This window comes from Bufo bufo, chromosome 5, assembly GCF_905171765.1.
Source record: "Bufo bufo chromosome 5, aBufBuf1.1, whole genome shotgun sequence".
Taxonomy (NCBI): domain Eukaryota; kingdom Metazoa; phylum Chordata; class Amphibia; order Anura; family Bufonidae; genus Bufo; species Bufo bufo.
This window is the reverse complement of record NC_053393.1, coordinates 381,951,063-382,023,151: the sequence shown is the minus strand read 5'-3', so window position 1 is coordinate 382,023,151 and position 72,089 is coordinate 381,951,063. Positions and strand designations below refer to the sequence as shown.

The following is a 72,089-nucleotide window of genomic DNA, read 5'->3' as shown; positions in this document are numbered from 1 at the left end:
GTGGGTTGCTACTGTTGGACACTTTCCCTTTAATGTTGTGTTTTCCCTTCCCGGGTGTTGGAAGGGTTAACTTCCTTCCCAGTGTGTGTGTGTGTGTGTCACTGGGTGTGTCCGACTGTGGGGTGTGGCTTCCTGGCCTATATAGCCTTACTGTTAGCATGGCTCTGGGGGTTGTTTCAGCCATGCTTGCTGGAGCAGCCTCCTGTGTTACTATCTGCCAGTGAGAGCCACCCCTGTGGTCATAAAGATATTGTCCTTATGTTTATGTCTGCTGTGTGTTGATGTTGTACGTTATGTTCTGTTGGGACCTTTCTATGTGTTTGGTGCAGCTTACGGTTCTGGATTCCTGTTTGCGCAGGGATCCAGTCAGCAAGGCTGTGACAGGTTGGTGGAACTAATAGTTCGCCTGTCATTCCCGTAAGGCTGTATGAGTTCCCCTTTTCCCAACAGCTTGGCCATTGAGACTCCTGCTCCTCCGTGCCTAGGAGGAGTAGGTCGTCTTACCCTGACTCCTAGCGCAGGGACCGGTCGGAGGGTGAGTTAGGGATCCGAGGTTCCTGCGCATAGGTCCTCCTATCTTTAGGGTCGGCCCATGCAGCTAGGAGTTAGGGTCAGGGTAGGGACGCTGTAGGAGGTGACCTGCTCCCTATCCTGTTCTCCTGGCCGAGTAGGCCTACAGCACATGCCAGCGCACGGCTGAGGATTTTCCCCATCCTCAGCCGTGACAGTGGGCACAGAGTTTGTTACAAGATGGCAACAGTAGAGGTCTATCTATATTTTATACTTGCAAAAGTGTTGCAACCTATTGAATGCTCCTTTCAATCTACATTCAAAGTCTCTGTCTAAAAGCCAAGTAATCTCCCTGCCGAGGATGGCCAGGCTATAGATTCTGTCCCAACTTTTTCTAACAACACATTTTTACAAGTGGATTAGCCATTTTAGAAGGGGTTTCTGCTACACAGGCAGGTGTATGGCAAACATATTGTGGGTCTGTTTCTATCCATCCAGAAGCAGCTTTTCTGTGACACATTTCTTGCATCTTTCTGCTATTGGATGCAGAATACTACATCCACAAAGTGCTAGAGCTGTGTATAGTCTTGTACACAGGTACGCACCTTAAGGGCTCATGCACACGGCTGTTGCCCGGCCGTGTCCGTATTGCGGCCCACACTTGAACGGGTCCTCTATACGGGAGATAAGAAAGGATAAACTGCAGTGTTGGGTCCCGGTTGTTAAAATGGAGGCTCACTCTATATTACCAAGCAGGACCCCTGGAATACGCCTTGTAACCATGCTCCCATAAGGTAACTAACTCCCATTAGATAACAAAAGCAATTACCTAAATATCCACAGAACAAGGGTGCTGGAAAAGGTCCTGAGAGTCCTAAGATTCTAGACCTTAGGGAAGGGTATGCTTATGAAATACTATACATGTAAGTGTTCTTAAGGCCTCATGCACACGTCCGTTTTATTCCGTGTCCGTTGTTCCGTTTTTCGTGATTTTCTGCGGACCCATTGACTTTCAATGGGTCCGTTGAAAACTCGGCTAATGCACTGTTTGTCATCCGCGTCCGTGATCCGTGGTTCCAGTCTGTCAAAAAAATATAACCTGTCCTATTTTTTTCACGGAAAACGGTTCGCGGACCCATTCAAAACACGGAGGCATACAAGATTGTCATCCGCGTCTGTTTTTTTTCCTATCATTTGCATGGCAAACTTGACTTAGACTTTTTTTTACTTTCCTTCATGTCTGGTGAACCTCCAAAAATAAAGAGAGACACACGGAAACAAAAACGGAAACATCACGGAACAACGGAACCCCATTTTGCGGAATAGAACACAAAAACGGTCGTCTGCATGAGGACTAATATGGACAAAAAAAAAAAGTCAGCATATTACAACCATGTACAAGACTGCTGAAAGATTGTAGGGGAATTGGTGAATATGGTTGGTTTTATTACCCCAATTCCTGCACCAGACAAGAGAATGCTGTATTACCACATTTACTATAAGTAAAAATCATGTGTACAATTAACAAACTATTACGGTACTTGAAACAAAACATTTTATTTTTGTATTTCCATTTCCATCATGAATTTTTGTACACTAATGTGAAAAATAAAAAATCTTATAAAATTAAAAATTGACTGGTGACGGGTGGGATTGACTAACTGATCAGGTGTGCATGACTGCATGGAGATCGCCATGCCTCCAATATATACTACAAAGAAAAAATGTGGGGGGTTCAGTCAGTACAACCCTGTATGCAGGTGCACATCGCTATGGCGAAATACACATACAAACGCAAAAACAAATGCAATAGCACTCTGCAACCAGCACTCTGCCCTGCCTCTATGCTGGATGTTGAATGAGGCATTGGTGTACATTTTGGCCAAAGCGTAATAAGCCACTCACCACGTCAAGGTCGCCTCTTCCGGATCCGGAAAAAAAAGATATCTGTTTGCATAGTTTGCCGGATCTGCCTGCTGGATTCTAACAACGCTAGTGTGAAAGTAGCCTTAAATAAGTGTTTATGACTTCTTAGTAATTTAGAGATAAGGGTATTAGATGACTGGCAAAAAATGAAAGTAGGATGCACACAGCTAAAAATACTGTTAACCCTTTGCGACAGAATGACTCAATATTTTTAAGAAAGACCAATTGAAAAAACATTATTTTTAGCCCAAAATGAGTAAAATGAAATCATAAAAACTTTGCCCCCGAAGGTGTACATAGCTTTTAAGTTACACATAATGTGGCAATATAGTTCACAATGTGGGTGTCACGGCCATGGCTATGACCGTGACTCTTCAACCGCATGCGATTGTCAGCGGTTTGGTTTTGTTGTCAATCACAGGTAAGGGCAGTGGTATTTGCCTCACCTGTGGTTGCCGCTGACAACGCTTGCTTGTGGCAGCTTTTCTGCTGTGCATGCGGTTGCACCTAGCAACCCCTATGTTAGGTGTGTGTGTATTGTGTTCACTGTGTTGTTTGTCTGTGTGCACTCTGTGTAGTGTGTTGTGTGCACTGACACTTTTCCTGCACTGTGGTTGCCCGTGGCAACGTTTGGCTGTCTGTACATGTGGTGGCAGTGTCCCAGCCTCTGGGCTATTCCCCAGGACACGGTTGCCACCCATGTCGTGGCCAGCGGCAACAACCACAGTGGGTTGCTACTGTTGGACACTTTCCCTTTAATGTTGTGTTTTCCCTTCCCGGGTGTTGGAAGGGTTAACTTCCTTCCCAGTGTGTGTGTGTGTGTGTGTCACTGGGTGTGTCCGACTGTGGGGTGTGGCTTCCTGGCCTATATAGCCTTACTGTTAGCATGGCTCTGGGGGTTGTTTCAGCCATGCTTGCTGGAGCAGCCTCCTGTGTTACTATCTGCCAGTGAGAGCCACCCCTGTGGTCATAAAGATATTGTCCTTATGTTTATGTCTGCTGTGTGTTGATGTTGTACGTTATGTTCTGTTGGGACCTTTCTATGTGTTTGGTGCAGCTTACGGTTCTGGATTCCTGTTTGCGCAGGGATCCAGTCAGCAAGGCTGTGACAGGTTGGTGGAACTAATAGTTCGCCTGTCATTCCCGTAAGGCTGTATGAGTTCCCCTTTTCCCAACAGCTTGGCCATTGAGACTCCTGCTCCTCCGTGCCTAGGAGGAGTAGGTCGTCTTACCCTGACTCCTAGCGCAGGGACCGGTCGGAGGGTGAGTTAGGGATCCGAGGTTCCTGCGCATAGGTCCTCCTATCTTTAGGGTCGGCCCATGCAGCTAGGAGTTAGGGTCAGGGTAGGGACGCTGTAGGAGGTGACCTGCTCCCTATCCTGTTCTCCTGGCCGAGTAGGCCTACAGCACATGCCAGCGCACGGCTGAGGATTTTCCCCATCCTCAGCCGTGACAGTGGGCACAGAGTTTGTTACAAGATGGCAACAGTAGAGGTCTATCTATATTTTATACTTGCAAAAGTGTTGCAACCTATTGAATGCTCCTTTCAATCTACATTCAAAGTCTCTGTCTAAAAGCCAAGTAATCTCCCTGCCGAGGATGGCCAGGCTATAGATTCTGTCCCAACTTTTTCTAACAACACATTTTTACAAGTGGATTAGCCATTTTAGAAGGGGTTTCTGCTACACAGGCAGGTGTATGGCAAACATATTGTGGGTCTGTTTCTATCCATCCAGAAGCAGCTTTTCTGTGACACATTTCTTGCATCTTTCTGCTATTGGATGCAGAATACTACATCCACAAAGTGCTAGAGCTGTGTATAGTCTTGTACACAGGTACGCACCTTAAGGGCTCATGCACACGGCTGTTGCCCGGCCGTGTCCGTATTGCGGCCCACACTTGAACGGGTCCTCTATACGGGAGATAAGAAAGGATAAACTGCAGTGTTGGGTCCCGGTTGTTAAAATGGAGGCTCACTCTATATTACCAAGCAGGACCCCTGGAATACGCCTTGTAACCATGCTCCCATAAGGTAACTAACTCCCATTAGATAACAAAAGCAATTACCTAAATATCCACAGAACAAGGGTGCTGGAAAAGGTCCTGAGAGTCCTAAGATTCTAGACCTTAGGGAAGGGTATGCTTATGAAATACTATACATGTAAGTGTTCTTAAGGCCTCATGCACACGTCCGTTTTATTCCGTGTCCGTTGTTCCGTTTTTCGTGATTTTCTGCGGACCCATTGACTTTCAATGGGTCCGTTGAAAACTCGGCTAATGCACTGTTTGTCATCCGCGTCCGTGATCCGTGGTTCCAGTCTGTCAAAAAAATATAACCTGTCCTATTTTTTTCACGGAAAACGGTTCGCGGACCCATTCAAAACACGGAGGCATACAAGATTGTCATCCGCGTCTGTTTTTTTTCCTATCATTTGCATGGCAAACTTGACTTAGACTTTTTTTTACTTTCCTTCATGTCTGGTGAACCTCCAAAAATAAAGAGAGACACACGGAAACAAAAACGGAAACATCACGGAACAACGGAACCCCATTTTGCGGAATAGAACACAAAAACGGTCGTCTGCATGAGGACTAATATGGACAAAAAAAAAAAGTCAGCATATTACAACCATGTACAAGACTGCTGAAAGATTGTAGGGGAATTGGTGAATATGGTTGGTTTTATTACCCCAATTCCTGCACCAGACAAGAGAATGCTGTATTACCACATTTACTATAAGTAAAAATCATGTGTACAATTAACAAACTATTACGGTACTTGAAACAAAACATTTTATTTTTGTATTTCCATTTCCATCATGAATTTTTGTACACTAATGTGAAAAATAAAAAATCTTATAAAATTAAAAATTAATATTGTACAATATTTACAACTTTATAATTATATTTTTTTAATATTTCAGATCATGTACAATGTTTAGTGATCAGCTTCTGTAAGTTGCATGCAATATTAGTCAGAGTGAACATACTTAGGAAAAAAGTAATCAGTAATAAAACTTATGTAGCAGTGACATTGTCATCATCTGGAAAAGGCAACTTATAGCAACAATCAGATATGAATGGCTTAATAGTTTCTTTGAAGGCTAATGGCCACCTTCGCAACCAAGGTTTTTCCTGTTGTTTCAATGCATCTAAAAATGAAAAATAACATAAATATTCTTCATTAAACATTTCCTAACATTTTTTGTGTCTACAACTCCAATGCAGACCCATGTGTCTCCATGGTAACAAACTACAAACAAACATGAAATTGTCTGTTTCTGCAGTTATATTCTTTTCTATCTTTCTTCTACAACTTGTTAACCTACTAAGCAAACAATATCAAGAAGTAGGGGAAAGATGGAAGGAATTCAGAATCAGACTACACAGGGTTAATTTATAGTCTGTTAGAGTGGACACACAGATCAACATAGGAGCTGTAAACATATAATGTAAGGAACTTTTATTGATGCTATTCATTTCGGATACATTGTGACGATAAAACAAATTGGTTCCTAAGGTGGACATGGTCTTTAAAGGGGTTGTGTAACCTCAGACATTGATGGCATATTGCTAAGGTCCTCTGGAACCAAAAACTGTCTACAGAATGGGCCCCCTGAAGTGAAGGAGAGCACACAGCGCATACGTGCTTTTTATTCATTTCTATGGGAGTTTTTAAAAAAAAATAGCTAAACGAGTGCGCTCAGCTATTTTCTGAAGCCCATCGAAATGAATGGAGATCACACAGCGAAAAAACGTCCATGCTCCATTCACCGAGCCAGCGCTTGGCTATTTTCAGAACTACCATAGAAGTGAATAGCGGGTGGCCATGCATGCCTGGTTGTTCTCTGTTCACTTCGGGGGTCCCGCTCTGGAGACAGGAGTTGGTCCCAGAGGTGGGACCTGCACCTATCTAACATTGCTGCCATATCCCAGCAATATTCCAATAATGTCTGAGGTGAGACAACCCCTTTAAGTAAATAATAAAATCTGGAATTAAGAGAAATATAGCAGATATGAATTTATCACATACCTTGTTTTTCAAAGTAATATGGATTCAGTAACTCACTAAATCTACTTGTAGTCCTGTGGAACTATACAGATATTACCATGAATGGTGCTAAATGACAAATGCAGCTTTGCTATATTGTTAAACTCAATGTACAAAGGTTTTCTAGTTAAAGCTCCCAGGAGTATGTACATTTCCATTGAGCCTTTCATTCCCACAAAAAGAAAAAAAAACATAATTGGTATCACTTGTACTAAAGAGGTTGTCCAGGTTCAGAGCTGAACCCGGACATATCCCGATCTTCACCCCTCCAGCCCCCCTGACATGAGCATCGGAGAATTTTTATGCTCTAATGCTCTCATTTGCCCTGCGATAAATTCAATTTTTGAAGATCCGGTGACGTACAGGGCTCTCCATGGAGAAAGCTAGGCGGAGGCTTCAGCCTAGCAGTGAGCCCGGTGACGTCACCGGCACTAATAGGAGGGCTTTAGCGCTGCTCTAGCCTGTAAAGCAGATAGGGCAGCGCTAAAGCCCGTCCATGAGAGCCGGACATCACCGGGAACACTGCTAGGCGGAAGCATCCACCTAGCAGTGTAATATAAACAAAAAAGCCCTTGCATGAAAAGCCCATAAAATGCTTCGATGCTCATGTCGGAGGGGCTGGAGGGGTGAAAATGAGGATATGCCCGGGTCAGCTCTGAACCCGGACAACTCCTTTAATCTTTTTTTCCTGCTATTGAAAAAGAACAATTGTGGAGAACGACACACATATTTCAGCATATAGACTCCATCACTACATTGGTTGTAGCACTGGAGGTTTGACACCTGCATATTTTCATTCCCCTACTTTTAATCATGTTCCCTTATAACAAAACTAAGGCCAGTTTTACACACTCTCGCTGCTGCATGGAGCCAAAATCTAGCCACTCGTGGTGGCAAATGGCTGCATGATATTGTGGGTAAAACCAAGGTATTCACAAAATAATGCACCCTTTAGTCACCACGGGTGGGTGGCTTTTTGTCATAATTGGCAGCTGAAGCATGTACACCCAGTATTAACATGTACAGATAATTCACTGAAAATGGTTGTTTAATTAAATAAAAAGGCCAAACTTGAAGCTTCTAGTTACAAAAGAGTAGATGAGGGTATAAAAACCCTAGAAATTCATGCCTATTGAAAAGTAGTACTGCAAGGTAAAAATGTAAATGTAAGTTGCAATAGAATTAGAAGCAACAATCACTAATAACTAGCAAACCCCTTGAAATAATCAGATGAGAGCAATTTTCACAAGAGGAGGTATACCCCCTTAAAGTGCTTCTTCTTAATTTAGTCCATGCAATAGCTTGTTGATTAACTCTAAGGGGGTCATTTACTAACAGAAATACGTCTATATTAGGCATATTTCTGGCGTAGATTGCGGCACAAAGGTTCTTTGCACCGCGATCTGCAACTTTTCCCCGCTCAAGCCAGGGCTAAAAAAGTGAATGTGGTGTGGGTGGGGAAAGGGGATGGCCCAGTCTAGAAAATGGTCTAAATCTATGCCACAAGGGAACTGGCATAGATTTCGAAGCAGTGGTGGCTCCACTGAAGTTAAGTAAAGGCCGGCGCATCTACATAAACTTTGGCGGATCCAATGCCAACGCAGGGGCTCATTAAGACTGGCTTTTTATAATAACCCCTTAAGTCCATAATGTCCTCTAGTATTACATGGCAGCCATTCAAATGTATGGTTGTCTAATACATGAGTGGCCTCAGTATGCCAGGTTGTTGGCTTATAGAGGCCAAGAGTTGACTTCTCTTCTGTGATGTCCATTGCCCCCAAAGAGCATACAGACAGGGGACAATACCTTTTAAAGGGCATCTTTCAGCAGATTTGTACCTATGACACTGGCAGCTGAAAGTATCTGAGTTGATCCCATGTTCTTATGTTGCCCACATTTCTGAGAAAAATTGTTTTAATATATGCAAAAAAGCCTATAGGAGCAACAGGGAAGTTGCCCTTACATGTAGAGGCTCTGCTCTCTCTGCAACTGCCACGCCCTCTCCACTTTGATTGACAGGACCAGGCAGTGAAAACATCATCACGCCTGGTCCTGTCATTTGAAGTGCAGAGGGCGTAGCAGGGTCAGAGAAAGCAGAGCCTGTAAATGTAACGGCAACACCCCCGTTGCACCTAGAGGCTAATTTGCATATATTAAAACATCATTTTTCTCAGCATTGTGGGCAACATAAGAACATGGGATCAACACAGATGCCTTCAACTGCCAAGCACACACGTAACAGGTCAGCCAGTCTCATGGGTACAAATCTGCTGACAGATGCCCTTTAAGCTTTAAATGGCACAAAACATAGGAAAAGAGTAGAAAGTGAGTGCAAAATTGCAAATGATTCCCAAATAGAAAGACAAAAGCCATCAACTGAACATTCATTATTACTAAGATAAAGGAAAAGGTGACAGTATTACTCCATTATTGTTCATATGACAATTACTACACCAAGTAACCAACACAAAGAAGCCACAGTCATCACTTATACAGTAATAACACTATACAGTAGCCAGCGCCACTGGTAATATTCTCATTTACTCCTAATATTTCACAGTTCTTCACACCACACCAATACGGTTTTGTACAATACTGGAACTTCTACATTCTCATTCACACAAACACATGGTTCAGTCAAGAAATGTGCAGAAAATATTTTTCCAAATTTTTCTCTATGGCCAACACCACGCTTATGAGAGGTATAACTAGATACACGCAGACAAAAAAAACACACCTTTGACTATACTGTTTTTGGCTGTTTTAATATAGCTCTTGATAACAGTATTCAGGCATGCCATGTGGATAGGCAAAAGAAGTATGCCAATGTCTGCTATCTCCAGTATACCTTATCAGTAAACTCAATTTTAGTACCACTCCCTATCATATCCTATCACTATAAACTGGTCATTCTGTATTATGAAAAATCCTAAGAGAACAGTTACAGTCGTAGCACAATCTTCTACAAATTTCAATATTAACAATCATGTTGATATAAAACCATAATTAAAATACTTAATAGGGTCAAGTGTGTCTTAGAAATTTTGTGCACTTTCCAGCTCTACAGCTTATTTCTGACTTATTGGTTCATTGTGGACAACAGATACAACATGGAGCTAATAATAATAACAAAAATTAAAAGCAACGAGTCGTCAGAAAATGAACTATTTTTTTACATCAGGTTTTTATGTTAAACATATATTTTTTTATTTATTTATGGTAAGTTTATTTTTTTTAATTTTCCATGTCACTAGCTATAAAAAAAATGGTATATAGTCCTGCAATTTTCACGCTAGCCACTAGGCCTAAAATGTGTTAAGGCTTCCTGTCCTATCAGAGCAGCTAGAAGGGCCATAGAAACAATGGACAGGAGCAGACCCCATTGACTTCTATGGAACAGTTTTCTTGGCATGCTCTGTGACCAGTGCAGAGGTAAGGAGGGAGTAGATAAGCTGTGATATCACCTATTGTGAATGGTGGATCCGGTGTTATCTATATAGAGGTGTTACTTGTCATTGTAATTCTGCCTGTGGTGATAATGATAATGGCTACTGATAAGTTACCTGTACACAACAGGAAATTGTGACCTATTATTAGGTCTATGGCCAGTCGAAAAACTGCAGGATTATATCATTTTAATATCGTGACATGAAAAAAATAAAATAAAAATGCTAAACATAAAAATGTGATTTAAACAATAGGTCATTTTCTGATGACACATTCACTTGAATGGAGCTGTGCTACAAATCCCTGCAGAGTGGATGGCCAAGAGTGGCACTGTACAAGGAAAGACAGTAAGAGTCCATTCACATGTCTGTGATGTATTGCGGATCCGCAATACACCGGGCCGCACATGGCCAGCACTAAATAGAGAAGTCTGCGGACCGGAAGTTTGGGGCCGCGCTGTGGAAATGCGGATGCGGAGAGCACATAGTGTGCTCTCCGCATCCAGAATGGGTCTGCACTCGTTCCACACAATTGCGGAACGGATGCGGACCACACTTGCGGAAGTGTGAATGGAGCCTTAGGGTCTTCAGTGCAAAACCAGATATTGGATGCCCACTGATCACAAACTGATGGCATATCCGAGCAATGAAGCATTACTTTATGAGATGGAACTAACTCTTTAAAGAGCATAAATATATATTTTCGATTCATGCGAACATATTATTTTGTATTCAGAGCTTTCAGGCTGTTGTATTATGCCAACTTCCCCTTAAAACCTATTTTACTAAAGGGGTTGTTCAAAAGTGGAAATAATTTCCATTGGGCTGGCCACAGTGTAGAATAAAAAATAAAATTAAGAAAAACGATTCATAATAAAAAATAAAATTAAGAAAAACGAAGTCTTCCAGGTCCAGTGTCGAGCTCCTGTCTCTGCCGCTACTGTTCCCCGGAGGACAGCACGTTACCGGTGAGCCTCAGAGGTCACATGCCATTCCTGATTTCCCTGCATCAGTAATGTGTATGTTAATGAGATCTCCCACTTCTGGTCCAATGGGGATAGGCAACCAGCAGAGGCGGAAGTCTCACACTGGACCTAAAATACTTTGAACTTTTGAACAACCCCTTGGTTACCCATGTCTACTGCAGAAATATATAAATGTAGTTCTTTTAAGTACACTTGGTAAAACCCATGAGGCAATGTCACTATAGGTTGGCATTTTTGACCACTGCTATAAAGATTTTCAGTGTTCTTAAATAGTTGAACTATAAGGCCCCTTTCACACGAGCGAGTTTTCCGCGCGGGTGCAATGCGTGACGTGAACGCATTGCACCCGCACTGAATCCGGACCCATTCATTTCTATGGGGCTGTGCACATGAGCGGTGATTTTCATGCATCACTTGTGCGTTGCGTGAAAATCGCAGCATGTTCTATATTCTGCGTTTTTCACGCAACGCAGGCCCACTAGAAGTGAATAGGGGCTGGGTGAAAATCGCAAGTATCCGCAAGCAAGTGCGGATGAGGTGCAAATTTCACGCACGGTTGCTATGAGACCATCAGAATGGGGACCCGATCATTATTATTTTCCCTTATAACATGGTTATAAGGGAAAATAATAGCATTCTTAATACAGAATGCATAGTACAATAGGGCTGGAGGGGTTAAAAAATAATATAACTCACCTTAATCCACTTGATCGCGCAGCCCGGCTTCTCTTCTGTCTTCATCTTTGCTGTGCACAGGAAAAGGACCTTTGATGACGTCACTGCGCTCATCACATGGTCTGTCACATGATCCATCATCATGGTAAAAGATCATGTGATGGACCATGTGATGAGCGCAGTGACATCATCAAAAGTCCTATTCCTCAAAGAAGAAGACAGAAGAGAAGCCGGGCTGTGCTATCAAGTGGATTAAGGTGAGTTATATTATTTTTTATTTATTTTTTAACCCCTCCAGCCCTATTGTATTATGCATTCTGTATTAAGAATGCTATTATTTTCCCTTGTAACCATGTTATAAGGGAAAATAATACAATCTACACAACACCTAACCCAATCCCGAACTTCTGTAAAGAAGTCCGGGTTCGGGTCTGGGTACCAAACATGCAGATTTTTCTCACGTGCGTGCAAAACGCATTACAATGTTTTGCACCCGCGCGGAAAAAACGCAAACATGGAACGCAATCGCAGTGAAAACTGACTTGTTTTAGTGTCAAAATCACACCATTTTTCCTGAACGCACCCTGAACGCATCCGGCCCCAATCCGCAACGCCCGTGTGAAAGGGGCCTAAATGGTTCTTTGGGGTTGGAATGTCTTCCAAGGTGCTCCTGATTTGGTAGTTTTAGTTAAGCACGTTCTATTTTTTTGAATTTTTTTGCATAGCTAGCACCAACATGTTGTATTGATCACTGACTCCATATACTTATGGTATGTCTAATCAATACAACTTCCTATATTAAGCCTTTAGGACCAAGTCATTTTAGCTTTAAAGGGGTTCTCTGGGAATGATTTAAAATGTCCACCAGCAACCTGTCCTAGAATGTGAGCAGGACTGGTTGCCTCCACTTGCAGAGCTGCCTATGGGATTGAGGGGGTGGGACCTCTTTACAGTGCTATATAATAGACAGTAATGATGTGATCTTGCCTATAATATGCCATCATGGCTGAGCAGCCTGACAGGAACACTAACCAATATGTAGTATATGCAAGTGCCAGAGTGTAGTCTAATGTTAGACCCCGCTCCTCATCCCCCTAGGAAGCACTGCAAATTGTGGCAACTATTCCTGCTCAGATTCTAGGACAGGTTGCTGGCGGCCACACAAATAGTTTTTTTTCATCATCTCAGGTTTTCTGGATTAATACCTTTTTGTATTTTTGTTGTACTTTTTATATGTATACTTATGGGGCACATGCAGAGCAACCTTTAATCTTTATTAATTTACTTTGGAAGTAGGGGGTGGGAATTATTAGATCATGGGGGAATTTATCATAGACCAGTGTTTTAGGCCAGTTATTGATATCCCCTGCTCTGTCGGACGATGTGCCTAAGTAATGACAAGTCGCATGCCTCACCATAAATTTGCCACATCCTCCAGTAGTCTGTGTGCCTAAAGTGAAATCTAAGCAAGCGTAGATTTCAGTCTACTTTTGTGGCTGAAAACTGTCATGAAAGAAGATAAACATGCTGCACCCACTGGCCCTGCCCTAATCACTACCCCTTCTTTTGGAATGTGGCGAGGGCAGTGTAGAAAACACCACTTGCATCTTACTTTAGGAGCATTTGCATTTAAAAAGTCGATTTGCGACTTTTTTATGCAAGAAAACTGGCATGGGGGAATGATAAATTCCTCCCTATCTTTTTTAACAATTTTTGTTGTTGGGCAAAGATGTAAAGTATATAATATACAAAAATACAAACAGGAGCGCGGGGCCCGAATGAGCACTCTGATTAATGGTACATCAAGATAACATCTTTGTGAAGTGAATGGCTGGTTGATAACACTCTGACAGAAAGAATACAGTGTAAGAGCCCTATTACTCCGTGGCTTGATTATACTGTAAGGGTCAATTATTGGAAACAAGAGTATATATGAATACTTGCTCCCAATATTTGTCCCTAAAATCATGTGGTCTAATAGAGCCTTAAGAATGAACAAATTAAAAAAGGTAATCCTTCAATTTTAACAATTTTCTAACATGTCTCAGAAGGTTGTCTGAAGCTATTGGGCAGACTAGATGGGCCAAATGGTTCTTATCTGCCGACACATTCTATGTTTCTAACAACAAGAAGGGTCTGTGAGCTGGAACATTCGCCTACCACCAGAATGTAGTCGATCCTTATGCTGTTCAAAGTGTCATTCCCTTAAGGCTGGGAGATCAATTCATTTTTGTACTCTTTATGGGACTCAGTTACTTTGTTTGGGTAGCAAATGACACACTTAACAATGGCCTTAAACATAACATAGGCACCCGCTAACATCCATCTCTCCTGACTCCCATAAACATACACACACGCTACATAAAATGGAGAGGGTCATTTATTATTCTGAAATATGCCTTAATTAGGCGTATTTCAGACGCAGATGACCATTGCGCCGCTATCTGCTACTTCGCCTCGCTCACGCCAGGTCTAAAATTGTGGGCGTGACGTGAAACTCTAGCACAGGGCCTTATTAGGACCGCCGGTCTTAATAAATGTGCCCCAAAATGTTTTTACTAGTTTATTCTTGTATTATAGCCCTGAACTACATTTAAAATTCTACTGAATGTTATTGGAAACTATCAGCAATGCGGTGGGAAATTTCATTCCTACTTTACATTACTATACAGAGCAAGTAAGAAATACGCCAGAATGCAAACCAACTTAAAGCAAGCAAAGAATGCTGGGAGATTTCTTCTCTAAAGCCTGCAGAATTGCTCTGAACTATAATTTACGGAATAAGTCAGGATAGGTACAAGATGTATAAAACATTTTATGTTATGCAGTGTACGCTATGTAAACCTTATAGTCATGTTCATGGGTGAACATCAACTTTACATCATTTAGATTTAGGTAATCTTATGTTGGATTAAATACTGAGAGTTATAGCATATAAAACAGGCATTGTTAAACATGCACTTCGAGAACCTCAGAGAGGATATATAGTAAGACTGGCAAATATCATTGTGATATATTAATAGTGCAGAATGCTCATCAGCAAATGTTCCTTACGTTCCAGTATTTAATTTGCTGGATCTATATTATTGCTCCTGCAGAGTCATAGCTGGAGATACCATCTCAGTAAGAGGAAAAAAAATAATGTCAAACCAATCTTTGTTGTTCTCAACCATTTATACCAATTAAAGCTGAAAACAAAAGACATACGGTACTTTTATGAATCAAACCCTTGAGGATAATACTCATATTTCTAATTATCACATCATGTTCTTTACTATGAAAGAAGAAAACTGAAAGTTGTATGTCAACTTATACAGATCTAGAAGAATCATATTTAGTCAATGTATCAGTGATGAGCCACACAGACGATGCATAATATAAATTGTGCTAGATGTAAACTCAGCTCTGCCATATCAGTATTACATATCATTTAACAAGTCAGATGATGCAGATTAAGAGTCCCAGCCCTTTATGGTTTTGTACAACTTACGGCACACACAGAAGTACATGGGCTCATACTGTGCCACCATACGACTCCAGTTTCATACAGAAGTCTATGGACTCTCTCAAGTCCATACAGAATCTCAAAGAAAGATTATTCTACCAAATTCCACAGAATACTGTATTATGGAGACATTCCTTATGATACAGAATACTTCCATAATACGGTGTTGTACTGAAATACCTAACAGGCCACACAGTTTACCTGTGTCTCCGTAGGGGGGAAACACAGGGACTCCGTGTGCCTGTAACCATGTGTTGGATTAGCCCCAGTGTGGATCCGTGGTATAGCAAACTGCAAATATGACCGAAAGATACACTGCGACAGATTTACTAAGCCTTTCTAACATTTTGACAATGTAAAGATGCACTAGATTTATCACAGTGGCTGATGCTGGATGATAAACGTGGAACACCTTAGGTTGTCCAGTCTAAAATTATATCACCTATACCAGTGTTTCCCAACCAGCGTGCCTCCAGCTGTTGCAAAACTACAACTCCCAGCATGCCCGGACTGCATTTGGCTGTGTGGGCATGCTGGGAGGTGTAGTTTTGCAACAGCTGGAGGCACACTGGTTGGGAAACACTGACCTATACCACCTACTAATTCTGGCGCCAGAATTTTGGCACAATTGTCACACCATAAAAGCGTCTAAGACAATAAATGTGTTGCAAGGCATGCGCTCCTAACACATCTTGATTAGTAACTGTGCCCTACTGTATGCAAGTAAGAATGCACCAGAATCCTTAAAGAGGTTGTACACTGTAATGGTGTTCAGGATAGGTCATCAGTATCAGATCAGCCAGGGTCTGACTCCTAGAGGTCTAGATTATAGCGGCTATTGCAGTTTAATTATAACTGCTCATCCCATTCAAGTGAATGGACAAGAAGTTGTAATAACACTGCATTGCTTCTACAAGCTAGACAGTGTCCAGTTAAAGCGTGCCTAATCTTTCAACAAACTTTGCATTAATCAATAGTACAGTTTGTGTACATGAGGAATAACACTATTTCTGACACTATTTTCTGTATCATTTGTATTTGCCATTTTTTTAGCAGTTTTCCCCAATATTTCTAGTTGGCAGTTCTCCTAGAGCTGGTTGGGCACACAGAAAGTAGAGGAGAATCTGCTTCTTAACTTTCTCATACTCATAAAGCACATTAGAAAGAAGAACTAACCTGTATATGTGTGTGAATAAAACACTAGGGCTGAGCTACTTAGCTGCAGCAGTCTTCTTGTCTGTGTGTGTCTCTCTCAGCTCAAGTTCATTCCTCCCCCTCTCCTCTCCATAGACTTGTATTTACATGTGTAAATTGATCATTCAATGAGCTGCTCTGTCCTGGAAACATTTAGCAAGCCAAAGGACAGAGGGTAAACAACTGATAACTGGAGAAGTAGACATTTCTGTCTGATAAGATACATTTCAAAGTTTCTTATGGTTGCTTGTACTATTGATTTATCCACAGCTGTGTGAAAAGTTAGTGACCATTTAAACACTGAGGAGGACACAGCAGTCACACCTTGAAACAGCTGATCGGTGGGGCTGTCAAGAGTCAGACCCCGCCAATCTGATATTAATGAACTATGCTGAGGATAGTCCATCCATATCATTACAGCGCACAATCCCTTTAAGTACCTTCCCATGAGATGGGTTGCTGACAGCTTCCTTTCTGGATTGCTCAGAATATATTGGCTAAGGTTCTGTTATTATACCATTTGTTAACTGTGTCTGACGAATGCATTGGGACAATTAAAATCCATAGGGCCCCATTAACCAGGCGTATGCCATAAAGGTGTCCTTTTGAAATACACCAGGCTAGTATGTATCAGCAAGCCTTTGTTTCTGCTGTATAGAGCACAGTATAGTAGCCTGCCCTATTATACACTGAGGAATAAAGTGAAAATTTGTTCCTGTGCGGGATACTTTTTTTTTTGGGAGCCTTCTGGAGACTTCTTTTACTGTTTGCCTATACAGTGGCATACGTCTGTTGAGGTATACGTTAGGAAATCCTCCTAACATATACCTTAGACGGACAGTTCAAACGGTATATCAGCAGAGCTTCAGTTGGTGGTACTAGCAGTTGTAATTATCAAGATGTTGTATAAAAATGAAATACACAGACTTATGAATCCTATTAGATCCTTAGAACTTAAGTCATGAAATGTTTGTTCTTGCTGGCCAGTACACAAGCCTCAAGGTTCACTGCTAAGTATTTATCACTTTCTAAATGATCATGACATCAATAATCAGCATGTCACCATCTAAGACTAAACTGATAAAAAAAAGACTTACAAAAATAATTTGGCACATATAAGCCTTTCACCATTGCCTTTTATCCACAGCAGTGGTACAGTCTTCTGGGGTCTCCAATGTCAATGTCCGTATCGCAGAAGAACCTCCTGTAGTGTGTATCCGATGATCAGAATACCCCCAAAAAGATTATGTAACTATTTGGTATCCTAATTAAAAAATCTCATCTCGTGTGATATAATGAAATCTCCTGAACAACACTGTACACACCACTGCCATGCTCACAACACTAGAGGACTAGATGACCAGACCAGTTCTGCAAGGTGCGCCTCCCTACAGCATTGTAGAAAATGTACTGCTCCTTGCCTGGGATTGAGGCACATGAGGTGCTTGACATTTTATTAGTGCAACAGCTTAGCAATCGGAAGCCACTTTTTCTGAAGAGATGATCTTCCCTTTAAATGTTAAGTTCTCCTGAGGGTCACTCTTCAACATATCGTTATTTATTACTACACAATGTGTAGTGGTCCGCACTACAACATTATGTATATAATAAAACATGTGCATTTACTTTCCTTCTGAACATATCCATTCCTTCAAATACTTCCAGTTTGAATGTCTCATAGTGTGGCAAGAACACGTGAGAAGGAGATGATTACAGTCAGCACTGTCTGCCCAACGCCAAACACTAAAGCTTCTAGAGGTGCCATGTTCTTTCCTGCAACTTGATATATGCCTGCAACTGCTGCACCTGTAAAAAAGATAAAGATCACATATTATCAATCAATATAGGAGTAGATGGCTATTCAAACCTTGATCTGTCCTGGAGGGCCTACTGAGGCGAGAAGCAAGGCTTCTGTATGTAGACCATTTTATATCATCCACTAGCTTTGCATGTTTGCTAGTCTTAGTTATTTATGGCAAATCCACAGGATAAGCCATAAGTGTGTGATGGATACAGGTCCCACCTCCGGAACACCCACGTCCATCTCCAGAACACCATTCTACCTGGTGACACAGCCACTGTGAATGGACAGGTGAATGGACATTTTTGGTTCGCTCCATTCACTTCTATGGGAAATCCAAAAACAGCTGTGCACGCTAGCTTGGCCTAAGTCCAAGTACAACATCTGCATAAAGTCTGTATCTTCTTCCCAGTGTTTACATGGGTTTCCTCCATAGAAGTCAAAAACATACTGATGGATAACTGACCTCCTATGAAATTGTCCTGTCCTTTGAAATGTGTCTGACATAGGGAAAATTAGACTATGAATCCCACTGAAGATGAGATTGATGATGATGACTGGTAAAAATCTGCAATGTGGAAGATGTTTGTGCTATATATATATATATATATATATATATATATATATATATAATTTATGGGTAATATCTAATTTTATTCATGCATTAAATTTTTTATTTATTTAATCGTTTTTTTGTAATTCATTTTTATTTTTTTATCTAGTTCTGTTTAATTTGGGCAAAAGTTGACGACAATGATTTACAAATAGCATGGACATTTTCTGCAGTTAAGTCAATCTACATGTTTTTTATACATTACAGCAATTTTATTGTTTAAAATCCTTCATTTGTGTGAATTGTGAAACTTTTTAAAGGTCAGAAGACATTACAGAAGCAATTCAGTGTTGCTGAAATCTACTTATTTTTAGAATAGCACTGGGGAAACAGGAATTTTTAAGCTAATGTGTGACTCACCAACCTCAATTTTAAAAATACTTTCCAGAGTATTACAATCCAATCACTAGTGTATACAATCTTTCTAATCTCTCATTGTGGTTTAGCTACAAATACCAGCTGGCTCCGTCTTCCAATGCATTACAGATTTTAGTCCTAAAATTAAGGTGCCAAAAATGAGACATATTTGTATTATCAAAGGGGTTATTCAGAAGAAGAAAATATTTTTCCTTGTGTCCAAAATGTTAAAGGCGTTATCCAAGACTTAAAAAGACATCAGAGAGTGGCCAACCCACTATGGGGTTTATACTCTCCTGGTCCATGCTTCTGGGTTATGGCTCCTTTGCTCCCTGGCTATCTTAGCAGCTCAATAATGCTCTGGCATCAGCATCCTGTTGATGGGCACTACGTGATCGTTGGGTCACGTGCCACACAGGTGGCAGGTCACCACTGTGTCCATTGATTGGCTGCAGCAGTCTCTTGGCGTCCGTCAACAGGATGCTGATGCTAGAACATCATGGAGATACAGAGACGGCTGGGGAGCAATGGAGCTGGAACCCTGCGGCGCGGACCAGGTAAGTATGAACCCCATCACAGGTTGGGTACTCTCTGAGGTCTTTATAAGTCTTGGATTACCCCTTTAAATAACTTACTGATATTATTTATTGATAGAGGGTGCCCCAATCTCCAGCTGTCAGTGCTGGTCCCTGGCTCCTCCACTTCTGACTCAGTCTCAACATAGAGAATTTCCAGTGTTGTGTGTGTGAAGGGGACTGGCTCATTTTAATAGCTAAGCCAACCTCCTTCACTGTCACGGCCAATGCATTGACAGAGAATAGGGCTTAGCTACTGAAATGAGCCAGTCAACCAGTTGCCTTCACACACAGTAATAGTCTCCTATGGAAGTGTCATGTGCACCTTTCAGAAATAAAGCATATTAACAGTTCAAGCCATTTAACAAGTTAGACACGAGTTAGATATTTTTTTTCCTTCTGGATAACCTCTTTATAGGGCCACTGAATGCTGACTGTTAGGACATGTTTAATGCGGGAGCTTGCAGCTGTGAGACCCAATAACTTATATGAGGTTGTCCAAAGTGAACAATCTTTCTAAGGTGGATATTTAAAAAAAAAACATGGCACAATGAATGCTGAATGTTTAAAGGCTATGTATACCTTTGGAGTCAATTTTTTTATATTTGCATTTAACTTATTTTTGGCTAAAAATCATATTTCCAATTGGTCTTTATTAAAAATATTGAGCTGTTCAGTCACAAAGGGTTAACTGTCTTTCTAACTGTGTGACTGGTACTTTCACTTTGTGCCATAAACCTTATCTCTAAACTACTGAGGCATGTGGTCACCTCATTAAAAGCAAGGCCTCATGAACACAATCGTATTTTACATCCATGTCTGATCCTTATCATTTGCGTCATGCACCCGGACCCATTCATTCTATGGGCCCACAAAAATACAAAGAGGCAGCATACGGATGTCATCCGTGTGCTGTCCGTGTCCGTATCTCCGCTCTGCAAATTACAGAACATGTCCTATTTTTGATAGGAATGAGAAAAATGTGAATTGCACATGGAAGGTGTCTGTAATTTGTGGATCTGTGTTTTTCAGACTGCAATACTGACACATATGTGTGCATGAGGCTTATCTGTGCCTCCTGCCATTGCTCTGTAGTGTCCTGCCATGCTTGTTCTGCTAGATTATTTATTTTATTAGGAATTTTTTGAACGCTTCATGATCATGACATACATTACAATGCTGTTTCTCTTGTCTGTGCCTGTGATGCTGAAACAATATGCTAATGAGCTCACATGTGCCCAGGGGTGTTTTCTATTGCTGAAAGTGCCCTATAAGACGTAAAAGTGGTGGAAAATGGCAGTAGATCTTAAAGGGCGAATAGCAATGACAGTTTGCATTATGGAAGCACTCATTAGTACAGTAGGACCAGGGAGAGGTTAATACAGCTCTCCTTGTGCTGGCAGTACTCACCACTCCTTGGTCGTCTTCTGCTGGGCCACACATTGTGCTGTGACCTCACGCTGTGTGACGTCGGGTCACAGCAACACGCAGCACGAAGAGCGTTGGATCTGCCGAGTAGCAGCAGCATCCGAGGCAGGAGAGTTAAGTTGATTTTTTTTGTTTGATCTGAGGTCTGATTAACATTGGAGGTCTGATCTGAGGTCTGAATAACATTTGGTGGTCTGATCTAAGGTCTGAATGACATTGGGGGTCTGATCTGAGGTCTGAACAACATTGGGGGTTTGATCTAAGGTCTGAAAAACATTGGAGGTCTTATATGAGGTCTGAATAACATTGGTAGTCTGATGTGAGGGTTGAATAAAATTGGGGGGTCTGATCTGAGGTCTGAACAACATTGGGGGTCTGATCTAAGGTCTGAAAAACATTGGAGGTCTTATATGAGGTCTGAATAACATTGGTAGTCTGATGAGAGGGCTGAATAAAATTGGGGAGTCTGATCTAAGGTCTGAAAAACATTGGGGGTCTGATCTAAGGTCTGAAAAACATTGGAGGTCTTATATGAGGTCTGAATAACATTGGTAGTCTGATGTGAGGGCTGAATAAAATTGGGGGGTCTGATCTGAGATCTGAACAACATTGGGGGTCTGATCTAAGGTCTGAAAAACATTGGAGGTCTTATATGAGGTCTGAATAACATTGGTAGTCTGATGTGAGGGCTTAATAAAATTGGGGGTCTGATCTGAGGTCTGAAAAACATTGGGGGTCTGATCTAAGCTCTGAATAACATTGGGGGTTTGATTGAGGGGTCTGAATAACATTGGGGGTCTGATCTAAGATCTGAATAACATTGGGGGTCAAATCTGAGGTCTGAATAACATTGGGGGTCTGATCTAAGGTCTGAATAACATTGGGGGTTTGATCTGAGGTCTGACTAACATTGGTGGTCTGATCTGAGGTCTCAATAACATTGGGGGTTTGATTGAGGGGTCTGATTGGTGGTCTGACATGAGGTCTGAATAAAATTAGGTGTCTGATCTGAGTTCTGAATAACATTAGTGGTCTGAGCTGAGGTCTGATCAACACTGGGGGTCTGATTTCAGGTATCATGAAAAACATTTTTTTTCATATTTTCATCCTCTAAAACCTAGGTGTGTCTTATATGGGCTGAAAAATATAGTAAACACACAATGAAGTTGTGTCCACAATACTCTTAACACAATGTAAAATCTCTATGCCAGATAATGATTGAATAAATATCTATCCATTTGTGGAAACATCCATAAAGCCAGTCACAAGATGATTGTAACTTCCATGCCTTTACATGTTGCCATCATTAGACCAACCAGACTTAGAACTCTAGCAATGATGTGTTCCTTGGCATGACACTGGTAGCACTGATTTTAGCGTACTATTAGCATATGGGGTATTTCTCTGTCACCTTGACAAACTTTGCATTATGTGTTTTTAAGACTGAGTTTGCTTGTGTGCTATACCTAGAAACAGGAATTTATCATTCATGTTTCCCTGGACATTTATTAATATATTTAAATATATAATACATTATAAACGCAGATGGGGTTATTATAAGATATTATATTCAGTTTTTTATATAAAGATTACATCAATTTTTTTATGCAGATGTGGTCGCAGTAGATGTTAACCAATCTATGTCACAATAACATTATTTTTGAAGATACATTCAAGCAACCTAAGAAGACTATAGGTAAGACCTTGTTATGGTATTAACAGACTTTACTGTTCCTTACATGTCCCGAAATAAGCATTTATATTACCCAGAGCTTTTTGTTGTTTTAGACGTGGTGATTTAATGACCGTTGTTGTGAAGGTTATGATCCTACTGCCTTTAGCGACCACTCCATCAGATGCTTGTTCACAACCACAATGGCATAGTCTGCTATACCATTCTTTCCTGTAGAAAAATAGGGACCTGATGGGAACTTGAGTGGGCCATTATAAGTCCTCATGCACACGACCATCTGCAAACCACAGATCCCAGGCAAATGCATGCCACCATTTTCTTTCGTAAAACAGACAGATGTGGACTGCGGTATGGACAGACAGATGTGGACACACTGTGGCATGAGGCCTAGTCAATGGGATCTGTCATCCATCATAATCGAAGCTAAAATAAAAGCTCAATTATGCATTTCTCATGTTTAAAGGGGTTTTCTGGTTTAGAAAGCCTATTATCAATGACCCTTCTCATCTATTCTGAAACAGAATGAACCAAACAATGCTCTTCTTAGAAGAGAATTTTGCATTAATAGAGTGGAGTCTTTTGTTGAGAAAAGAAGTAAGTATAATATCAGTCTCTTTCTGGAGAACCTGGCACATCTGTGCATTATATGGATAGGCTGTTGGGTTCAGTAGAGACTTCATTTCTCCATGTGGTAGCACAGCAGGAATACTGAACACTTTCTACAGAATCCCCCAACCAGATTGCAGCTGATCACTGGGGTTTCCAACAACGGAGACCTTTTGATTAATCTATCTTCAGGAGATGGTCCCAAGTGACTGTCCAAAGTGCCCAGTCTTATGTCTTTTCTAGACTAAACTCTGCCTTGGCTATAAAAGCAAATACAGTACAATTCATGAAAATTGTCGTTCAGCATCTTACGTTATTATTAATCCCCAATCTGTGCCTACATTATAACACTTACTAGTTATCATTGCTCCGGTGACAGACGCCAGGAACCCAATGCTGACCAGCACCACACATATGAGCCTCCCCTGTTTGTGCCTCTGTAGCATGACGAACATCAGAACTACTACTGCTCCGTGGACAAAGAGGGAGGAGAAGAGGGCCCATAGGAAAACCCAATACCACATCTCTGAAAGAACAGCAAGAGGTTATTCAGCAAGAGTCTGAAAATGTCTTTTTCTACAAGATATATATTTAAGGCCTCATGCACAATACCGTATGTATTTTGCAGTCTGCAATCCGTGGATATGCAAAATACGGATACCGGGCGGGTGCATCCACCGATTACCGTGGTCCCCATTGTCAAAATGCCTATCCTTGTCCACAAAACAGAAAAGAATAGGTCATCTTTTTGTGACCCCTTTGAAATTAATGGGTCCACATCTAATCTGCAAAAAATGCGTATCACATATGGAGAAAATTTATGGTCATGTGCATGAGGCCTTAAAGGGAATGTGTCATCAGAAAATGATTTATTGTTTAAAGGGAATGTGTCAGAGAATTACCTTGTTTAAATCACGTTTTTATGTTAAACATATACCGTACTTTTTTACTTTTTGGTGAGTTTTTTTTTGTAATGTCTATATTTTCAAAAAAAGGTATATAAACCTGCAATTTTCACAATGTCCACCAGGTCTAATAATAAGTCATGATTTTCTGTTCTGTACAGGTAACTTTTTAGCAGCCATTACCATTATCACCAGAGGCAGAATTACAATGACAAGTAACACCTCTATAAAGATATCACAGAATCCACCATTCACAATAGGTGATATTGCAGCTTATCTACTCCCACCTGACCAGGGTTGCCAACCAGAATTTTTCATTTTTCTGGACGACTTATCACAAAATCATGAACAAGCAACATTTTTATGGACAAATTGGAAAACCGCAATGAATGATAAAGATTAATTATAATACATGTCTATAGCTCAATATTCTGATAAGAACTCATTACCAGCATTTACTGATTGGTTGTAAAATGATAATTATCACCTAAATAATCTAGTCAAGTACCACCAGCCTCAAAAAAAATCACGGACACATCTATATTTTTTTTACGGACACAGGAAAACAGTCGCCTATTTTTACGGACTGTCCAGAAATTTCTGGATGGTTGGCAACCCTGCTCCTGACCTCACACAGCTTGACTAGAGAACTCTCCAATAGAAGTCACTGAGGTCCCCTCCTGTCCATTGTGTCTTTAGCCCATGTAGCTTTTTTTCAAAAGCCAGGAAGTTTTTTTTAAATATAGATAGTGACTTGGAAAATAAAAAATAACACCAAAATTATAAAACATAAGTTTAACATAAAATTGTGATTTGAACAACAGGTGATTTTTGATGACACATTCCACTTAAACAGGAAGAAGAATATGAAGACAGAATTGGTGTAACGTACAGTCTACCACCAACAACTAAATGTCATTATGATTTCATAAAGAATTTACAACAGCAGAAAAGTATTATTTCTAACTAATGACTCATCTTCATGAGTCAGGAATTTCTACCTACTCTCTGCACATTTATCCTGGTTTCTGGTTTATAGGTGAGAATACAGCTATCATTAGATAAAATAGCACTGAGCAAAACAAGCTTCAAAACTATATACACCTTTGGGGGCAATTTTTTTTAAATGATTGCACTTTACTCATCTTGGGCTTAAAGAAGCACTCCCACAAAAACTTTTATTCTCTGACCTGTTAAAAAGGTACATGATCTAAACTGTAGTGAAGGTAAACTTCTTACCAGAGAACGTATTTGTGAGTTATAACCTCCCTTCTGATCCTCAGCTGTGTCATGTGACCAGTACTCTGACTTTCCAAATCACACAGCATCTTATGTGTGGACAGGAGGCCACTTCCTCTATGTATTCCTATAGCAGCCTCAATGTCCGTGTAATAGAAATTAAAAGAGAAGTAACTGACTTCCTGTCCCGTGTCAGTTGGAAATAAGTAAGTTGGTCAGAAGGGAGGGGATAGCTCACAAACAATCACTGGCAAGAATAAAAATTGTTGTTGGTGTGCTACTTTTTTTAATTGGTCTTTATGAAAAATATTCAGCAGCTTTGTCATAAAGGGTTAACTTCTTCTGCCTCGCTGTAAAAATTGTACTTTCACTTTGTGTCATCTAATAACCCTTATCTCTAAATTACTAAGAGGTCACTTATTTAACCCACATTTTTATCAGTAAGATAAGAACTGAGCTATAATGAGTGTCTATAGGGTCAGAGTTCAGGAGCCATCAGATGTGCTTCCTGGTGGAACACAATAAAAACACAAAGCATGCTTTTAGAGAATCTCAAGGATGTACAGAGAAAGGGGCTCAAATAAATAAAAAAGACCAATTGAAGAAATGATTTTGAGCTCAAAATGAGTACAATGCAATAATGAAAAAATGCCCCCAAAGGTGTCCATATTCTTTAAATGATCGAGGAAACTTGGGATTCATGAAGGAGTGCTTTACAGTAATGTCTTCCATCTGTATCTGTTCAGTAAAAATGAAAATAAAAACTTCTTGCCTGGGTTCTCGACAATAACAAAAAAGGAAAAAGGAGAACAAAACAGAAAGTCTGCAAGAAAGGTCAAAACTTCTGCCTGAGTGGAGTTACCCTTAGTTCCACAAAGTGGACAGGAGAACGAAAAGAGAAAAAATAATATGCCATTTTGCCTGTCATTCTTGAGGTACTAAAGCTGGTCATACATATTAGATGTACATCAACCAAACCCGATTATTTTGGCAGGACTAGCATGCCATCTAATGTCTATGGGGACCTCAAAGGCCTCCTCCAATGGCAAGTTCTGGCAGAGATAATAATTGGGCAGTTCGATTTCAACTGCTTGATCTCTTTGTCTTCAGGGAGCAGACCCCCCCTTCCTTTCTACTAACATCACATGCTTGCTCGGCCACTCAGAGCAGGTATGTGTATGGTGAGATTGGGAGTGTATGTCTTCATATGTGTACGGCAGGCCTAAGGGCCTGAACCGCATCTGTCAGTATCTTACATAGAGATGGTCTTGCGGTTCGCCCGGCGGTCGTTTTGCGGCGAACTTTGCGTGTTGGCGATTTGCAGAACATGCGAACATATGGAGAAATTTGCGCTCGCCATATTCTTTTACATTGTGAAGAACTTTGACCCATGACACATCCATCAGGTGGTACAGGACAGCCAATTGAGACATTTCAGCACATGGAGATACCCCCTACCTCCGAAATAAACTTGATCTGGCCGCCATTTTACATTCAGTGTTTTGCCAGTGTAGGAAGAGGTTGCTGTGTGGGGCAGGGACAGGCTGTTAGGGACACCAAACGCTAGCTAATAGGGCCACAAAAGTCATTTTAAGCACTAGTATAGGTGTGCTATCGATATGTGTGATACACAGAGGGGTGCAATATACTTATAATATACTTTTATAATGAGTCAAAAACACATAGATCTATATAGTGGTCACCTGGCAGTCAGAGGACTAGGGGCTTACTAGGACCATTTTTATATAGGGTAAGGTTCCGGACGGGGTCGCTCTTATCAGGGCGGGTGGTCTGTGGTTAGGCTATCAGGGCCAGAATATCACCCCCCTGTAGGGCAATATCAGGGACAGTTCTTTGCCCACCTTGTCCTTCAATACCACTTCATCATCTAGCCCAGGGATGGATGTTTTTTTGCTTTCCCTCCTGAATTCATCGATGTACACTGGAACCCCCCAGATTGTGGTAGGACATATGGTTTCTGTTTTGGTGCCGCCGAGCACCTGATTTAGTGCCGCCGAGCACTGGTTATTGCCTACACCACATCTATGCTTTTTGCTTAACTTTAATAATTTAATTTATTTTGAGGGATATCTTTTCCATTCACACGTCTGCAAAATAGGTCCGCATCCGTTTCGCAATTTTGCGGAATGGGTGCAGACCCATTCATTTTCAATGGGGCCGGAATGTGCTGTCCACATCCGCATTTGCGGATCCGCACTTCCGCATCTGTGCTTCCGTTTCCGCAAAAAAATAGAACATGTCCTATTCTTGTCCGCAATTGCAGACAAGATTAGGCATTTTCTATTATAGTGCCGGCGATGTGCGGTCCACAAATTGCAGAATGCACATTGCCGGTGTTCGTGTTTTGCGGATCCGCAAAACTCTTACGGACGTGTGAATGGACCCTCATAGTAAAATTATTAAAGGTTACGTTTTATCTTCATGTATTTTCTAATGGATTGCCTTCCTTGTACAATGTTATAATATACTTTCTATGTTAGAAAGTATATTATAGTGCATTTGTATTGTGCGGCAGTTGTGTACGGTTCTGCTGCGATATTGCAGGTATATAGAGGGACGAGCGTTATTGGAACAAATCATTTCTACTGGTGTGATATACCAGTCGCCCCCCCCCCCAAAAAAACACTTTCTTTATAGTGCATTTGGGTACTGTATAGTGCATTTGCGCATGCGCGTACGCGAAAATTATATTTCCGATATTTAGCATTTTCATTTTTTTTTATGGAGATCGCAAATTCGAATAATACATCTGGTATGTCACTGTCCATGTTGTGGGACTATTTGCGCACTTCTAGTAATTATTTCTTGGCTGCAAATATAAGCTGAAGGTTTTTCAGGTTCGCATGCCATTAAAATGAATGGGACTTGCGGTTCGCGAACTTGCGGTTCATGAACATTTGATCGCGTTCACGCAATCGCGTTTGCAAACCGTCCCAGCAGATGTTCGTCCATCACTAGTCTTACATACTAAAGTGTTTAACTACACAAAAGATGCATAGCTAACATACAGCAAAAATGTAGCGGCTATGCCTGCAACATTACACATCTACACTTTATGTGAGCCCCCAAAAAGGAAGACAGAATTGAGGTACCCCGAACATTATGGAGGGGTACACATGGCAATACTTGCATTGCCTGTGTATGGGTTCTGGTTACTGGGCGGTCAGTTTTCTGCCCAGTGATTAGAGGCTATTTTTAGTTGGAAGTTTTGGAGGGCAAATTTTCCCGCTCTTCTGTGAGGATCGCTGGGCAGAATTTTAATTCTGCCCGGTGATGTTCTTAATTGGTCATCTTGATGACCTATGATGTCGCTGGGAACGGGAAAAGTTTGCACGAGCCCTGGCGACAGTAAATCATTGGTGGATTAGTGGGGTTGGGGGGCTATAAGTGTCCGAGCTCCGCGGGCTGGTTTGTCTGTTTGCCTCACCTGCCCTGGGAGCCTGGACCAGTTTGTTCCTGAACACAGCCGTGGCCTTTTGGACTGTGCCTTCTATGGAGTCCCTGCTTGAAGAGCTTACCAGCCGCGATATGGACCAAGATTCCTCGTCCTGGATTCGAGAGTGCTTTCACCAGCTGCCGTGGAGCCATGTCCGGTGCCTGTTTTCCCCTCCTTGCGATCGGCTGAAGATGACAGCGATGTTCCGGCTGCTGCTGGCCTGGAGGCTGAACTATTGCGGAGCACGGACGTACCTGAGATGGTAAGCGCCGTGGGATCTCGCGAGAGGAGTAGGAGGACTTGGCGTCAGAAGAGAAGATTTTCCCCGTCGCCTAGTACGCATGCGGGGTCTCACACTCAAGTTGAAGAGCGCAGAGACGTCAGTATCGCAAGAGAACGTCAGGGTTCATCGGGACCAGGATGCCCGGTGCTTCTGTCCGTCGGGAGGACCATCGCAGGTCAAGTGCGGATTTCTTCCTCCTCCTTGCAGACCCGTGCCTAGGGGTTGCAGGGTAGGGAAGTAAATGTCGGAGGACACCAGATCCAAGAAGCTGGGATGTCCAGTGGATCGCCACCCGGAGCTACAGGGACCCCAACATCAGCGGCTGCTGCAGCACCTCAGCCTGGACCAGGTCTTTAATTGGGTGAGTGTGCTGCTTCACAGCTGGCCCCAGTCATTTCATCTTTGTCCCAGATTTTGTCTTCCTTGGGAGGGTTAATCCCTCTTCCTTTGCCCCTCCCCCCCCCCTCAGCCTGCTGTTTCTGAGCCTGTATTTTTTAATGTAGCTTCTGCTTGGCTCGCAGCTGAGGGTGAGGGTGGGGGTGACGCTGACAGTGTTTTGGATCCTTTATCAGTTCCTCAATGTTTGCCGTTGTTAGACAAATCTAAAGGGGTTAATGAAAATAGTTTTAAAGAAGTTTTACCATGTAATATTTCCCCTTTGGGTTTTCATTTGTCAGCAACGGTAAAGGATAGAATTTGGAATGGTGAATATGTTGATGTTTTATCTCTGCTCCCTGCGTATAAGGAATTTGTCTCTAAAGTGGAACACAGGGATGAGAGATCGGAGGAGGAGAGGCGCCGTCCTATTCCTCGCTCGTTTAATAATTGGTTACAGGCTTTTTGTATTTTGGCGAGTGTTCTTGGTGAGAAACATCCTGAGAAATGTTCAGGATTGTTTCAACATGTTGATATTATGTTGGAGGCTTACAAGAGTTTTGGGTGGTTTCAATATGATGAGAATTTCCGTCAGAAATTGGTGGTGTATCCTCATTTGCAATGGGGCACCAAGGTTGTGGGCTTATGGCTCAAGCTTTTGGTTCCCCAGAGACCGCCAGCGGTTAATCAGAAAGTATCTGTGTCAGGTAATGCAATGAAACGTGGCTTGTGCTTTGCTTACAATGAGTCGCAGTGCAAATGGCCTGCCAGTTGTAAATATAAGCATGAGTGTGCCTTCTGTGGCTCAAGCCACCCTATGTCCAGATGCTTCAAGAAGGCTAGTTTGCCGTCGCAGCCGACGGCAAAGGATTTTCTTTCCAAAAGCATGGACGCCGGTAAAATTATCGAGAATGCTGCCTTGGTTAAGCAGCTTCCCAAATCGTCAGATAGCTTTGAGTCGGGCAGAGTAGCAGGTCCTTTTGAAGTGCCACCTTTTGAGGGTTTTCGTTTATCTCCTCTTGGGGTGGTGCCGAAGAAAGAGCCTAATTCTTTCAGGATAATTCATCATTTGTCTTATCCATTTGGTCAGTCATTGAATGATGAGATTGATAGTTCATTGACTAAAGTTAGGTATGCTACTTTTGACTCTGCGGTTGCTGTGGTGAAGTCTTTTGGTAAGGGGGCTTTAATGGCCAAGGCTGATATTCAGTCTGCATTTCGCCTTCTTCCCATTTATCCGGCAGCTTTTAATTCTTTGGGATTTCGTTTTCAAGGTTCGTTTTATTTTGACAAATGTCTGCCTATGGGGTGTTCTATCTCCTGTTTTTATTTTGAAGCGTTCTCCACTTTTCTTGATTGGGTAGTTTCAGTGCGTGCAATGAAGGGCGGTGTTGTTCATTATTTAGACGATTTTCTGTTTGTTGGTCCTGTTGATTCTCCGGTTTGTGCTGAGTTGCTAGAGTGTTTTTATTCAGTTTGTGCAGATTTTGGTGTTCCACTTGCTTTTGAAAAAACTGTTTTACCTTCTAGTTGTCTTAAATTTTTAGGAATAGTTATTGAAGCTGGTCTTGGCGAATGTAGATTACCTATGGAGAAGGTTTTGAAAGCAGCTTTAGGGATTAAAGTTTTTCTGTCTCATCATAGTGTCACTGCCAAAGAGGTGCAGTCTTTGTTAGGTTTGTTAGCATTTTGTGGCAGGATAATGCCTATGAGGCGTATTTTCTGCAGGTAATTATCTTTGAGAGTCGCTCGAGTACGCAATCCTTGTTTGCATGTGTCATTAAATAAGGATATTAGGAATGATTTGTTGGTTTGGCTGAGTTTTCTGCAAGATTTTAATGGTAGGTCTATGTGGCAAGAAGAATTTATGGATGCTGCTCAGTTAAATTTGTTCACGCATTCGGCAGGTAGTGTGGGTTTTGGTGCATACTGGAACGGGCATTGGTGTGCTGCTGCTTGGCATGGATCCTGGGTTGCGAATGCTGTATTGAAGAATCTGGTTTTGTTGGAGCTTTTCCCGGTAGTGGTAGCATTGGTTTTGTGGGGCCGATTTTTTCAGAATAGACGGATTTGTTTGCATACAGACAATAAAGGGGTTTTATTTGCTGTAAACTGCTTATCCTCGAAAAGCCCATTGGTGGTGAAGCTCCTGAGACACCTAGTGTTACTTTGTTTGAGATTAAATATTTGGATTAAGGCAGTCCATATTCCTGGTTGTAACAATGACATTGCTGACGCCTTGTCACGTTTTCAGATGGATCGTTTTTGCGCTTTGGCTCCATCGGCAGATGTTTGCGGGACTCCATGTCCAGAGTACCTGTGAGGGTTGATTTTGTCTTAGCGCTGAATTTATTGAGCCGTTCAGTGGCAGCTTCAACATGGAAAAGTTATATGTCAGCCTGGTTTACGCTGGGATCGTTTTGCAACTGGTTTATCATTATCGCCTTTGATATTAGACGGGTCTATAGCCTTGTCATTTTGTTTGAAATTATTTGAGGAAAAGCTGGCACATAGCTCAGTGTCTAGGATTTTGTCTAGGACTTTTTTCCTGAAATTATTTGGTTCTAGGTCCTTTTCAGATTTCTTTTTAATTAGACAGCTTCTGAAAGGTTACAAATCTATTGGATATCTGCCAGATGGTAGGTGTCCTATCTCGCCAGAATTATTGATACAATTGTGTAAGGTTGTCAGGTCTGTTTGTTTTTCTGGCTTTGAAGCTTCAGTGTTTCGCACAGCGTTTACTTTGTTATTCTTTGGTGCCTTGAAGATTGGTGAATTGTTGCCGCGCTCTCGTTTTGACCAGTCTGGTTTAAGTTTGAGTCATGTCTCAGTTAGAGGTTCTATACTGTCTATTTTTGTTGAGAGGTCAAAAACTGATCAGGCGGCTAGGGGTTATTATGTAAGAATTGGTTCAATTGTTGATAAAAGGATATGTCCTGTTAATGCGGTTTTGAATTTTTTGGCGATTCGGCCCAGGATTAGCAACACAAATTTTCTATTGCACCAAGATCTGTCTCCTCTGTCCCAATTTCAATTTAGGGCAGTGCTAGCTAAATGTCTGGAGAAGCTTGGTTTGGGTGCTCATTTCTTTTCTTCCCATTCTTTTCGTATTGGAGCGGCAATGTCTGCTGCTCTTGCAGGGTTAAATGAGTCGGCCATTAGACGGATTGGGAGATGTTTGTCTAATAGATATCAACTGTATGTCAGACCCCATTTGCTGATTGATTAACATGTTTTAGTTTTTACCGGTCGTACGGTACGGATTCTGGGCCATTCTTATGGGCGAATAGGAGGGCCGCAGAGCGCTGCTACGGACTAAATTTATCATTACCTACAGATTCTGTCAAGATCTGCTGGGCTGGAGTTCGGGGTCTTCGGTGGTCAGGTTAGATCGATCTAATTTTACACCTGCATGATGTATATCCTAATCCGGACATTGTCATTATTCATCAAGGCGGTGATGATTTGGCTGGTGGAGACACCATGGAGTTGATTTTTCAAATGAAGAAAACGATGTCAGATCTGCCTGACACGAGGATCGTTTTCTCCGGAATTATCTCTAGGTGGTGTTGGAGGGTTTTTCCCGCCTTAAGGTTTAACCCCTTAAGGACTCAGCCCTATTTCACCTTAAGGACTTGGCCATTTTTTGCAAATCTGACCAGTGTCACTTCAAGTGCTGATAACTTTCAAACGCTTTTACTTATCCAGTCCGTTCGGAGACTGTTTTTTCGTCACATATTGTACTTCATGACACTGCTAAAATTGGGTCAAAAAAGTTAATTTTTTTGCATAAACAAATACCAAATTTACCAAAAAATTTGAAAAATTTGCAAATTTCCAAGTTTCAATTTCTCTACTTCTATAATACATAGTAATACCTCCAAAAATAGTTATTACTTTACATTCCCCATATGTCTACTTCATGTTTGGATCATTTTGGGAATGATATTTTATTTTTTGGGTATGTTACAAGGCTTAGAAGTTTAGAAGCAAATCTTGAAATTTTTCTTAAATTTTCAAAAACCCAATTTTTAGGGACCAGTTCAGGTCTGAAGTCACTTTGCGAGGCTTACATAATAGAAACCACCCAAAAATGACGCCATTCTATAAACTACACCCCTCAAGGTATTCAAAACTGATTTTACAAACTTTGTTAACCCTTTAGGTGTTCCACAAGAATTAATGGAAAATAGAGATACAATTAAAAAATTTCACTTTTTTGGCAGATTTTCCATTTTAATATTTTTTTTCCAGTTACAAAGCAAGGGTTAATAGCCAAACCAAACTCAATATTTATGGCCCTGATTCTGTAGTTTACATAAACACCCCATATGTGGTCGTAAACCGCTGTACGGGCCCACGGCAGGGCGCAGAAGGAAAGGATTGCCATACGGTTTTTGCAAGGCAGATTTTGCTGGACTGTTTTTTTTGACACCATGTCCCATTTGAAGCCCCCTGATGCACCCCTAGAGTAGAAACTCCATAAAAGTGACCCCATCTAAGAAACTACACCCCTCAAGGTATTCAAAACTGATTTTACAAATGTCATTAACCCTTTAGGTGTTCCACAAGAATTAATGGAAAATAGAGATACAATTTAAAAAATTCACTTTTTTGGCAGATTGGCAGACCCCTAGAGTAGAAACTCCAAAAAATTGGCCCCATTTTAGAAACTACGGGATAGGGTGGCAGTATTGTTGGTACTAGTTTAGGGTACATATGATTTTTGGTTGCTCTATATTACACTTTTTGTAATAGCTGTTTTGGCACAGTTTTTATTTTTTGCTATGTACAACATTCATCTGACAGGTTAGATCATGTGATATTTTTATAGACCAGGTTGTCACGGATGCGGCGATACCTAATATGTATACTTTTTTTTATTTAAGTAAGTGTTACACAATGATTTCATTTTGAAAGCAAAGAAAATCATGTTTTAGTGTTTCCATAGTCTGAGAGCCATCATTTTTTCAGTTTTTGGGCGATTACCTTGGGTAGGGTATGATTTTTGCGGGATGAGATGACGGTTTTATTGGCACTATTTTGGGGTGCGTGTGACTTTTTGATCGCTTGCTATTACACTTTTTGTGATGTAAGGTGACAAAAAATGGTTTATTTAGCAGTTTTTATTTTACATTTTTTACGGTTTTGATCTGAGGGTTTAGGTCATGTGATATTTTTATAGAGTCGGTCGATACGGACGCGGCAATACCTAGTATGTATACTTTTTTATTTATTTATGTAAGTTTTAGACAATAATATAATTTTTGAAACAAAGAAAAAATTATGTTTTAGTGTCTCCATATTCTAAGAGCCATAGTTATTTCAGTTTTTGGGCGATTATCTTAGGTAGGGTCTCATTATTTGCGGGATGAGATGACGGTTTGATTGGTACTATTTTGGTGGGCAAACGCCTTTTTGATCGCTTGCTGTTGTACTTTTTGTGATGTAAGGTGACAAGAAAATTGTTTATTTAGCACAGTTTTTATTTTTTATTTTTTACGGTGTTCATCTGAGGGGTTAGGTCATGTGATATGTTTATAGAGCCGGTCGATACGGACGCGGCAATACCTAATATGTATACTTTTTTTTTCCCCTATTTTTTACCAATTTTCTTTTAACTTTATTTGGGGAAAATGACGTTTTTGTTTATTTTTACTTGAAACTTTTTTTCTTCCGTGGGTCTTCCTTGATTTTTGGAGGATCCACGGACATGAAGGAAAAAGTCGTTTTGGTGTCCGCCTGGCCGTGCGGAGCCAAACGGATCAGTCCTGATTTACAATGCAATTCAATGGGGACGGATCTGTTCGGAACTCTCCGCTGCCACCAATGATAGGGGGGGAGATTTTAATTAGGAGGGGGAGGGAGGGGGGGGGGGCCGTACTGGCCACCAATGAATGTACAGTAATACAGGGGAGGGAGGGGGGGCCGCACTGGCCACCAATGAATTTAAAACTGGAGAGGGAGGAGGGTGTGCCCCCTCCTGCCTGGCAGCACCTGATCTCTTACAGGGTGCTATGATACGCACAATTAACCCCTCAGGTGCGGCACCTGAGGGGTTAATTGTGCGGATCACAGCCCCCTGTAAGAGATCGGGTGCTGCCAGGCAGCAGGGGGCAGTCATGTACACAGTTCTTAGTATATTCTAACTTGAAGCGTCCCCATCACTATGGGAATGCCTCTGTGTTAGAATATACTGTCGGATATGAGTTTTCACAAAGTGAAAACTCAGCTCTGAAAAAGCTTTCATGCAGACGGATCTGCGATCCGTCTGTGTGAAAGTAGCCTACGGCCACGGATCACGGACGCGGATGCTAATCTTGTGTGCATCCGTGTTTTTTCACTGACCCATTGACTTGAATGGGTCCGTGAACCGTTGTCCGTCAAAAAAATAGGACAGGTCATATTTTTTTGACGGACAGGAAACACGGATCACGGCCGCGGATGAACAACGGTGCATTTTCCGAGTTTTCAACTGACCCATTGAAAGTCAATGGGTCCGCAGAAAATCACGGAAAACGGAACGGCCACGGGTGCACACAACGGTCGTGTGCATGAGGCCTAACTCATACAACTTCCGGGGCCTGTGAGACCCAGGGGGCTGGATCTCACAGGCTCTTCACCGGAAGGCAGCGCGATGCCTTCCTTACCGCTGCAACCGCAGGTAAAGCCGCAAACTGCAGGTCTGAATTGACCTGCGGTTTGCGGCGATCGCCGATACGGGGGGTCACATGACCCCCGGCGTTGTGACAGGATGCCCGCTGAATGATTTCAGCGGGCATCCTGTTCCGATTAACCCACGCCGCGCAGCAATCTCGATTTAAACCCATGACGTACCGGTACGTCATGGGTCCTTAAGGACTCGGGAAACATGCCGTACCGGTGCGTCATGCGTCCCTAAGGAGTTAAGGACAAGGTCCGGAAACGGATTAACCGCGTGTTGTCAAAGTTTATGCCTTTATTAGGGGGCTTTTCCTTCAGACATGTGGATTTGGAGAGTGGAGAGGCGGGCCTGTTTTGCAATGATGGTGTACACTTGTCAGATATCGGTTATGATATTTTCAACCTCAACCTGCAGGCTATGATAGAAATAGCTGTGGGTGGGGTGGGTCCTTTGCTGCCTTCTTGAAGGCGCGGCGGGCCTGGTGGGTGGTTGATATAGTCATCCCGGGATGGGATGCACTCTGATGTATTGATGGTTTAAACGAGTCTGAGTTTATGACTAGGATCATGGTATTTATATGGTTAATATTTTGAGTATATATTAATTTGAGTTTATTATGGAGGGGTACACATGGCAATACTTGCATTACCTGTGTATGAGTTCTAGTCACTGGGCAGTCAGTTCTCTGCCCAGTGATTAGAGGCTATTTTTAGTCTGAAGTTTTGGAGGGAAAATTTTCCAGCTCTTCTGTGAGGATCGCTGGGCAGAATTTTAATTCTGCCTGGTGATGTTCTTAATTGGTCATCTTGATGACCTATGATGTCGCTGGGATCGGGCAAAGTTTGCCCGAGCCCTGGTGACAGTAAATCATTGGTGGATTAGTGGGGTTGGGGGGCTATAAGTGTCCGGGCTCCGCTGGCTGGTTTGCCTGTTTTCCTCACCTGCCCTGGGAGCCTGGACCAGTTTCCCCCCCCCCCCCCCGCCCTTTTGTTTTGTAAATGTCGAGGTCTGTGCAGGGTGGTTGATATAGTCATCCTGGGATGGTTTAAACGAGTCTATGACTAGGCTCATGGTATTTATATGATTAATATTTTGAGTATATATTAAAGTTGGTTTGAGTTTAAATAAACAGGCCTCGGCTTATCTCCACTCTCTAGTCTTGTGTTTTTATTGCATTAAGGTTTTAGTTAAAAAAAAAATTAATAAAATTTTCATTATGTATTTTGTGAGCATGTGCTATGTATTGCCATGTGTTTTAACACGAGGTACCCACATAACAGTGGAAAACATCTATCACTACATCCTTTCAGAGTGCTTTAAATAGAGGTGCAGAACATGCAATGAGAATTTATGTACTAAAACATTTTCCGATGTATGGCATATCCACAGGATGCCACAAATATCTAGCAGATGGTGGTTTCACCTCTGGGACCCTCGCCTACCAGTAGAATAGTGGTTTCCTGACCCATGGTATATATGCAATGGCAGGCAGCGGCAATCGCATCAAGGAGGAGAGTATGGCTATGTTCCCTTTATATAATAGAAGTCATAGTGCTCTCCTGGATCTGTTGCATGATGAAATAGCACTGACTGACTTTTCCTGAGGTCTGTCTTGTTCTGCTGAGAGGTCTGTCTTTTTGACAGGAAAAATAGCCATGCATGCCTTTAGAGGTGACAGGTCCTCTTTAATGGAAAGATGGCTCTCTTTGTTAGCAGCTACAGAAACAGCCAAATGCAGCCACCTCTCCTTTGAGGCCTTGTTCACATTTCCGTGTATGTTTGAGGTCTGTGGAAAATCCGTCCATGTTTCCTCCATAAACATGTCCATGAAGGATCGGTGTTTGGTCAATATGACCGCTTTTTACCCTCCATGTGGACACTGTTCAGCTGAAAATTAATTTCCAGAGCATCTCTTACCAGTGGTCAGAGATAAACGGACCAAACATGGATGCATTCCGTGTTCTGTCAGTGGTTTCTCATGTACCCATCAATTTCAATGTTTTTTTTTGGTCCGTATCACAGACCAAAGTAGTGCAAGTCACCATGATTTTTTCACTGATCCACAGTCAGTGAAAAACCACTGATGTATGAACAAACACATTTATGCCTCATGCACACGACCGTATTTTGTTTCCGTGTCCGTTCCATTTTTTTTGCAGATAGGATGCGGACCCATTCATTTCAATGGGTCCGCAAAAAACGCGCAGCACCCGATATTGCATGTCCTATTTTTTTCTAGTTTGCGGACAAGGATAAGCATTATCACAATGGATCCGCAAAGAAAATGGATCCGCAAAAAAAACGGATGCCATACGGAACGTCATCCGTTTTTTTTGCGGATCCGCAATTTGCGGACCGCAAAACACATACGGTCGTGTGCATGTAGCCTTAGGCTTCATACACATGACCGTTGTGTGTTTTGCGGTCCGCAAATTGCGGATCCGGAAAACACGGATGGCGTCCGTGTGCGTTCCGCAATTTGCAGAACGGCACGGACAGCCATTGATATAACTGCCTATTCTTGTCTGCAAAACGGACAAGAATAGGACAGGTTATATTTTTTTTGTGGACCACAGAATGGAGCAACGGATGCGGAAAGCACACGAAGTCCGCATCCAAGCCGCAAAAACTGTGGCTTAGATGCGGACCAAAACAACGGTCGTGTGCATGAGGCCTTAGGCTAGGGCTACACTGCAACATGTGTTGTGCGAATTGTCGCAGAAAAGTTGTGCAGCATTTTTTATACTGATAGTGAATGGTCTCGTACTGCGAAATGTTGCGACTGCAGACAGTCGCAAAAAATCTATCCAAGTTGCATTTCTGTGCAAATGTCGTGCCGCAGCATGTTGCAGTGTGACACCATTGACTATCATTAAAAAAAATGTTGCGCGACACGTCACAGTGTAGTTTTACACTTTATGTTACACGACTTTGCATGACACATGTGGTAGTGTAGCCCTAGCCTAAAAGTTAATGGGTACATGTGCTGTCCATGGGAAACACTAAGTTCAGAAATATATCATGTGTGATCCTGTGGCTGCTCAAAAGTAATCAGCACAATAGATTTAGAACATCAAAATTCTGGGGGTCATTTATTAACCAGAAATAAGCCTATACTAGGCATATTTCTGGCGCAGACTAAGGGCCTAAAGAAAATAGAAAATAGTCTAAATGTAAGACAGCTAGGAAGCCTGCGTCTCCACATAACTTTAGCGCTTCCTTCAGCAGCGCAAGCACAATTAATACCGTCATCTAAATCGCTTAAAGGGGTTCTTCAGTAATTAAGAAAATACATAAATATTCCTTTTATTATAAATATATTCCCAAATACTTTTCATTAGTTATAATGGCTCGTTTTGTCTAGGGAGCATTCATTAGTAAAAATAAAATGGCCGCCGTCCTATTAGTACACACAAAACCTGTCCTAATCACACAGCAGGACAAGTTACTTCAGAGCAGTGAGATAAAGAACTGCTTCATCCACTTCTCCTACTTATCAGGGATTATGGTCCTGAATACAGACGATAAGATCTTTAGCTGAATCTCTGTGGGAATGGAGTTCATGAGGAGACATGAAGTACAGACAGGACAGACTGTGGTGATGTGGGACTGTGGTAATGGAGACTGCAGACAAGTGCTGATGCTCATTAGCCACATCTGCTCATGAACTCCATTCCTACAGAGATTCAGCTGAAGTTCTTATCATCTGTATTCAGGATCACAATCCCTGACAATTAAGAGAGGAGGATGAGGCAGCTCTTTACCTCAGTGTTGTGAAGTAACTTGTCCTGCTGTGTGATTAGGACAGGTTTTGTGTGCACTAATAGGATAGCGGCCATTTTGTTTCTCCTAATGATTTTTCACTAGACAAAATGAGCCATTATAGCTAATGTAAGGTATTTGGGAATATATTTATAATAAAGTAATATTTAAGTGTTTACATTTTCTTAATTCCCAGAGAACCCCTTTAATAAATGTGTTCCTATATCTTTTCCAAAGCCTCTCCTGCAAAGCGCACAAGGCTTTCCTCAAATATTTCTATGTATTTTCCTGCATTAGGCTACTTTCACATTTCATCAGGAGATAGGATCCAGCATGAAAATTAATGTAAGTCAATGGTGCTGGATATGTTTTTTTGTTAGCGAAACTTACAATGATTTTCATACCAGATCCAGCCGAAACTGATGCATCTGGATGTATTAAATGCACAGATCCGCTTAATTCCGGTTTTGAGACCCTCTGCTGGATCTCAAAACCGGAAATAACAACGCGTATGTGAAAGTAATAAACTCACAAGTCCACCAGACCCCTCAGCTGAGAAATCTTTCTCCCCAGTAGGATGCAGCCACCACTATAAGGCCTCACACGGGCGTTGCGGGAAAAGGTGCGGGTGTGTTGCGGGAACATGCGCGATTTTTCCGCGCGAGTGCAAAACATTGTAATGCGTTTTGCACGCGCATGAGAAAAATTGACATGTGTGGTACCCAAACCCGAACTTCTTCACAGAAGTTCGAGCTTGGGATCGTTGTTCGTAGATTGTATTATTTTCCCTTATAACTTGGTTATAAGGGAAAATAATAGCATTCTGAATACAGAATGCATAGTAAAATAGCGCTGGAGGGGTTAAAAAAAAATATAATTTTTTTTAACTCACCTTAATCCACTTGCTCGGGCGGCCGGGCATCTCTTCTATCTTCATCTTAGCTGTGTGCAGAAAAAGGACCTGTGGTGACATCACTCCGGTCATCACATGGTCCGTCACATGATCTTTTACCATGGTAATGGATTATGTGATGACCGGAGTGATGTCACCACAGGTCCTTTTCCTGCAGACAGCTAAGATGAAGACAGAAGAGATGCCGGGCTGCGCGAGCAAGTGGATTAAGGTGAGTTAAATTATTTTTTTATTCTTTTTAACCCCTCCAGCGCTATTTTACTATGCATTCTGTATTCAGAATGCTATTATTTTCACTTATAACCATGTTATAAGGGAAAATAATAATGATCGGATCTCCATCCCGATCGTCTCCTAGCAACCGTGTGTGAAAATCGCACCGCATCCGCACTTGCTTGCGGATGCTTGCGATTTTCACGCAGCCCCATTCACTTCTATGGGGCCTGCGTTGCGTGAAAAACGCTCAAAATATAGCTTGCTGCGATTTTCACGCAACGCACAAGTGATGCGCGAAAATCACCGCTCATGTGAACAGCCCCATAGAAATGAATGGGTCCTGATTCAGTGCGGGTGCAATGCGTTCAACTCACGCATCGCATTCGCGCGGAATACTCGCCCGTGTGAAAGGGGCCTAAGAAATGGTAGAGATGCTGTGATTTTAACATGTGCTGTGTTTGCCTTTTTTACTACCTAGAAACTTCCAGATAGGTCATCAATATCAGATTGGTGGGAGTCTGACACCCAGCGCTTGAATGGGAGCTGAGCTGCAGTTCTAGTGGACAAAGCCTTTTGCTTCCAGCTCTGTCCACTGTTGTGTTTCAGATGCCAGCACCTGCCAGTTTTTTCCTGGTGTCAGACACCTACTGATGTGATGACCTAAGTCCTTTGTCAAAATTCCATAAAACAGTGACCACCAAACACTACAGCAAAAGTTTTTCGAGGAGGGGATGTATCATTAGTGTATCCCAGAACTGACTTAAAAGAAGTCGCAAATTTTGTAACAAGACCATTTTGCATTACATTCTGCAGCTTTTTGACATTTTATCTGACGCCCTCCACTTTTGAAAATGGGGATGCTTAGCTACGTTAATGAGTTGCAAATGCGCCACTGCTACTGCTATCAAACCAAGTGCAACGTTTAATCAGTTTGGCTAAAAGTACTCCAAAACCGACTCTGCTATCTCAGCATCAGCAGATCAGAACTCATAGGTCTTTTGGTGGACTATTCCTTTATTAACATGTTAACTCAGTTTTCATTACAGACTTTTTGTAGCTAGATTCACGGCTGTATCTCAAATGTTTTATTTTATTAAACACAAAATGAACTACACACCAAGAATTATTCAGTGACTTAGACGGAGTTCACGTCTGCATCGGATATCGTTGATTTTGACAGAAAAGTTTGCAGTGCTTTTTCTGGTAAAACGACAGATGCCAACATGAAACCATTATAAGTCATTGGGCTTCGCCAGTCATTGTTAGTGTCCATCGTGTGACAGATCCAGCACTGTCATAGTTTCACAGAAACCAACTGTCATTTTTAACAGAAACCAAAAAGGATATGGGAACCTTCACCATGTTCCTCAGCAGTTGACCCTTCTAGATCTTTTCCTATTAACCATCATATCTAGAGATGAGGGAAGTTATGAAAAATTAGATTCAGCTGCTTCGCCGAATTTCACAAAGAAATTTACTATGTAATGAATTACTTTGTCATGATTTCTTTTTTGTATGTAGCAGGCACAATAATGGGGAAGGGCAATTGCGCCGCGCCCTGTCATTGAACCCCTCAGATGCAGCGTTCATCACTGATCGCGGCATCTGATACTAAGGGCTCATCAGACAGCTGTAGTGTTTTGCAGTCCACAAATTGCTGATCTGCAAAACAAGGATACCGGCTGTGTGTGTTCCGCATTTTGTGGACAGAACATTAGAGATGGCCTTGCGGATCGCCCAGCGGTCGTTTCGCGGCGAACTTTGCATGTTCGCGTTTCACCGTACATGCGAACATATGGCGATATCCACCGGCTCCATATTCTTTTGAATAGCGCCGAACTATGACCCATGACACATACATCAGGTGGGACAGGACAGCCAATTGAGACGTTTCAGCACATGGACACACCCCCACCCTATCACAGAACCCGATCTGCCATTTTACATTCTGTGTTTTGCCAGTGTAGGGAGAGGTTGATTTGTGGAGCAGGGACAGGCTGTTAGGGACACCAAACGCTAGCTAATAGGGCCACAAAAGTCCTTTTAAGGACTGGAATAGGTGTGCTATAGATTTGTGTGACAAACTGAGGTATGTGATATACTTATAATATACTTGCTAACATAGAAAGTATATTATAGTGCATTTGTATTGTGCAGCAGTTGTGTGCGGTTCTGCTGCGATACCGCAGCTATACAGAGGGACAAACGCTATTGGAACAACTAATTGCAAGGGTGTGATATAGCTGTTGCCCCCCAAATTTTTTTTGAGGGGTGTGATATACCTATAATATACGTTCTAACATAGAAAGTATATAGTGCATTTGTATTGTGCAGCAGTTGTGCGCGGTTCCGCTGCGATACCGTAGCTATAAAGAGGGACAAGCTCTATTGGAACAACTAATTGCAACGGGTGTGATATAGCTGTTGCCCTAAAAAAAACGGATTGAGGGGTGTGATATACCTTCTTCCACAAAATACTGATTGAGGGCTGCGATATACCTGTTGCCCCAAATAAACAGGGTGGTGTGATATAACTGTTGTGGCAAAAAAAATTATCGAAGGGTGTGATATACCTGCTTCCACAAAATACTGATTATGGGGTTTGATATACCTGCTTCCACCAAATATTGATTGAGGCCTGCGATATACCTGCTTCCACAAAATACTGATTAAGGGGATTGTTATACCTTCTTCCACAAAATACTGATTGAGGCCTGCGAGATACCTGCTTCCACAAAATACTGATTAAGGGGTTTGATATACCTGCTTCCACCAAATATTGATTGAGGCCTGCGAGATACCTGCTTCCACAAAATACTGATTAAGGGGTCTGATACACCTGCATCCACAAAATATTGATTGAGGCCTGCGATATACCTGCTTCCACAAAATACTGATTAAGGGGATTGATATAACTGCTTACACCAAATATTGATTGAGGCCTGCGAGATACCTGCTGCCACAAAATATTGATTAAGGGGTTTGATATACCTGCCTTCACAAAATATTGATTGAGGCCTGCGATATACCTGCTTCCACAAAATACTGATTAAGGGGATTGATATACCTGCTTCCACAAAATACTGATTGAGGCCTGCAAGATACCTGCTTCCACAAAATACTGATTAAGGGATTTGATATGCCTGCCTCAACAAAATATTGATTGAGCCCTGTGATATACCTGCTGTCACAAAATACTGATTAAGGGGATTGATATACCTGCTTCCACAAAATATTGATTGAGGTCTGCGATATAGTGGTTGAGTGGCTTATTCAGCCTTCTGCTTTTGCACCCTCCTCATCCTCTGTATCAGCAGCCTCCTCACTCTCTGCTGTGTGCACCCCCAAAGACACCACCACCATAGCCCCTCCACTCGAGTCAGAGGAATTATTTTCCCATCCATTCCCAGACCTTACCGATGCGCAACCATTATTCACATCGGATGAGGAAGAGGAGATAGCAACGGCCGCCACCCAGCGGTCTGACGACAGCACCCAGATCAGCCCAAGGAGGGAGGTCCCCGCTGTTGCTGCCTACTCCGAGATCTCAAATGTCAGTGGTGGTGAAGGTGCCGATGATGACGTGTCGATGGTTGTCACGTGGGTGCCCACAAGAGAGAAAGAGGAGGGGAGTTCAGAGGGAGAGACAAAGCAGCAGAGAGGGAGAAGGAGGAGAAGCAGGCAGAGCTCGCAGGGCACAGGATGTGAAAAGCAGACTGCAAATGTATCTGGAGCGAGCGATCCACCATGCACGTTCACTTCTGGCGCTCCCACTTTTTTAAGTGTCAGCTGCTGACTATAGTGTTGCCATTGTCAACACATAAGTCGTGGTAAGCCCAACACTCACCTAGGGACGACCGCATTATGAAGGCACCTGGCATCCCATCACCGAGCCCAGTGGGAGCAACACTGAGAGAACCCACAAAGCCACACTCCCGGCGCTCCACGTTCTTCGTCTTCTCCTCCCATTTGTCCTCCACCTTTCACCGTGCCATTGTCGCATTCATCTGGCAGAGGGAAGGCTTCCCTGGCCCAAATGTTCGAATGTAAAAAGCTGAAGACGCAGGATAACCCTCTTGCCCAACGGCTGACCGCTGGCTTGTTGGAACTGCTAGCCCGCCAACTACTGCCATAGAAACTGGTGGACTCGGAGGCCTTTAGAAAATTTGTGGCCATTGGCACACCACAATGGAAGGTCACCGAAAGGAAATATTTCTCCCAGAAGGGCATCCCAGAGCTATATGGCCACGTTCAGTGGCAAGTGAATATATCTCTGGCACACAGTGTCGGTGCCAAGATACATCTGACCACAGACACATGGTCTAGCAAACACGGGCAGGGAAGGTACATCTCTTTTACTGCCCACTGTGTGAATCTTCTGACAGCCGTCAAACATGTAACCCGTGGCTCTGGTGTGGATTTGGTGTTACCGCCACAGATTGCATGCAGGCCTGCCTCTTCTTCTCCTCCTCCTACTCCATCCTCCGTCTCTTCCTCGGCTGACTCCTCCTTTTCCACTGCTACCGCCTGTTCCGCTGCGCCCCCCAAGCTCCCCAGAACCCATTTCGACGTGCCAGGTGAGACTTTGCCATGCTGTGCTGCGGCTGTTGTGCCTGGAAGCCAAGAGCAACACCGGTCCTGCACTGCTTTCAGCTCTGCGGTCACAGGCCGATCAGTCGCTGACCCTGCTCAATTTGACAGTTGGTAAAGTGGTGTGCGACAACGGTGCCAATCTGCTGAGCGCGCTGAAACAGGGCAAAATAACACATGTGCCGTACATTGCACACGTCCTGAACTTAGTCGTGTAGCGATTCGTTGCCAAATACCCCGAGGTCCAGGATGTCTTGCGGCAGGCCAGGAAAATCACTGGCCATTTTAGATCTTACACAGCCATGTCTCGCCTTGATGTCGTTCAGCGGCAACACCACCTGCCCGTCAGACGTCTGATGGGCGACGCATGCAGACTTCTGCGGCCATTTGATGAGATCACCAAACTGGTCAGTCGCAGCCAGGGCGCCATCAGTGACATTGTACTTTACGCCTTCTTTCTGGAGAGTGCATTGCGTCGTGTCATTGATCAGGCCGTCGAGGAGCAGGAAGATGAGGAAGTCGCAATGCTGAATGAATTCCCAGGGGGGCTACTCCATCTGAGACAAGTCAGCAGGAGTCTGAAGAAAAGTCAGAGGAGGATGGTGGTTGAGGGAGGAGGAGAAGCAAGAAGAGCAGGCTTTGAGGGGGAATTTAAACTTTTCGGGGATCCCTGGTGTTGTCGGTGGATGGGGGAAGAGACAGAGGACGACATTCTCCTGGGCGACGAGCAGGAGCCAGGGCGCTCCACTGCTTCCAATTTAGTGCAAATGGGGGCCTTCATGCTCCAGTGTTTGAAGAGGGCCCCCTGTAAAAAAAAGCATAAAGGGCAAGGACAAGTACTGGGTGGCAACGTACTTAGACCCCCGGTACAAACACAAAATGGCGGAAATGTTACCAGCATCACAGAGGGCTGGCAGAATGCAGCATTTCCAGGCCTTGCGGCGAGAGATGCTGCATTCTTTTGTTGAGGGCGATGGCAGAGGAATTTCCACCCACAGCGAAACAGATGCGGGTACCAATCCTACCGCCCCTGCAAGAAGAGGGCGGTTTGAAGATGTGTTGGTCACTTCGGATATGAGATCATTCTTGCAGCCAACCCATCGACAGCCGCCCTCCGGATCCAGTCACAGGGAACGCCTAGACTAACAGGTGTCTGACTACATCGGGTTAACAGCCGATGTGGACACTCTGAGAAGTGAGAAACCCCTGGACTACTGGGTGTGCAGGCTTGACCTGTGGCCACAGCTGGCACAATTTGCCATGGAACTCTTGGCTTGCCCCTCGTCGAGTGTCCTGTCCGAAAGGATGTTCAGCGCAGCAGGGGGGATCGTGACCAATAAGCGCACTCGCCTAGCTCATGACAGTGTGGACTACCTCACATTTCTAAAAAAGAATGACGCATGGATCTCTAAGGAATTCAACACGTGTGACGACCACGTGTAATTCAATTTCCTCATGCCAGCCTACACATATCCGCCATCACCCAGAACAAAGAATGGTCCTTGTCTTATGTATATACAGCGGCATAAAATACCTTTTCTGTTAGGTGAATGCCTAATTTTTGGGGCCTGTACTGGCCTACAGTAAAATTTGTATCCAGTGACCGCCTAATTTACCTCCAATCACATTTTTATAAGTTCTTTTCTGTCATGTGAATGCCTAATTTTTGGGGCCTGTACTCCAGTGGCCTACAGTAAATATTTTATCCAGTGACTGCCTAATTTACCTCCAACCACATCATCACGAGTTCTTTTCTGTCAGGTGAATGCCTAATTTTTGGAGCCTAAAATAATTTTTTTCTAGGCTCCAGCAATGCACATTTTTGAGAGTTTCCCTTTAAGATGCATAAAATATATTTTTGTGGTAATTTTTTTATAAATATCCCCCCTCTGGTATGTCACTGTCCAGGTTGTGGGATTATTGTGCACTTCTAGTAAGTATTTGGTGGCTGCAAATATGACCTGAAGGTTCTTCAGGTTCGCCTGCTATTAAAGTCAATGGGGCCCGCCAAGAAACCGCAGTTCGCAAACATTTGATCGCAAATGCGTGTTCGCGAAACGTCCCGGGCGATGCTCGTCCATCACTACCGCACATGGCTGGCACTATGATTGAAATGAAACTTGCTCTATCTTTCTTGCAGGGCTGCGGAACGGAACTACTGTACACCGTGTGCTGTCTGCATCTTTTGTAATAAATGGGTCCGTACCTGTTCCAGAAAATTGCAGAACGGATGCGGACCCATTCATACGGTCGTCTGAATGAGACTTTACACTGAGGGCTTTCAGTGGTTAATCTGGTAAAAAAATAATAATAATACTCACCGTATCCATTTAATCATGTAGAGGCTGCCGTGGCCATCTTGATTGAAGGTGACGTGATGACATCATCACACTGGCCAGTGTGGTGATGTCATACGTCACCGCGCAAGATTTTGTGTGGTATATTCAGTCAAGATGGCCGTGGCGGCCTCTTCGCAAGCCTATGGATGAGGTGAGTATGTATTTTTTTGTTTCCCTCCATTTCAGGGAAAATGTATTCATTACCACGAAGCACGAGGAAATTCGGCTTTGCTGCGAATCAAATTCCTGAAATTCAGATCGTATTCTATTTTGGATATTTTGATTCGCTCAACACTAATCATATTATTACCTGCACACACGTGTCCTCCATTGGACTAATTGTGTAACCTAAACCAACTGGTGATGGTTTATATATTTCATAGTAGTTAAAAAATTTTTAATAACTGTAAAGAAAGTAGGAGATTTTTTCTTCTGATGATCCAAGACGCCATAAGCTGATAAGACGAGTCTAGACCTTTGGGCTATAAGAAAACATGCACAGAACGCTGTATGATACAATATGAGTCACCTGTTACTTCTGCTTTCCTCTATTTTATACTGTAAATGTCCTTTTAAACAACACTGAAGTTCATTCTCTACAGGTGGAAGTAAAGTTCTGGCAGATGCCTATTCCCCTCTTCCCATTAACTATTGAGAACAGATGTGGACTTGACCGAGCTGAGCCTGTATATGTATGAGCGCTGGCAGCAGATTCCTCACGGACATCTTCATGTATGAACCACTGACCATCTTGTCACAGACGTTTGAATAAGGCCTAAGGTGTATGGCCACCTTTGCACATGAGATAGCTGTTATCTAATAAATGCACACCTAATATGCACCTTTGGGGACAGTTTAAAAGTGCTTATACAAATCAGCTGACCTCAAGGAAATTTGATGGGGTCAGTTGACATTATCTAACATGTAGATACAGCTTAAAGGGGTTCCTCGGCCTAGGAGCTAAAAACCCTAATGGTGGGAAGTTGTGCTCAATTAAAAGAGAAAAAACACTCACTTGTCCGCAGTTTCTACATTAACATAGTAACATAGTATATAAGACCAAAAAAAGACATTTGTCCATCCAGTTCGGCCTGTTATCCGGCAAGTTGATCCAGAGGAAGGCAAAAAAAAACTGTGAGGTAGAAGCCAATTTACCCGACTTAAGGGGAAAAAAATTCCTTCCCAACTCCAATCAGGCAACCAGAATACCTCCCTGGATCAACGACCCCTCTCTAGTAGCTATAGCCTGTAATATTATTACACTCCAGAAATACATCCAGGCCCCTCTTGAACTCTTTTAGTGAACTCACCATCACCACCTCCTCAGGTGGAGAGTTCCATAGTCTCACTGCTCTTACCGTAAAGAATCCTTTTCTATGTTTGTGTACAAACCTTCTTTCCTCCAGACGTAGAGGATGTCCCGTCACAGTCACAGCCCTGGGGATAAATAGATGATGGGATAGATCTCTGTACTGACCCCTGATATATTTATACATAGTAATTAGATCTCCCCTCAGTCATCTTTTTTCTAAAGTGATTAACCATTATGTTGATAATCTTTCTAGGTACTGTAGTCCACCCATTCCAGTATTACTTTAGTTGCCCTCCTCTGGACCCTCTCCAGCTATGCTATGTCTGCCTTGTTCACAGGAGCCCAGAACTGTACACAGTACTCCATGTGTGGTCTGACTAGCGATTTGTAAAGTGGTAGGACTATGATCTTATCACGGGCATCTATGCCCCTTTTGATGCAACCTATTATCTTATTGGCCTTGGCAGCAGCTGCCTGACACTGGTTTTTACAGCTTAGTTTGCTGTTCACTAAAATTCCTAGATCCTTTTCCATGTCAGTGTTACCGAGTGTTTTACCATTTAGTATGTACGGGTGACTTGCATTATTCCTTCCCATGTGCATAACTTTACATTTGTCAGTGTTAAACATTGCTGCCCTTTTTCTAATTGGGCACAGGTTCCGACCCCTTCCCGCAAATGTATGTATCTATACTTCTGGATAGCATGTGCCCTGCCACATCTGGATGTACACTTACTTCGAGCGGAGCGTGGGCTCAGAAGCTGTGCCCACGTCATCCACAGCAGGTGTTGGCAGGTGTTGGCAGTTTAGATTCCACGGTGAATAGCAACTTTCTCTAGTCATCGTCACCCTGTAATGTGATTGCAGGCTGCTGATGGTTGCTATGGTGACCAGAGGTCAAATCATGGAGGCCAGCTACAAACGTGGATAACAGCTGCAGTATATTGTACAGCATTGGAAGCTCAATTTCCCAAGTGAACGCCATAAAAAAGACAGAATTACTGATTTTGGTCACCTTTTATCTCTCAAAAAAATAGTATAAAAAGTTATTAATACATAAGAAAACTATATACAATATTTTTCAGACTATAAGGCGCACCCCCCCCCCCCAAAAAAAAAATGGGGGGAAAATGGCAGTGCGTTTTATAGTCTGAATGCTTTTGACCGTTTCCATTATGAAAGCAGTCATCAGCATGCGAGAGGCACAGGGAGGTGAGGGCAGTGCTAATACTGTGTGCGCCGTCAGGTCACAGTACACAGCGAGACCCGGAAGAAGCCATGAAGTGGTGAGTCCTAGATGTGCAGCGCCGTCAAGGGCAAGTGAAGTAAGTTTATTACATTTTTTGTAACGTCTGATCTGAGGTCTGATCGGGGCTGGGGGGTCCAATCTGAGGTCTGATTGGGGTTGGGGGGGTCCAATCTGAGGCTGACTGGGGCTGAGGGGTCCGTGATCTGAGTCTGATGGAGGCTGGAGGGTCTGACCTGAGGCTGATGGAGGCTGTGGGGTCTGATAGGAGGTTGATCTGAGGCTGATAGAGGTAGGAGGGTCTGATCTGAGGTTGATGGAGCTTGAGGGAGGTCTGATATAGAATGAGGGTCTAATTTGGGGGTCTTATGACGGTCTACTGTGAGGTCTGATGGAAAATATTTTTTTCTTATTTTCCTCCTCCAAATCCTGGGTGCGTCTCATAGTCCAAAAAATATGGTAAGTTTGGTATCAAAATAATACGTTTGAACCACAGAATAAAATAACACGTCATTTATGCCACACAGTGAACCCAATTAAAAATAATAATAAAAAGACACTGAATTGCATTTTTTTTTTAAAACCTCACCTCCCAAAAAATGAACTAAAAATTGGTCAAAGCCATATGCACCCTAAGGATACTTTCACATCAGCGTTTTGGCATTCCGGTTTTGAGATCCATTAGAAGATCTCAAAACCAGGCCAAAATGGGTCTGTTTAAGGCCAATGTATTGAAAATGGGGTATGCTCCCTTCAGGATGCATTCCCTAACGGTACCATTCCGATTTGTGACCAGATACAAAACCACTGCAAGCTGCGTTTTTGTGTCCGGTCATCGAAACAGAACCAACCAGATCCGTCACTAAAAACAATGTAAGTCAATGGTGCCAGATACATTTTTTTCGGGTTCCTAAAAAAACAGATCCATCATCCATTGACTTAGACTGTTTTTAGTGACAGATCGTGACCGATCCGGTTTGTTCCATTTCAATTTAACACAACTGCATCCTAATGGAACGGATGCATCCTGATGTGTTAAATCAAACTGAACCATTTTGGTCCGGTTTGGACATCCTCTGCAGGATCTCAAAACCAGAAACCAAAGTGCAGATGTGAGTAGCCGAATATTGTATCCATGAAAACTACAGCTTGTCCTACAAAAAACAAGTGCTCACACAGGTCAGTCAACAAAACAACGGAAAAAATTATTGCTCTTAAACCCTTCCCGACATGTGACATAATAGTACGTCACATGTCGGGTCTCTAAAGATGGCGCCCATTCCAGAGCCGACACCAAAGCAACCGAGTGCAGGCCTAATGTCTGCGACTGGCGGTAATGCCGATCGTGGACTTTTATCCTCTCACATGTCATTATCAAATGTAACCATGGCATCTTAAGGAGCAAAAACCCGTAAACGGACGCTTCCAGGTGTGTTTCGGCTCCCCCCAGTGAGGATCAGGGGAGCCAGTGTGTGTGCGGCAGCCTCTGTATTACCCAATGATACGAGGCTGCCGCACATTTGTTCCTATGGAGCCCCAAAAAATGAACATAAAAATACATAAATAATAAAAAAATAATAAAAACACATCATGGGCATCGGACGAAACAGAAAAAAAAATCAAAATGGCCGATTCCTCGTTTTTTTTGGTTGCTTCACTTCCCACAAAAAATGTAAATAAAAAGTCATACACACCCCAAAATGGTATCAATGAAAAGTATAGATCGCCCTGCAAAAAAGGAGCCCTCACACAACTCCATACACATAACTACAAAAAAATTATAGGGGGAGACAAAAAAATAAATAAATGTGAGACTTTTATTTATTTTTTATTAAAATGCAAGAAAAACTATACATACCGTATATGGTATCACTGTAATCAGTACGATTACAGTGATACCATATACGGTATGTATAGTTTTTCTTGCATTTTAATAAAATAAAAAAAAGTCATACTTATTTAATTTTTTGTCGCCCCCTATAACTTTTTTGTAGTTATGTGTATGGAGTTGTGTGAGGGCTCCTTTTTTGCAGGGCGATCTATACTTTTCATTGATACCATTTTGGGGTGTGTATGACTTTTTAATCACTTTTTATTTAAATTTTTTGTACCTGGATGACGAAAGTAACAGGTCAGTTTTACCATATAAGGAACGCTGTAAAAACAAAACCCATAAACCTGTTGCAGAATTGCGTTTTTTTTTCCAATTTCACCCCATTTTGATATTTTTTCCAGCTCCCCATTGCACAGTATGCAATATTAAATGGTGGAATTAGAAAGTGCAACTTGTCCTGCAAAAAGCAAGCCCTCATACGGCTATAGGAACGGAAAAATAAAAAACTTATCGCCCTGGAAAGGTAAGTAGTGAAAAACGAAAAATTTAAACATTTCAGGTGTTCAAAGGGTTAAAAACCACTTCAGCAAACTCCATGTTCCAAAATCCGAAAAGCCACTCTTTTCCTTCTGAACCCTAATGTTCACCCAATCACCGCATATTGGATATTTTCATACTCATGAGAAATTGTGTAACAAATTGTAGAATGCTTTTTATCCTTTTATCAGTTGTGAAAATGAAAAATTTGGGGCTAAAGCAACATACTAATAAAAATAAATTCGACTTTTCATTTTCACGGTCCAATGCTAATAAATTCTATGAAACATCTGTGGGGTCACTACATCCCTAGCTGAATTCCTTCAGGGGTGCAGTTACCAAAATGTAATTTCTTGGCGGTTTCCACCGTGCTGGTACCACAGGGGCTCTGCAAATGCAACATAGCAACCAAACCCATGCCGGCAAAATCTCCACTTCAAAAGCCAAATGGCGATCCTTTCCGTCTGAGCCCTGCCATATCCCCCAAACAGCAGTTTGCAACCATTTATGCGCATTTCTGGGGAGAAATTATGTAACAATTTGTGCTGTGCTTTGTCTCCTATTGTGAAAATTAAAAATTGGGAACTAAAACTGCAAATCGTTGAAAATACATTTTTTTTTAGCATTGTCCGCTTGTAATAATGTCTTTGATACTCCTGTAGGGTCAAAATGCTCACATTTAAAGGGGTTCTGCAGTTCTTTTAAACTGATAATCTATCCTCTAGATAGATCATCAGCATCTGATCGGCGGGGGTCCGACACCTAGGACCTCTGCCGATCAGCTGTTTGAGAAGGCAGCGGCGCTCCAGGAGCGTTGCGGCCTTCTCTCGGTTTCCTTCAGGCCCAGTGACGTCACGACTAGTATCATCACTGGCCTGGGCGCGGCTAAACTCTGTTCACTTGAATGGAGCTTAGCCGCTCCCAGGCCAGTGATTCTAGTCGTGATGTCACTGGGCCTCCTGGAGCACCGCTGCCTTCTCAAACAGCTGATTGGCAGGGGTCCCGGGTGTCGGAAACCCGCCAATCAGATGCTGATGATTTATCTAGAGGATAGGTCATCAGTTTAAAAGAACTGCAGAACCCCTTTAATATTGATGACCCTCACCGACACCCAGATGTTCGAGAAGGCAGTGGTGCTCGCAGTAGAGCTGTGGCCTTCTCACAGCTTTTCCTAGGCCGGTGATGACACGTTCATCAGTCACGTGGCCTAAGGCCTCATGCACACGACCGTTGTTCGGTTCCGCATCCGAGCCGCAGTTTTTGCGGCTCGGGTGCGGACCCATTCACTTCAATGGGGCCGCAAAAGATGCGGACAGCACTCCGTGTGCTGTCCGCATCCGTTGCACCGTTCCGTGGCCCTGCAAAAAATATATAACATGTCCTATTCTTGTCCATTTTGCGGACAAGAATAGGCAGGTCTACAATGGGCCGCCTGTTCCGTAAATTGCGGAAGGCACACAGGCGGCTTCCGTTTTTTGCGGATCCGCGGTTTGCGGACCGCAAAAAACGGCTCAGTCGTGTGCATGTAGCCTAAGCGCCCCATAGAGGTGAATGTGGCTGAGCACAATACCAATAGATCATCAGTAGTAAAGCCTCGGAAAACTCAGAATCAGGGTAATAAATATTGAGTATTATCTCTCTTTAATTTGCTACTGTGTCCAATAAATAAATTAAATGAAACGAAATAAATAAATAAAAATTAACCATTTAAAAGGGTTGTCCAGGCCTTGGGAACCCTTTCTACAGATCTCCCAGTGCGGCTATACGGCTGATGGTAATAATACTCATCTGATGCCCACCGCTGGGTTCCACCACCGTAGCTGCCCCGCCGACACTGCATGTCCCGAGTCTCCCCACGCCAATACCCACTTTGACGCTGGTCATGTGAGGGCTGCACTTGAAGTATGGGTGACATATGACTGCTGCAGCCAGGCTTTGGCTGCAACAGTCACATGACCTGCATCAAACTGGATGTTGACGCGGCACCTGCAGAGCCAGAGGGGCAGCGATGGAACCAGAACTCGGGGGTGGGGTTCAGGTAAGGATGATTACCACCACAGATCCGGCCAAGCTAGGGAAATCTGTAGAAAAGGTCCTCAAGGGGTAAACAACCCCTTCAAATGTCACCTCCATTTTGCATTAATTCCTATGAAACACCTCAAGGGTTAACAAACTTCTTAAATGCCGTTTTGAATACCTTGAGAAGTGCCGATTTCAAAGTGCGGTGATTTATTGGGATTTTCTACTATACAAACCCCTCAACGCCCCTTCAGAACTGAATTGGTCCCTTAGAATTTTACAACTGTCTGGCAAACTTATAAACCTTCTAATGTTCCCCCAAAAAATTAAAAAAGTACATTTGAACAATCATGCCAACATAAAGTGGACCTATGGTCAAATCTTCGTTAAATTTAGGACATTTTTTTTTTTTATAAAAGAAAATATATTGACCAATATCAAGTATGAGTCACCCAAAAAAAACAACTAAATTTCAGAATCGCTTGGATCAATCCAACCGATCCAAAGATATCAGCACACAAAGTGGCACAGGTCAGATTTGCATGATGAGGCTCTGGCGTTTGTTCCGAAAATGGCTTGTGCTGGAAGGGGTTAATGATCACAATGTCTAAGTAACAGCTAAAGTGACAGTAAAAATAAAGCTTTTTAGTATGCGCTGACTGTGCCGATAAAGACAACAGGACCTTGTGGTTCCCAAATCCCAGCAACCAAATGACAGCGCTTGAGCCAGTGCCATGGGCATCTACATGCCAAGGGGTGGCAATTTTGTGGCTGGAGCAAAGGAGACACCCCTTGTCCGCAGGGTGTAGAGGCGTCTAACTCAATATTAAAAATGACATAGATAGGCAAGTGGCAGTTACACCTCTGAGCACTAGGAGTACTAGTTTATAGTGACCCCAATGCTCAGAGGCTGCCAGGAGGCCAATACTATTGTTATATACTATTACGTACTGGCTGTCGTTCACATGGGGCCACTATGGCCATGAACACACATGGTGGACTAATAACTTCTTTGTGTAGGAGGTGACAATGGATGAGGTAGGCTGGCATGTATGGGGCCTGAAGTGCCACTCACCGGTCAGGGTCCTCAGCACCGTCCCGTGTGCCCACAGGCTCAGCACTTGCTGCACAGACAGGTTGATCATGGACAGGTCCTCCTTCTCCGCCTTCATTGTGCTCCTCAGGGGGTGAAGGAGACGTGGGGCTCCCGGACAGCTGCTCCTCCTCCTCCAGAAGCAGCACAAGGAGTTCAAGCAGCAAGAGGCCAAGCAGCGACGGCCTGGGGATGAGCGGAGGGCGCAGCTGGAGCGGGGAGGAGAAGCAGCCTCGCAGGGGAGACATTGAGGAAGAGGGCTGCTGCTGCCAGGCGCTCCCTAGCCTTGCCCGACTAGCTCTTCTTCCTGGCGGCCAGTGAGGCGCTACCGCTGGGGGCAACGAGCTGCCACAAGCCCTGCGCTGCTGCTGTGTGGGCACCGAAGCAGCCAACCTGCATCCTCCAGCACCATCATCACCCCCATTCGATGTCTCCTCCTCCCCCTCATCACCCCAGTCACCATCATCCTGGAGGAGGAGACTGCGCGGCGGCGGCGGAGGAGGCGGCATTCCTGTGCAGTGTCCTGTGCCCGTCCTCTCCTGGATGGAGGCTGCTCGTCACCTCTCCCTCATGTTCGCACCATGACACTTTCCTCACGGCAAATCTGTCAAATGCTCTCTAAATACCGTGTAATGATCAGAATGCCCCACACTGGTCCCAGCCCAGCACATCCCCAATTATGACCCAAGGATTGTTAAAGTGTAATGCATATAGGCAGTGATACTGACCATTGTTCTAATATACCCTAATTACCCATATCATCCCTTCTGTTTACTGAGGTGTAGGTTTGGGGGGTTCTATCTCAGGGCCCCACACTGACTCATAGGAGAGCTGCCTTACATCTGGGGACAGCTGAAGAGCTCGTGTGCACCCCTTCCTTCCCTGCCGCCCACTGCCTCTTCTATCTATCGATCTATCTCTCTCTCTCTCTCTCTCTCTCTCTCTCTCTCTCTCTCTATCTATCCATCTCATATCTATCTATCTCATATCTATCTATCTCCTATCTATCTCATCTATCTATCTATCTATCTATCTATCTATATCTATCTATCTATCTCCTATCTATCTATCTATCTATCTCATATCTATCTATCTATCTCATATCTATCTCATCTATCTATCTATCTATCTATATCTATCTATCTATCTCATATCTATCTATCTCTCTCTCTCTCATATCTATCTATCTATATCTATCTATCTCATATCTGTCTATCTATCTCATATCTATCTATCTCGCTCATATCTATATATCCATCTATCTCATATATTTCTATCTATCTAAAAAACTAAAAGTGAGGCAGCACTCCAATTGTCTTCACTGTCCCTTTCACCACAATTGGAGTGCTGCCTCACTTTTAGTTTTTTGGATCTATCAGTGGAAGTAATACCTATCTCCCCTGAGGATTTGCACCCATTTTCATACTGTCCAACTGTGCTGCTGTCTTCTCTGCAATTTTATTTATCTATCTATCTTCTATCCATCTATCTCACGTTTATCTATCTATCTATCTATCTATCTATCTATCTATCTATCTATCTATCTATCTATCTATCTATACATCTAATATCTATCTATCTAATATCTATCCCATATCTATCCAGCTATCTCATATCTATGTATCTATCTCATATGTATCTATACCCCTTATGTAACTCTGTAGTGTAAAGCCTGTATTACACTGGCCGATTTCAGAAGATAATTGCTGAACGCTCATTAGCGATCATCTTGCAGTGTAATACTGCCGCCAGTTGCCCGATGAATGAGCAAATGCTTAATCATCATGCATTCCAAATTTTTTTAAATGTTAAAAAATGATTGTTTGCAGGCAGCAGATCGTGGTGTCTAATCACGATCTGCCACTGTCAAACCACTATAAAGCATGGGGACGAGCAATGGCATAGGGATAACTCCCCTCCATCCTGTGGAGGAGATCGCTGGCGATTTCCAGGAAGGACCGCTTCCACACCGAGCTGTGTAATACAGCCTTAGGCCTCATGCACATGACCGTGCTGTTTTTTGCGGACGGCAAACCACGGATCCGCAAAAAACGGAAGCCGCCCATGTGCCTTTCGCAATTTGCAGGAAGGAACGGGTGGCCCATTGTAGACTCGCCTATTCTTGTCCGCAAAACGGACAAGAATAGGACATGCTATTTTTTTTTTTGCGGGGCCTCGGAACGGAGCGACGGATGCGGACAGTGAATGGGTCCGCAACAGAGCCGCAAAAACTGCGGCTCGGATGCGGACCCGAAAAACGGTCGTGTGCATGAGGCCTAAAGAATTTGTATTTCAAGGAACCTAGCTGCTTCCTTGACAGAGGCAACTGAGGGCTCCTGTGTGTAGTCCCCCTTCCACCAGCATATCTGAAACTTACACCTTTTCATATTCAAGATAATGACTGTAAAAAAATATTAATTACTTTTCCCCAAAAAATCTGTAGTTAGAGAATCACTGCAAAATGGTCATCAAGTATCACTGGTAAGAGTTAAAAGGGTTGTGTTATCTCATACATTGGCGGTACATCTCTAGGATATTCCCCTAATGTCTGGGACCCACACCTATCTCTAAAATGGACCTCTCCATTCATTTCTTTGAGACTACCAAAAATAGCTAAGGGCTGGCTCGGCTATAGAAGTGAATGGAGTGATAGCCGATCTTGTTTTATTACAACCAAATAGGCCTGGTCTTTGACGCCACCATCCATCCGCCGACCTCTATGCCTGCCCTCCAGCCTTGCAGCCATCTGCCTAACATCAAGAGCAACCCAAACACCAGCAGACAAGAGCCCCCAAAAGGCCAGGGTGTGTCCCAAGGTAAGAAAGGATGCACCCTCCACTCATTGCACATGCAGCCCAGGGAGCACTAGTGGGAGAGGGATTAGCCACCTTGAGGGCTACTATCAGCCTTGTTGCCACTGCCACTACTTCCATCCTCTCCAGCTCCTCCGGGCCATCGCACCTTCCCTGTGGCCTGGCGCGCTTCACCTCCTGTTAGTCTTAGGGCCCATTGACCATTTACGCAGTGGATGTTGATGCTGTAAAAATCTGCATCGTTTTCCGTGGCAGAAACTGCCATGGTTTCTGCCACAGTTGTTGGCTTCAAATGCTGTGCACCAGAATGCTGCTTAGCTCCACTGAAAGGGGTTATCTGGGCTTTGTTGAAAATCCTGCTGTGTACCAACCGCTGGAGAAAAGATAATCTGCGCAGTACTTGTCCCTCCATTGCACTGCCGATTTTGCCGTATCCACTGTGCTCAAACTGCGTGCTTTTCTAATCAGGTCCTGACCAGATCTCTTCATAAGTCTTCCTGTTCAACTCTGACTGCGGCATATAGGAGGTTCGCATGAGGGAGGGGCTCTCACTCCATCGGGTCCCCGTGCTGCGATGGCAAAGTCCTGATGGTTGCCATGGCAGCACCAAGATTTGCAAAGGCCTTGGGGCTTGGCAGCTACGGAGGTCTATGAGACCCAGGCTGGGTCTCCTAGGTGAACTGTCAGTGTAATACACTGACAGTCAATGTTGTACAATACAGCATGTATTGCATTGAAACAGGGATCAGACCCTGAAATGTTGAAGTCCCATAATGGGACAAAAATTTAAAATGTGAAAAATAGGGCTTTTTAAGTTAAAGTTTCAAGTAAAAAAAAAAAAAAAGCTCCCTTTTCAATAATCACACTATGTACAAAAAAAAAAAGTAAAACATTTTTAAAATATACACATATTAAGTATCACCGTGTCCATAACGTCTGCATCAAAATATCTCAGGTTCTTCCCTTTCAGGTGAACGCTGTAAAAAAAAAAACAACATTTTTTTATCACAAAAAGTGTAATACCGAGCAATCAAAGTACTATGTACCCTGTGAGGCAGTGACAGGTCTCACACAGGGTAGAGGCAAGGAAGGGGTGGATAGTGCGGTCCACACCCCTATTCCACCACAGGCGAGACCAGCTGGAAGTAATCAGGCTGTGTTACCTGTGGACAGAGGCCTGGAGGCTCTGTGTGGTCCGAGCTAGGAGGGCTGAGAGACCACTATTCCCCAAGAGACACTGGACTGGAGGCAGTGGGCGTACTGTGCTCTATACAGCTAGGAGGCTGCGGGACATTGGCTGAGAAAGCCACATGCGTTCACAGGGTGTGAATGGTGACTTAGGGCTCTTTCACACTTGCGTTCTTGTCTTCCGGCATAGAGTTCCGTCGTCGGGGCTCTATGCCGGAAGAATCCTGATCAGGATTATCCCCATGCATTCTGAATGGAGAGAAATCCGTTCAGGATGTCTTCAGTTCCGGAACGGAACGTTTTTTTGCCGGAGAAAATACCGCAGCATGCTGCGCTTTTTGCTCCGGTCAAAAATCCTGAACACTTGCCGCAAGGCCGGATCCGGAATTAATGCCCATTGAAAGGCATTCATCCGGATCCGGCCTTAAGCTAAACGTCGTTTCGGCGCATTACCGGATCCGAAGTTTAGCTTTTTCTGAATGGTTACTATGGCTCCCAGGACACTAAAGTCCTGTTTGCCATGGTAAAGTGTAGTGGGGAGCGGGGGAGCAGTATACTTACCGTCCGTACGGCTCCCGGGGCGCTTCAGAGTGACGTCAGGGCGCCTCACGCGCATGGATGACGTGATCGCATGGATCACGTCATCCATGCGCATGGGGCGCTCTGACGTCATTCTGGAGCGCCCCGGGAGCCGCACGGACTGTAAGTATACTGCTCCCCCGCTCCCCACTACTACTATGGCAGCCAGGACTTTAATAGCGTCCTGGCTGCCATAGTAACACTGAACGCATTTTGAAGACGGATCCGTCTTCAAATGCTTTCAGTTCACTTGCAGTGTTACGGATCCGGCGGGTACTTCCGGCAAATGGAGTGCACGACGGATCCGGACAACGCAAGTGTAAAAGAGGCTTTAGGTGAGTCAGGAAGATTGTGTTTAGTTAGAGCCTGGATGGGCGAGTGTTGATTATTTTTGTCATTTTGCTTGTGCTGGTGTGCCACAATAAATGCACTGTTTTGACCTGCAACCTGGTGTCCTGAACCATATCTATGAGGATGATCCCCCTGAAAGAAAACTACCCCTCACAACCCCAAAATGGAAACCTTAACTCATCCTGCAAAAAATGAGCCCCCACACAAGATGATCAGCAGAAAAATCAAAATGTGGCTTTCAGAAAATGGGAATACAAGAACAGCATTTTTTTATTGTGTTAGATTAATTTACCAAACAATATGCTCACTATAAGGGTCCATTCACACGTCTGCAATTCTGTTCTGCATTTTGCATTTTTTCTGCAAAACACGGACAACGGCAATGTGCGTTCTGCATTTTGCGGACCACACATCGCTGGCACTATAATAAAATATGCCAAATCTTGTCCGCAATTGCGGACATGAATAGGACATGTTCTATTTTTTTCAGGAACGAAAATGCGGACCCGGAAGTGCAGGTCCGCATTTCCGGATCCGGGCAGCACATAGTGCGGCCCCATAGAAATGAATGGGTCCGCAATTTCGTTCCGCAAAAGGCGGAACAGAATTGCGGACGTGTGAATGGACCCTTAAAGTCACACAGGATCAGAAACGGCCCACATAAGTTCAAATATACAATGAATATCAGTCCCCCCTAGCGACTATATGTCTCCAATACACATGCCATCAGAAAAACTAAATAGCAATGGCTATGGGAGGTACTCAAATTTAAGTACCCCCCTCCACTTCATATGGTCCATAGGTAGACAAAAGTCAATCCTGTCTGTGTAAGCCACAAATGCACTACTCAGATGGCAGGTATGTCAGAGTATACATTACATGAGACACAAGGGAGACAATTCAAAATAAATAAATACAGACCGCAGTGCTATTAAACCCCCCCCCCCCCCCCCGACGTACGTTTCGCCCTTCAGCTTGTTGCCCCCTACTCGCTCGACTGTTCACAGTAACAGTCATTTAGAACGAGGGGGGGGGGGGGGAATTGGCATGTCACTGTATATGCAGCTGAACTAGACTGCCGAGAATGTAACCCTATAGCCCCACCTTGGTACTTAGCAGCTAGGAATAAATGACAGAACACTACTCTTTTGTTGGGTGAGATTCGGTCACAGCTTTATTAATTATTTTCTTTATCAAACCAACTTTTATATCTCAAAACCAACATCAACAACTTGGAGTCTCAAGAAGCACTATGCCCCACAGACTCTCTCTAATTGGCATATGCGCAACAATAAGGAATAGGAGACAGGGCGGCGACATTCGAGACGAATATGCTCCTTGCGCCAACCCCTAATGGCTTGCCTAATTAGAAAATGTTGAGTCACATCCTGCCGACCGCGCATTTTAAGGTAAAAACCAACACCCTACATTCTACGCTGCGCAACCAACGCAGTAACTCCCCTGGTTTTCAGACTCAAGAGATAAGAAATGGTTACCTGTAAGCACGCAGCCGGCAATGCGATCACGTCTTCTTCTCCGTCTTGATTTTGATCACCGACCTCCACTGAGGGGCCCAACAGGAACAAAGCCTGCTCCACTCCGTCCTGTAAACCAGACAAGAAAATATCCAACCCGATGTCGTTCAAATGGACACAGTTGGGCCGCATAAGGCGACCGTTGTCCCCTTCCAACTGGCGATGACGTACAACCACCCCAGCCCTGGAGCGTGCAAATCGAGAAATGCGGTTATTGACAGTACGCCTGGCCCGTTCGATCGCTGTGGAATCCCTAGCCCCTTGCCACGTAACCCGGGGGATAATTTCTGACCACACTATAATTGCCTCGTGGAAGAAAGAGGGGAGACTCTCCAAATCAGCCCGTATTAACGTGATCAACTCCGGGGATCGCACTGAATGGCTAAATTCCACTGCTTCCGGGAGGACCTGTGACCAGCGCAAGCCCCGGACACCCCGCCAACGGACTTGAATATTCCGAAAACCGAGGCATCGACCGCCCGGACGGCTTTCAGCTCTCTGGCCTGCCCAGAAGATGTACGAGTGGCCGATGAAACATACTGTAGGCTGGACTGCATCTAAAAGAAAAATCAAATCAATAAATGAGGGCGAACATATGAAGCAAAACAAGCAGATTTCCATCTTCCGATCCGTTGCACATCGGACTCTGACAACCCAGCGCGAGCCGCCTCAGTGTGTGTACCAAATTCACCTGAAAGAGTGTGTACCAAATTCAGCGACTGGTAAGTGAAGCGCAAGGAGGAAATGGCGAAATATGGACCTTAATTGGAAACGGGTAAGGGCGGTGCCGTCAGCATGTACCAGGAAGGGGGAGCCTATCAGTCAAGTAGACAAGAACTGAGCCACCGCAGCATGGGGGCAAGCTGGGCCACCAATCTTATGCAAAGGAAGCCAAGCCCCTCGCGCAAAAGCATCTGTTTTGGAGCGCCTAATGACGACCCGGAGAGCCGAGTCGTTGATGAATGCGTCACTAACTCCTAAACCTCCTGGGCGAGTGAGGGAAGGGGAAACCAACTCCCCTATACGAAGAGCAGCGAAAAAGGCTAAACAAAAAGCCGCCCTAAATAAATGCACCTCGTAAAGAGATGCACAGATAGAGGGGAGTAATTGGCATATGCGCGACAATAAGGAATAGGAGACAGGGCGGCGACATTCGTGACGAATATGCTCCTTGCGCCAACCCCTAATGGCTTGCCTATTTAGAAAATGTTGAGTCACATCCTGCCGACCGCGCATTTTAAGGTAAAAACCAACACCCTACATTCTACGCTGCGCAACCAACGCAGTAACTCCCCTGGTTTTCAGACTCAAGAGATAAGAAATGGTTACCTGTAAGCACGCAGCCGGCAAAATAGCATTTTCGGAATTAACCGCCACCGCCCACCATTCTGCCCACGCCTTACCATGTGCCGACCATGTTGCTGGAGTCACTGAAGCTCGTACCATAGTCATCAGTCGTTGATCGGCAAATCCCATAGCGTTGGCGGGCATGGTATTCCTTCCTGGATTGCCCCCGGCAAAAGGTACCTGAATTCCTGCCAACGAAAGCGAGATAGAGCATCAGCTACGGAGTTGTCTACTCCTGGCACATGACGGGCCCGGAACCAAACATTGAACTCTAAGCAGCGGAGGACAAGGTGGCGCAGTAGCGAGAGGACTGGGAGGGAAGAGGAGGTTAAAGAATTAATACAACAGACTACAGCCATGTTGTCCGTGTAAAAAGAGACACGTCTGTTTTGGAAACAGGGGCCCCATAAATTGATGGCCACAATAATAGGAAACAACTCCAGCAGTGTGATATTAGAACACAGGCCCCGGACACGCCAAGAGTCCGGCCACGTTGCAGCGCACCACTTATAGCCAAATATGGCACTAAAACCGGTAGACCCAGCAGCGTCCGTTAATAATGACAAATCTGGAGAAGAAATCTCCAAAGATTGGTAACAAGTATGGCCGTTATACTGGGCCAAAAAAGCGTTCCAGACATGTAAATCCAATTTCAGCTGCTTGGTCAACCGGATGTGGTGAGAGGGCTTTTTTGCACCACACGTTGACAGTGATAGTCGGCGGGAAAAAACGCGAATACCAATAATCCCATTAAAGCCAGCATTTGGCGTAGGGTAACCGATTTAATGCGAGGAAACCTGCGATCATGCCGGTTAATTTTTGTAATTTACCGCTCGGGAGGCGAAAAACCATCAAATTGGTATCAATTTCGATACCTAAAAATGTGATAATTGTCGCCGGACCGACCGTCTCATCCTCCGAGAGGAGGACTCCAAAACGAGCCATGAAAAAACAAAATCTATCCAGGAGAAATTGGCATTTCCTAGAATTGCCCGTGGAAACAAATAGGAAATCGTCTAAGTAATGGATAATATTTTGCGAGCCAGTTTCAAAACGGATGACCCATTCCAAAAAAGTGCTAAACAGTTCAAAATAATGGCACAATATAGAGCAGCCCATCGGTAGGCATGTGTCATAATAATAGGAGTCGTCCACCATACAGCCTAGTAGGTGATAGCAATCAGGATGTACAGGGAGTAGACGGAAAGCCGCTTCAATGTCTGATTTGGCGAACAAAGCGTCAATTCCAGCCCGGCTAACTAAAGCGACCGCCCTATCAAATGACACATAGGACAACGAGGCCTCCTCCTTGGAGATACCATAATTCACCGAGGAACCTTTTAGAAAGGACAAGTGATGGATCAATCGAAATGAGCCTGGCTCTTTTTTAGGGATAAGGCCTAAAGGGGAAATACGTATGTTCTTAAACGGGGGGGACGTAAATGGGCCCATTCTACGGCCCAAAGTAACTTCTTTAGCTAACTTGCTTCTCAATTGATCTGGATTATCCTTTGCCGACTTCAAATTATCTGAAAAAATGTAGGGAGAGCAAAAAAATAAAACGGAATGAAAAAACCAAAAGTGAAACCGAAACGTAGTTGAGCAGCCGCTTCCTCATTGGGGTATTGGTCTAGCCACGGGGACATCGCAAGCACGCTCACCGGGGTCTTTCCCTCCAGTGGAAGTGTGGGCTTTGTGTACTGCTGCATGGCGCTGGCATCGGACGGCGGCGTGTGAGCCTCCACAGACGGAACATTCATGTTTGTATTTACAGAGGGCAAAAAATTTACAATGGCCCTCGTTATATAACCAGCAGGCTCCTGGCCTGCGCACGGCCACTGCCCCTTGTGTATTTGCAGAGGGGGCAGTGGCCGCAAGGGGAAAGGGTTGTGTTCTTTGCACCATCTTAAGGCAGAGCCTTAAATCTGCGGCTTTTACCCCCCAACCAATATCTGGATGTAAAGCTAACCGTCGGCGGAACTCTTCATCATACCGCCACCATGCTGTTCCGCCGTGCGCCTTAAAAGCGCTATAAATAGAGTCCATATACACGAAGAGGTCAGCCGAGAGTTCCGGATGTCGCTGAGCCAGGGTGTAACCCAACACTGCGAATGCTTGTATCCAATTACCTATGGTGCAAGCTACCTTTGGCCTGTGGTCTATAAACCGTTCAGCGTTGGGGCGCCGCTCTTTGTCTACAGTGTGCTGATCCACAGAAATTAAGGACCAAATGTCTATGTACTGGTTAGCCCATATCTTGTTTTTGGTGTCATCATCTAGATGGGCCCCTAACGGCGTTAAACCACAAAATAAGGATTCTTTATGGTCGCTAGGTCTGGACCTACTGGACTGAACCACCGCGGGGCGGGCTGTGTAAGGGAAGAGCCGGGGTCTAATTGGGCTAACAACGCCCTAAGAGCAGGAACTAAACCTTTGGCTACGGTGTCCGCACCCCAAGCCCCAGTAAAATTGAACTCACCGGTAGACGGATTCTGCTGAGTGGGAGCCACTGAACTCGCCTGAGGAGTTGCTGCTGGAACCACGCTGGCTGTCTCAGCCACCCGGGAAGACCTTTGTGTCTGATGTCTGGGAGCCCGCACACTACGAGAACGTGACCTTCCGGAGCCCGAACCGCTGGAGCTCAGATCCGAAGATGAGGCCGACCGCCACAGCGCCGATCTTGAACGGGTCGAACGGCTACTCCGGCTATGGGCGCTGGAGACATGGCGGGAACAACGGCTACGGTGAGATTCCGACCTGCGCCTTTCTCGGCGGTCGTAGATAACAGCAGGTGATCTGTGTCTAGATGACTGTCGGGGGGCCGGCTCCGGCACAGGGGGAGCAGTAGCCGACAGAGTCATCTGTAGGTTGGCAGATGTAGATGGGATGTGAGGAGGGGGAAGTGCCTGTAAAAGTGGTGGTGGTGGTGGGGGGGGGGGGGGCATAACCAGTAAGAAGCTGCACTGGGGGGGGGGGCATGATCTGCACTGTAGATTGTGGGGGCAATGCTGGTACAGCCGCAGCTATAATAGGGATAGCCTCCCCCATGTGGACCTCTTCATTAGGGGCATTATTCTGCTGTTGTGACACTAATGTTATAGCCTCCTCGGCAGAGGAGTGCTCACTTTGTCTGTTACCCATGCTGGCCTGTGTTGGACGGAGGGGCTGGAGCGCGACTGGCGGGAACTGAGACAGTGGTTCCCGCGGCACCCGAAGTTGGGGAGCGGTGGGCGTGGCCTGCGGACGTGCAGGCCGAAGCGCTGGAGTCCTCCGAACACCGGCAGCAGGGGGATCGCTGTGCTGCTGCTGCCGCCGGCTCCGGGTGCGACGAGGTAATGGGGCAGGAGAAGGGCTGAGTCGGGAGGGTGGGCGGATGGTTCTAGTGGGCCGCCTGCCACCCGGACGCTCCGGCAGTAGTACACTAGGGGTAGGGGGGGGGGGGGGGGGAGTGGCAGCTGGGGCGCTTGTAAGCCCGCCATCAGGCGGAATAGAAAAGCCGGGCCCTCAGATTGCCCCCTTTTTAACCCTCCCTTGGCCACTACCATTTCAACCACCAATCAGGGGGTAGGGGAGGATCCCATGAATCGCCTGGGAACACCATACCACGGCCCTGACCTGCCTAGCAAAAACCCCACTTTATTGGCCATACCACAATGCTGCTAGCTGCTGGCGGATTTTAACCCTTTAGCTTCCTACCTCAGTAGTCCATGCCTGCTTCATTTAACCCCCTCGGCGCCAACTAAAAGACTCAGGAACATATTTCATGGGGACTTGAACAGAAGAGCCCTCAGCTGTCTGAGCACAGCAGAGATGGTGGCATCAGCGGCATGATGAAGGGGTAAGCAGGGCAGCACACAAGAGTTTCTAGGAAGCCCAGAGCACCCCTTCAATTTCCCTTGGAATTCATGGTATGGTGACAAGTAGTGGGCATGATGTGGATTGGAACAAAACCCACCACTGCAAAAAAAAAAAAAAAAATGCCTAAAATGTGTGTTTTTTACTCTGGCGTTACTGACAGGATTGCAGAAGGTCTTACAATGCTTTCATCCTTTATATTGCAAAGGTTGAGAGCTGCAAGTAATCCTCATAGCATAAACTGACAAACACCTACAGCACCACTCATTTTATATCACAGGTTTGCCCTCTACTTTTAAGAATTCTTATATACTTTGCGACTACTGTACAACGCTGCAAATTTGCTACACGCAAATCCATGGCTCCAAATGTGCAGCATTTAAACCACATGTTGCCGTACCCCACATCAGATAGCTGCAGAGAGCAGAGTATAAGGAATAGGGTAACCAATAAAGCATACAAAGTCTAATCATATTGCAAAAGTAAGCCAGCCATAAGGGACTACAGTACTGAATACAAACCTATATCATAACCTCCCAACTTTTTGTACAGTCAAAGAGGGACACTTATGGTTCAGTATGTGAAAGATCAATTTTTTCTGCATATTTATACATTTTTATCGTTTTCTTCGTGCACATTGATACAAAAATTATCTGAATATAGGAATCTCTAAAATCAAAATTGTAGGGACCATATAAACACTTTCTGGATCAATATTGTACATGTAATATTGCAATTCTATACCTCAGATCATACAAGGACATTTAAGGAGCAAAGAGGAACAGAGGGACTTGGGTCAAAAATAGGGACTGTCCCTCCAAAAGAGGGACACTTGGGAGGTCTGCTATATATTGTATTTTTCGCTTTATAAGACACACTTTTTAGCAAGATAAAATCCAGCATGGCCAGACCCACTGACTGCTTCCTTAATGAGAGCACATTCAGTGCTTTGCCCGATCAGTGAGAGAGCTGTGCATCTGCACTCACCACTCTCCAACCTTTATGATCAGCGGCAGCAGGAGAGCACATGGGGAGGAAGGTCCTACAGCTGTACTGAAAGGAAAGTACAGCTTAACCGCCTCCCATCCGCCCGTTGACTATAAACGTCCGGGAGGTGGATCTCTATCTCTGAATGGACGTTTCTAAACATCTATTCAGAGATCGCAGCTGCACGCTAATCGTGCAGCTGCAGAGCGGGTTGCCCGCTGTCAGGGCAACCCAGAGAGAAGGCAGGGACAGTTCTACTATGTCAGCCCCATTTACAGGAGAAATCAATAGTGAACAAAAAAATAAAAGTGAAGTTAAATGTGCCACAGAGGTCTTGTATGACCTTATGGGGGGACGCAAAGTGTAAAATAAAAAATAAAAAAAGGGTTAAAATAAAAAAAAATAGGTAAGGAATAAAAACTAAAAATTAAAAAAATTAAATAAAATAGACATATTTGGTATTGCCGCGTCCATGATGGTCGGCTCTATAAACATATCACATGATACACCCAGTCCGATAAACACCAAAAAAATAAAAAAGGTTAAAAAAGAAGCAATTTTTGTCACCTTACATCACAAAAAGTGCAACACCAAGTGATCAAAAAGGCGAATGTCCCACAAAATGATACCAATAAAACCGTCACCTTATCCCGCAAAAAATGATCCCCTACATAAGAAAATTGCTCAAAAAAAAACAAAAACTATAGCTCTCAGAACATGGACACATTAAAACTAAATTTTTTTTGTTTCAAAAATGCTATTATTGTGATTAAGTGAAATAAATTAAAAAAGGATGCATATTAGGTATCGCCGTGTCCGTAACAACCAGCTCTATAAAAATATCACATGACCTAACCCCTCGGGTGAACACTGTAAAAAATAAAAATAAAAAACTGTGCCAAATAAGCCATTTTTTTGTCACCTAACATCAAATAAAGTGCAACACCAAGCGACCAAAAAGGCGTATGTCCCCCAAAATAGTACCAATCAAACTGTCACCTCATCCTGCAAAAAATGAGATCCTAACTAAGACAATCGGTTAAAAAATAAAAAAGCTATGGCTCTCAGACTATGGAGACACTAAAACATCATTTTTTTGGTTTCAAAAATGCTATTATTGTGTAAAACTTAAATAAATAAGTAGAAGTATACATATTAGGTATCGCCATGTCCGTAACGATCTGCTCTATAAAAATGGCACATGATCTAACCCCTCAGGTGAATGCTGTAAAAATAAATAAATAAATAAAAACTGCTAAAACAACCAATTTTTGGGTCACCTTGCCTCATAAAGTGTTATAATAAATGATCAAAAAAATCATATGCACCCAAAAATGGTAACAATAAAAACATCAACTCTTCCTGCAAAAAACGAGCCCCTGCACAAGACGATCGGCAGAAAAATAAAAAAAATATGGCGTTCAGAAAATGGAGACACAAAAACATAATTTCTTTTCAAAAATGCTTTATTATGTAAAACTGAAACAAACAAAGAAAGTAGACATATTTGATATCATTGCGTCGGTAACAACCTGCTCTATAAAAATAGCACATGATCTACCCTGTCAGATGAATGTTGTAAAAAATAAAAACAGTGCCAAAACAGCCATTTTTTGATTACCTTGCCTCACAAAAAACATAATATAGAGCAATTAAAAATCATATTTACCCCAAAATAGTACCAATAAAACTGGCACCTTATCCCCTAGTTTCCAAAATGGGGTCATTTTTGGGAGTTTCTACTGTAAGGGTGCATCAGGGGGGCTTCAAATGGAACATGGCATCTAAAAACCAGTTCAAAATCTGCGTTCCAAAACTGCCGCTTCTTTTCTTCTGCGCCCTGCCGTGTGCCCGTACAGCAGTTTACGATTACATGTCAGGTGTTTCTGTAAACAGCAGAATCAGGGTAATAAATATTGAGTTTTGTTTGGCTGTTAACCCTCGATGTGTTAAAGTAAAAACTGGATTAAAATGGAAAATCTGCCAAAAATAAAAATTTGATCTCCATTTTCCTTTAATTCTTGTGGAACACCTAAAGGGTTAGCAAATTTTGTATAATCAGTTTTAAGTAACCTGAGGGGTGTAGTTTCTACAATCGGGTCATTTATGGGGGTATCCACTATTTAAGCCCCACAAAGTGACTTCAGACCTGAATTGGTCCTTAAAAAGTGGGTTTTGGCAATTTTCTTAAAAATATTAAGAATTGCTTCTAAAATTCTAAGCCTTCTAAGGTCCTAAAAAAATTTAATGCCATTTACAAAATGATGCCAACGTAAAGTAGACATATGGGAAATGTTAAGTAATAAATAGTTTATGAGGTATCACTTTATGTTTTAAAAGCAGAGAAATAGGAATTTAGAAAATTGTGAATTTTTTCATAAATAAAGGTGAAATATATTGACTCAAATTTATGACTATCATGAAGTACAGTGTGTCACGAGAAAACAATCTCAGAATGGTTTGGATAAGTAAAAGCGTTCCAAAGCTATTACCACATAAAGTGACATATGTCAGATTTGCAAAATTAGGCCTGGTCAGGAAGGGGGCAAATGGCCCGGATGTGAAGTGGTTAAGGACCTTTGATGATATGATCAATGTTAGGAGCCAGAACAGAAGTACAGAACTATACAGCCAGCACTAGTGTTTTTATTAAAGATGATAAGTGTGTGTGTATATGTTTGTAGTAGCGCTGTATGTGCGTACCTGTATTGTATGGATGTAGCAGTACTGTATGTGTGTAACAGAACTTTATTTGTGTAGCAGACCTGTATGGGTGTGGCAGAGCTGTATACGTGTAGAAGAGCACTATGTGTGTAGCAGAAATGTTTGTATGTAACAGAACTGTATATGTGTAGCAAAGCTGTGTGTGTGTGTAGAAGAGCTGTGTGTGTTCTTAGCAGGGCTGTATCTGTGTATGGCAGTGATGTGTATGTATAGCAATGCTGTCTGTGTAGCAGAACTCTGTGTGTATGTGTCACAGATAAATACTTAAAAATAATCTAGCAGAACAGGAAACATAGCAGTATACAACAGAGCAATGACAGGAGACATATTTATTTGGTTAGGCACATTTAATGAGGTGACCACATGCACCATTGCTGGTTATTACAATGGTCAGCAGATGACACAGTAAGGGTTACTGGAGCAGACCAAAACAATTCAACCCCCTTAACTCCTCCACTTCAGTAAAACACCAGTGAACCACATTGCCTTCAAAGAGGACCTATAATTTTTTTTCTTCTAATTTCCTGTTGTCTAAACCTGGGGTACGTCTTATAGTCTGA

The 72,089-nt window shown here is 43.4% G+C and overlaps 1 protein-coding gene across 2 annotated transcripts; it reads right to left on the bottom strand.

Moving 5' to 3' along the window:
- Positions 1–13,745: 13,745 nt before the first annotated feature.
- TMEM170B (transmembrane protein 170B) lies at positions 13,746–56,600 on the bottom strand. 2 transcript variants are annotated; one of them, XM_040433086.1, is made up of 4 exons: positions 56,133–56,600; positions 23,722–23,892; positions 15,687–18,099; positions 13,746–15,541 (listed from the first exon to the last, which is right to left on the bottom strand). In XM_040433086.1, exons 1-3 carry the CDS (start codon positions 56,227–56,229, stop codon positions 17,969–17,971), a joined length of 399 nt encoding a protein of 132 aa, XP_040289020.1. In that variant the 5' UTR covers positions 56,230–56,600; the 3' UTR covers positions 13,746–15,541; positions 15,687–17,968. The 2 variants fall into 2 exon arrangements, with proteins under 2 accessions (XP_040289020.1, XP_040289022.1); XM_040433088.1 differs by having other exon boundaries at positions 15,696–18,099.
- Positions 56,601–72,089: the final 15,489 nt, after the last annotated feature.

What these genes read in the sequence shown, in the direction of transcription:
- TMEM170B (XM_040433086.1), bottom strand. Translation starts at nt 56,229, where the DNA reads ATGAAGGCGGAGAAGGAGGACCTGTCCATGATCAACCTGTCTGTGCAG. An exon ending in GGTGCTGAGGACCCTGACCG is followed by an intron (nt 23,893 to 56,132) that starts GTGAGTGGCACT and finishes CTGTTCTTTCAG; the next exon opens with AGATGTGGTATTGGGTTTTC. An exon ending in CACCGGAGCAATGATAACTA is followed by an intron (nt 18,100 to 23,721) that starts GTAAGTGTTATA and finishes TCTTTTTTACAG; the next exon opens with GTGCAGCAGTTGCAGGCATA.